This window comes from Tachypleus tridentatus, chromosome 13, assembly GCF_004210375.1.
Source record: "Tachypleus tridentatus isolate NWPU-2018 chromosome 13, ASM421037v1, whole genome shotgun sequence".
Taxonomy (NCBI): Eukaryota; Metazoa; Arthropoda; class Merostomata; order Xiphosura; family Limulidae; genus Tachypleus; species Tachypleus tridentatus.
The window spans coordinates 5,639,230-5,711,318 of NC_134837.1; the positions used below are offsets into that span (position 1 = coordinate 5,639,230).

General features: G+C 29.1%; 1 protein-coding gene across 1 annotated transcript; it reads left to right on the forward strand.

Moving 5' to 3' along the window:
• Positions 1–7,645: 7,645 nt before the first annotated feature.
• LOC143240292 (uncharacterized) lies at positions 7,646–43,554 on the forward strand. Its single transcript, XM_076482510.1, has 5 exons — positions 7,646–8,261; positions 27,621–27,729; positions 37,843–37,963; positions 41,880–42,076; positions 42,535–43,554. Exons 2-5 carry the CDS (start codon positions 27,670–27,672, stop codon positions 43,552–43,554), a joined length of 1,398 nt encoding a protein of 465 aa, XP_076338625.1. The 5' UTR covers positions 7,646–8,261; positions 27,621–27,669.
• Positions 43,555–72,089: the final 28,535 nt, after the last annotated feature.

Below are 72,089 nucleotides of genomic sequence, written 5' to 3' on the forward strand. Positions count from 1 at the left end.
GTTCAAAGTTTGATCAGAACTTCAAGGATTGAATTCGACAGTATACAAGTTCTTGAACCAGACGAGTTTAGCCATCACTGAAGGTCTCTCAAACTCACCATACTCTCATGTCTCGGTTGTGGTCAACAAAGAATATACAGATTACGTAAATTTATCATCTTCATCAGTGATTTCGAGAAAACCCACTTGTAGAGAAATATATATATATGTATTTATATATATGTATATATATAAACGGCTCGTTTGGGCTAAGAAAATATTTTACGTAGAGAAGCGAACAACGTTTCGACCTTCTTCGATCATCGTCAGGTTGACAAAGAAAGAAAAAAGTAACTGACCGGAAGCTGACCACATGTTTGAAAGGGGTTGTGTAACTCTATATTCCGACACTCATTTGTTCGTTCCTCTACGTAAAGTATTTTCTCAACCCAAACGAGCCGTTTTTATGTATATATTTATCATCTTCATGTTTAGAATGACGTTAAACATCAGTAAATAAAACTAACCATGTCGAAACTCATGCTTCTCTGTTTTTACCCAGATCAAGTACTTTTTAAGATATAATAATTTTAAACATGCGTTTTATTCACGAATCACAGCGATAACTTTGGTGGGATAATATGTCCCCCTTATTTTTAATTAACATAAAACTGACCCCTTTATGTTTCAGATGCGATAATATTGAATCATGGGATATATTCTTGCACTTTCTATTTTGGTTTTTTTATTGTATCGAACCCCGAATTAAAGCAATATGTGCCCTTTAGCTTACTGCTGAACTACCGAGGAACTTTCTCTCTTTTTAAGTAGCCCAAGAGTTGGCGGTGGGTGGTGATGACTAAGTGCCTTCCATCTAGTTTTACATAGCTAAATTAAGGACGGCTAGCACAGTTAGTCCTCGTGTAGCTTTGCGCGAAATTAAAAAAAAACCCAACAAATTCTCTCTCTTTGAAATCATAGTTTCGCACTCGGTAGAATAGAAACTGAAACTGTCTTCTTGGCTGCGACTCCGAATAAAAAACGAAGGCATTATGGGTAAACTTGGTATTTGAATAATTATATACAAAATCAAAACTTATACCAATAACATGTTAAACATTTCTTCGAGGATAAACGAAACTGCTGTAGCCAATAAACGGAAAATGTGAACTCGTTTCTGTAAAAACTCGAGTTAAATGTGAAATATATCAATCACAGTAATTACCCCGATATATTACTTAGTATGAACTTCAATTCTCTAACATACTGTAACATTTTTTCAAGTAATTTTTTATTCATGTTTACAAATTTGCAGAGCGTGCTAAAGTTACGATGTCCTTTTTTACGTGGATAACCAGATATTACTACAGATAATATATTAATTTAATTTAAATATAGAATGGTTTGAAATTCAAGATTTGTTTCAGTATAAGGGACGAAAACAACACTAAAGTTTAACTAAAAATGATCCAAACATAATTATTAAACTACGTAAGACTTATCTCTATCTTTATATCATAAAGTAACTAACATGGAAACTTCAAATTACAACAAAGACACTAGCAGCTAACTTTCAGAAATCAATCACAGTTGACAATCAGAACACACAGAGAGTTTTTATCTTTCAGATAATTTGTGTCAGATTGTGGAAAACCAGCGTATAAGTGTAAAACTTTTATATTAAATAAATTACTGCCCCATGATACAGTCATATACCGAATGGTGACCGAATACCCACTTTACTGTATTTCCAGTTATATACATTATAACCTGATAAGGATGGTTCTTACTTTTAAAACAACAACAGATAATATAAGGAGTTAATAAACATTTCAGCCATCCTGTATCATAGGAATATGAAGTTTAGTAGTGTCAGTATTATCTGAATGTTCATGTGAATACAGTATGAGGAATGTTTGTTGATTATTGTTAGGTGAGTTTACACGACTAGTGAAAGTTTTTAATGATATGTATAGATCTGTTGTACACAAGTATCAGTTTTTAGTGATATTTATAGATCTGTTGTACACAAGTATCAGTTTTTAGTGATATTTATAGATCTGTTGTACACAAGTATCAGTTTTTAGTAATATGTATAGATCTGTTGTACACAAGTATCAGTTTTTAGTGATGTGTATAGATCTGTTGTACACAAGTACCAGTTTTTAGTGATATATATAGATCTGTTGTACACAAGTATCAGTTTTTAGTGATATATATAGATCTGTTGTACACAAGTATCAGTTTTTAGTGATATATATAGATCTGTTGTACACAAGTATCAGTTTTTAGTGATATATATAGATCTGTTGTACACAAGTATCAGTTTTTAGTGATATGTATAGATCTGTTGTACACAAGTATCAGTTTTTAGTGATATGTATAGATCTGTTGTACACAAGTATCAGTTTTTAGTGATATATATAGATCTGTTGTACACAAGTATCAGTTTTTAGTGATATGTATTCATCTGTTGCACACAAGTATCAGTTTTTAGTGATATCTATAGATCTGTTGTACACAAGTATCAGCTTTTAGTGATATCTATAGATCTGTTGTACACAAGTATCAGTTTTTAGTGATATGTATAGATCTGTTGTACACAAGTATCAGTTTTTAGTGATATGTATAGATCTGTTGTACACAAGTATCAGTTTTTAGTGATATATATAGATTTGTTGTACACAAGTATCAGTTTTTAGTGATATTTATAGATCTGTTGTACACAAGTATCAGTTTTTAGTGATATGTATAGATCTGTTGTACACAAGTATCAGTTTTTAGTGATATTTATAGATCTGTTGTACACAAGTTACAGTTTTTAGTGATGTGTATACATCTGTTGTACACAAGTATCAGTTTTTAATGATATACATAGATCTGTTGCACACAAGTATCAGTTTTTAATGATATATATAGATCTGTTGTACACAAGTATCAGTTTTTAATGATATGTATAGATCTTTTGTACACAAGTATCAGTTTTTAGTGATATCTATAGATCTGTTGTACACAAGTATCAGTTTTTAGTGATATGTATAGATCTGTTGTACACAAGTATCAGTTTTTAGTGATATGTATAGATCTGTTGTACACAAGTATCAGTTTTTAGTGATATATATAGATTTGTTGTACACAAGTATCAGTTTTTAGTGATATTTATAGATCTGTTGTACACAAGTATCAGTTTTTAGTGATATGTATAGATCTGTTGTACACAAGTTACAGTTTTTAGTGATGTGTATAGATCTGTTGTACATAAGTATCAGTTTTTAATGATATATATAGATCTGTTGCACACAAGTATCAGTTTTTAATGATATATATAGATCTGTTGTACACAAGTATCAGTTTTTAGTGATATATATAGATCTTTTGTACACAAGTATCAGCTTTTAGTGATATCTATAGATCTGTTGTACACAAGTATCAGTTTTTAGTGATATCTATAGATCTGTTGTACACAAGTATCAGTTTTTAGTGATATCTATAGATCTGTTGTACACAAGTATCAGCTTTTAGTGATATCTATAGATCTGTTGTACACAAGTATTAGTTTTTAGTGATATGTATAGATCTTTTGTACACAAGTATCAGTTTTTAGTGATATGTATAGATCTGTTGTACACAAGTATCAGTTTTTAGTGATATATATAGATTTGTTGTACACAAGTATCAGTTTTTAGTGATATTTATAGATCTGTTGTACACAAGTATCAGTTTTTAGTGATATGTATAGATCTGTTGTACACAAGTATCAGTTTTTAGTGATATTTATAGATCTGTTGTACACAAGTATCAGTTTTTAGTGATATGTATAGATCTGTTGTACACAAGTTACAGTTTTTAGTGATGTGTATAGATCTGTTGTACACAAGTATCAGTTTTTAATGATATATATAGATCTGTTGCACACAAGTATCAGTTTTTAATGATATATATAGATCTGTTGTACACAAGTATCAGTTTTTAGTGATATGTATAGATCTGTTGTACACAAGTTACAGTTTTTAGTGATGTGTATAGATCTGTTGTACACAAGTATCAGTTTTTAATGATATATATAGATCTGTTGCACACAAGTATCAGTTTTTAATGATATATATAGATCTGTTGTACACAAGTATCAGTTTTAATGATATATATAGATCTGTTGTACACAAGTATCAGTTTTTAATGATATATATAGATCTGTTGTACACAAGTATCACTTTTTAGTGATATATATAGATCTATTGTACACAAGTATCAGTTTTTAATGATATATATAGATCTGTTGTACACAAGTATCAGTTTTTAGTGATATATATAGATCTGTTGTACACAAGTATCAGTTTTTAATGATATATATAGATCTGTTGTACACAAGTATCAGTTTTTAGTGATATATATAGATCTGTTGTACACAAGTATCAGTTTTTAGTGATATATATAGATCTGTTGCACACAAGTATCAGTTTTTAGTGATATATATAGATTTGTTGCACACAAGTATCAGTTTTTAGTGATATATATAGATTTGTTGTACACAAGTATCAGTTTTTAGTGATATGTATAGATCTGTTGTACACAAGTATCAGTTTTTAGTGATATGTATTCATGTTTTGTACACAAGTATCAGTTTTTAATGATATGTATAGATCTGTTGTACACAAGTATCAGTTTTTAGTGATATATATAAATCTGTTGTACACAAGTATCAGTTTTTAATGATATATATAGATCTGTTGTACACAAGTATCAGTTTTTAGTGATATATATAGATCTGTTGTACACAAGTATCAGTTTTTAGTGATATATATAGATCTGTTGTACACAAGTATCAGTTTTTAGTGATGTATATAGATTTGTTGTACACAAGTATCAGTTTTTAGTGATATGTATAGATCTGTTGTACACAAGTATCAGTTTTTAGTGATATGTATTCATGTTTTGTACACAAGTATCAGTTTTTAATGATATGTATAGATCTGTTGTACACAAGTATCAGTTTTAATGATATGTATAGATCTGTTGTACACAAGTATCAGTTTTTAGTGATATGTATAGATCTGTTGTACACAAGTATCAGTTTTTAGTGATATGTATAGATCTGTTGTACACAAGTATCAGTTTTTAGTGATATGTATAGATCTGTTGTACACAAGTATCAGTTTTTAGTGATATGTATAGATCTGTTGTACACAAGTATCAGTTTTTAGTTATATGTATAGATCTGTTGTACACAAGTATCAGATGTGCTACAATATCTTTACTCAGTATGTGTCAGTGAACTGACGAAGTTAATACATGTTATGAAGAATAAGAACTTTTCTCTACCATACTGCTTACATATATATAACTTATCTAACACAATTACCTGACCACGAAACATACAAAAATAGAATTAAATAGAAAATGCCAACCAATAACATTAACTGACTTGAAACATATGTTACAAAATGCACAATTGTGACACATCCAAGGAAAAGTGGGAAAGTAGCCTGGTACGTCTATTAGCTACAAGCTAACTGACATTCACAAAGGAAAGACTGGAAGAAGTAATCTGGTACGTGTACTAACTACCAGCTAACTGTCATTCACAAAGGGAAGACTGGGAGAAGTAACCTGGTACGTGTACTAACTACCAGCTAACTGTCATTCACAAAGGAAAGACTGGGAGAAATAACCTGGTACGTGTACTAACTACCAGCTAACTATAATTTACAAAGGGAAGATTGGGAAAGTACCCTGGTACGTGTATTAACTACAGGTGAACTGACCTTCACAAAGGGAAGATTGGGAAGTAACCTGGTAATGTATTAACTTTCAGCTAACTGACATTTACAATAGGATGACTGGCAGAAGTAATATGGTACGTGTATTAAATACAGGTGAACTGACCTTCACATAGGGAAGACTGGGAGAAGTAACCTGGTACGTATATTAACTACAGGTGAACTGACCTTCACAAAGGGAAGACTGAGAGAAGTAACCTGGTACGTGTACTAACTACCAGCTAACTGTCATTCACAAAGGAAAGACTGGAAGAAATAACCTGGTGCGTGTACTAACTATTAGCTAACTGTAATTCACAAAGGGAAGATTGGGAAAGTACCCTGGTACGTGTATTAACTACAGGTGAACTGACCTTCACAAAGGGAAGATTGGGAAAGTAACCTGGTACGTGTATTTACTACAGGTGAACTGAACTTCACAAAGGGATGACTGGGAGAAGTAACCTGGTACGTATATTAACTACAGGTGAACTGACCTTCACAAAGGGAAGACTGAGAGAAGTAACCTGGTACGTGTACTAACTACCAGCTAACTGTCATTTACAAAGGAAAGACTGGAAGAAATAACCTGGTGCGTGTACTAACTATCAGCTAACTGTAATTCACAAAGGGAAGATTGGGAAATTACCCTGTTACGTGTATTAACTACAGGTGAACTGACCTTCACAAAGGGAAGATTGGGAAAGTAACCTGGTACGTGTACTAACTATTAGCTAACTGTAATTCACAAAGGGAAGATTGGGAAAGTACCCTGGTATGTGTATTAACTACAGGAGAACTGACCTTCATAAAGGGAAGACTGGGAGAAATAACCTGGTACGTGTACTAACTACCAGCTAACTGTCATTTACAAAGGAAAGACTGGAAGAAATAACCTGGTGCGTGTACTAACTATCAGCTAACTGTAATTCACAAAGGGAAGATTGGGAAATTACCCTGTTACGTGTATTAACTACAGGTGAACTGACCTTCACAAAGGGAAGATTGGGAAAGTAACCTGGTACGTGTACTAACTATTAGCTAACTGTAATTCACAAAGGGAAGATTGGGAAAGTACCCTGGTATGTGTATTAACTACAGGAGAACTGACCTTCATAAAGGGAAGACTGGGAGAAATAACCTGGTACGTGTACTAATTACCAGCTAACTGTAATTCACAAAGGGAAGATTGGGAAAGTAACCTGGTACGTGTACTAACTATAGGTGAATTCACATTCACAAACCGAAGACTGGGAGAATTCACCTGGTAATGTATTAACTTTCAGCTAACTGAAATTTACAAAGGGATGACTGGCAGAAGTAATACGGTACGTGTATTAACTACAGGTGAACTGACCTTCACAAAGGGAAGACTGTGAGAAGTAACCTGGTACGTGTATTAACTACAGGTGAACTCACATTCACAAACCGAAGACTGGGAGAATTCACCTGGTAATGTATTAACTTTCAGCTAACTGACATTTACAAAGGGATGACTGGCAGAAGTAATACGGTACGTGTATTAACTACAGGTGAACTGACCTTCACAAAGGGAAGACTGGGAGAAGTAACCTGGTACGTGTATTAACTACAGGTGAACTCACATTCACAAACCGAAGACTGGGAGAATTCACCTGGTAATGTATTAACTTTCAGCTAACTGACATTTACAAGGGATGACTGGCAGAAGTAATACGGTACGTGTATTAACTACAGGTGAACTGACCTTCACAAAGGGAAGACTGTGAGAAGTAACCTGGTACGTGTATTAACTACAGGTGAACTCACATTCACAAACCGAAGACTGGGAGAATTCACCTGGTAATGTATTAACTTTCAGCTAACTGACATTTACAAAGGGATGACCGGCAGAAGTAATATGGTATGTGTATTAACTACAGGTGAACTGACCTACACAAAGGGAAGACTGGGAGAAGTAACCTTGTACGTGTATTAACTACAGGTGAACTGACCTTCACAAAGGGAAGACTGGGAGAAGTAACCTTGTACGTGTATTAACTACAGGTGAACTGACCTTCACAAAGGGAAGACTGGGAGAAGTAACCTGGTACGTGTATTAACTACAGGTGAACTCACATTCACAAACCGAAGACTGGGAGAATTCACCTGGTAATGTATTAACTTTCAGCTAACTGACATTTACAAAGGGATGACCGGCAGAAGTAATATGGTATGTGTATTAACTACAGGTGAACTGACCTACACAAAGGGAAGACTGGGAGAAGTAACCTTGTACGTGTATTAACTACAGGTGAACTGACCTTCACAAAGGGAAGACTGGGAGAAGTAACCTTGTACGTGTATTAACTACAGGTGAACTGACCTTCACAAAGGGAAGACTGGGAGAAGTAACCTGGTACGTGTATTAACTACAGGTGAACTGACCTTCACAAAGGGAAGACTGGGAGAAGTAACCTGGTACGTGTATTAACTACCGCTGATTTATTCGTAATCTGGAAACTGTTCGTATAAGTTGACTCGTTATCTGTCACTGTAGATTTACAGGTAAAACCTTTCTCCTTTATAGATTAGTTCTCTTTCAAATCTAGTTTGTTGTGTATAAATAATCGTTATTTTGGTTTTTTGTTAATAGATGTCACCTCAGTGCAAACCGTGTGTCAGGTTTATCGTTTCGTATATTGTATCTTTTCGACAACACAGGAATTTCAATTTATTTATGCAACTCAGCATTTTTTTTCATTACTAGGGGCGCAAACGTACACGACTGTTCAGAACTTGTAGGAACTTGTATGGGATGTTGTATTACTGTTGTTATTTTCTTGAAATGCCCGTCATGTCCAGGTGGGTTAAGGCGTGCGTCTCGTACGTAATCTGAGGGTCTCGGGTTCGAGTCCCCGTCGCACCAAACATGCTCGCTGTTTCAGCCGTGGGGGCGTTATAATGTGACGGTCAATCCCACTGTTCGTTGATAAAAGAGTAGCCCAAGAGTTGGCGGTGGGTGATGATGACTAGCTGGCTTTCTCCTAGTCTTACACTGCTAAATTAGGGACGGCTAGCGCAGATAGCCCTCGAGTAGCTTTGCGCGAAATTCAAAAACAAAACAAACAAATTTTTCCTTGAAAACCAATAATAAATAAATGTTCTTAGAAATAGGTAGAAACAAAACCAGTAATTGTATGACTAATCACGAAATCACAAATAAAATGCACGAATGAATATATTATTTAACACTTCTTACAATCAAGAAATAAATGGTATGAAAGTTGCAGTGAAAGAATTCAATGTGTAGTTATGTGATGTTATTTATATTTACTTTTGTACTTCAGACACAATTACATTTTCACAACGATATAGATCTGGACATTATGTTCTTCATATGAAAACTGGATTAAAACTTTAAGAAACAAATTGTACTCACTATCGCAGTGGTTCAGTCTGGTCGTATTTATTTATTCCTGGGACATAGCACCCATATCTGTTCCTAATGTTCATACTTTTACATGTGACTTTATAGGGTGCATCACCCATATCTGCTCCTAATGTTCATAATATTACATGTGACGTTATAGGGTGCATCACTCATATCTGTTCCTAATGTTCATAATTTTACATGTTACATTATAGGGTGTATCACCCATATCTGTTCATAATGTTCATACTTTTACATGTGACATTATAGGGTGCATCACCCATATCTGTTCCTAATACTCATAATTTTACATGTTACTTTATAGGGTGTATCACCCATATCTGTTCCTAATGTTCATAATTTCACGTTACTTTATAGGGTGTATCACCCATATCTGTTCCTAATGTTCATAATTTTACATGCTACATTATAGGGTGTATCACCCATATCTGTTCCTAATGTTCATAATTTTACATGTTACATTATAGGGTGCATCACACATATCTGTTCCTAATACTCATAATTTTACATGTTACTTTATGGGGTGTATCACCCATATCTGTTCCTAATGTTCATAATTTTACATGTTACATTATAGGGTGTATCACCCATATCTGTTCCTAATGCTCATAATTTTACATGTTACATTATAGGGTGTATCACCCATATCTGTTCCTAATGTTCATGATTTTACATGCTACATTATAGGGTGTATCATCCATATCTGTTCCTAATGTTCATAATTTTACATGTTACATCATAGGGTGTATCACCCATATCTGTTCCTAATGTTCATAATTTTACATGTTACATTATAGGGTGTATCATCCATATCTCTTCCTAATGTTCATAATTTTACATGTTACATTATAGGGTGTATCACCCATATCTGTTCCTAATGTTCATAATTTTACATGTTACATCATAGGGTGTATCACCCATATCTGTTCCTAATGTTCATAATTTTACATGTTACATTATAGGGTGTATATACCCATATCTGTTCCTAATGTTCATAATTTTACATGTTACATTATAGGGTGTATCACCCATATCTGTTCCTAATGTTCATAATTTTACATGTGACGTTATAATGTGTATCATCCATATCTGTTCCTAATGTTCATAATTTTACATGTTACATTATAGGGTGTATCACCCATATCTGTTCCTAATGTTCATAATTTTACATGTTACATTATAGGGTGTATCACCCATGTCTGTTCCTAATACTCATAATTCTACATGTTACATTATAGGGTGTATCACCCATATTTATTCCTGTTGATATTTTTTTACATGTGACACTAATATTCCCATTGTTTAATATCTCAAGCTTGTGAAATAAGTTAAACCCATTAGAATGTGCGCGAGTCCCACTTTATCAGCTACTAATTTTTACGAAGGTTGTTTTATTCTCTTCACATATAATTTCGTATCTCGGTTATGTGTATGTGCAATCAACATTTCTTGTTTCGGCATTGTTGCATGAAAACTCGTCATATGTATATACCAACAACAAACTTGGGTATAGTATAAATACACCATGTCATGTGTTCTAGTGTCCATGTTGATCCCAAGGACAATAATATACAGACCTAGTCTCCATGTTTATCACTTATTAAAACATTAATATACAGATCTAGTCTCCATGTTGATCACTTATTAAAACAATAATATACAGACCTTGTCTCCATGTTGATCACTTATTAAAACAATAATATGCAGACCTAGTCTCCATGTTGATCACGTATTTAAACAATAATATACAGATCTTGTCTCCATATTGATCAATAGGACAATAATACACAGACCTAGTCTCGATGTTGATCACTTATTAAAAGAATAATATACAGACCTAGACTCCATATTGATCACTAGGGCAATAATATACAGACATAGTCTCCATGTTGATCACTTATTAAAACAATAATATACAGATCTAGTCTCCATGTTGATCACTAGGACAATAATATACAGACCTAGTCTCCATGTTGATCATTTATTAAAACAATAATATACAGATCTAGTCTCCATGTTGATCACTAATTAAAACAGTCATATACAGACCTAGTCTCCATATTTATCACTTTTTTAAAACAATAATATACAGACCTAATCTCCATATTAATCACTTATTAAAATAATAATATACAGACCTAGTCTCCATGTTGATCACTTATTAAAACAATAATATACAGACCTAGTCTCCATGTTGATCACTTATTAAAACAATAATATACAGACCTAGTCTCCATATTGACCACTTATTAAAACAACAATATATAGATCTAGTCTTCATGTTGATCACTAGGACAATAATATACAGACCTAGTCTCCATGTTGATCACTTATTAAAATAATAATATACAGACCTGGTCTCCATGTTGATCACTTATTAAAAGAATAATATACAGGTCTAGTCTCTATGTTGATCACGTATTACAACAATAATATACAGACCTAGTCTCCATGTTGATCACTTATTAAAACAATAATATACAGATATAGTATCCTTGTTGATCACTTATTAAAACAATAATATACAGATCTGGTCTCCATGTTGATCACTAGGACAATAATATACAGACCTAGTCTCTATGTTGATAACTTATTAAAACAATAATATACAGATCTAGTCTCCATGTTGACCACTTATTAAAAAATAATATACAGACCTAGTCTCCATGTTGATCACCTATTAAAACAATAATATAGAGACCTAGGTTCCATGTTGATCACTTATTAAAACAATAATATACGCATCTAGTCTCCATGTTGATTACTATTTAAAACAATAATATACAGATCTAGTCTCCATGTTGATCACTAGGAAAATAATATACAGACCTAGTCTCAATGTTGATCACTTATTAAAACAATAATATACAGATCTAGTCTCCATGTTGATCACTAGGACAATAATATACAGATCTAGTCTCCATGTTGATCACTAGGACAATAATATACAGACCTAGTCTCTATGTTAATAACTTATTAAAACAATAATATACAGACCTAGTCTCCATATTGATCACTTTTTAACACAATAATATACAGACCTAGTCTCCATGTTGATCACTTATCAAAACAATAATATACAGACCTAGCCTCCATGTTGATCACCTATTAAAATAATAATATTCAGACCTAGTCTCCATGTTGACCACTTTTTAAAACAATAATATACAGACCTAGTTTCCACGTTGATCACTTATTAAAACAATAATATACAGATCTAGTCTCCATTTTGATCACTTATTAAAACAATAATATACAGACCACTTAGTATCCATGTTGATCACTAGGACAATATACAGACCTAGTCTCCATGTTGATCATTTATTAAAACAATAATATACAGATCTAGTCTCCATGTTGATCACTAATTAAAACAATCATATACAGACCTAATCTCCATATTAATCACTTATTAAAATAATAATATACAGACCTAGTCTCCATGTTGATCACTTATTAAAACAATAATATACAGACCTAGTCTCCATGTTGACCACTTATTAAAACAACAATATATAGATCTAGTCTTCATGTTGATCACTTATTAAAACATTAATATACAGATCTAGTCTCCATGTTGATCACTTATTAAAACAATAATATACAGACCTAGTTTCCATGTTGATCACTTATTAAAACAATAATATGCTGACCTAGTTTCCATGTTGTTCACGTATTTAAACAATAATATACAGATCTTGTCTCCATGTTGATCAATAGGACAATAATACACAGACCTACTCTCCATGTTGATCACTTATTAAAACAATAATATACAGATCTAGTCTCCATGATTATCTCTTATTAAAACAATAATATACAGAACTAGTCTCCATGATTATCACTTATTAAAAGAATAATATACAGACCTAGACTCCATATTGATCACTAGGGCAATAATATACAGACATAGTCTCCATGTTGATCACTTATTAAAAGAAAAATATACAGACCTAGACTTCATATTGATCACTAGGGCAATAATATACAGACATAGTCTCCATGTTGATCACTTATTAAAACAATAATATACAGATCCAGTCTCCATGTTGATCACTAGGACAATAATATACAGACCTAGTCTCCATGTTGATCATTTATTAAAACAATAATATACAGATCTAGTCTCCATGTTGATCACTAATTAAAACAGTCATATACAGACCTAGTCTCCATATTTATCACTTTTTAAAACAATAATATACAGACCTAATCTCCATATTAATCACTTATTAAAATAATAATATACAGACCTAGTCTCCATGTTGATCACTTATTAAAACAATAATATACAGACCTAGTCTCCATGTTGATCACTTATTAAAACAATAATATACAGACCTAGTCTCCATATTGACCACTTATTAAAACAACAATATATAGATCTAGTCTTCATGTTGATCACTAGGACAATAATATACAGACCTAGTCTCCATGTTGATCACTTATTAAAATAATAATATACAGACCTGGTCTCCATGTTGATCACTTATTAAAAGAATAATATACAGGTCTAGTCTCTATGTTGATCACGTATTAAAACAATAATATACAGACCTAGTCTCCATGTTGATCACTTATTAAAACAATAATATACAGATATAGTATCCTTGTTGATCACTTATTAAAACAATAATATACAGATCTGGTCTCCATGTTGATCACTAGGACAATAATATACAGACCTAGTCTCTATGTTGATAACTTATTAAAACAATAATATACAGATCTAGTCTCCATGTTGACCACTTATTAAAAAATAATATACAGACCTAGTCTCCATGTTGATCACCTATTAAAACAATAATATAGAGACCTAGGTTCCATGTTGATCACTTATTAAAACAATAATATACGCATCTAGTCTCCATGTTGATTACTATTTAAAACAATAATATACAGATCTAGTCTCCATGTTGATCACTAGGAAAATAATATACAGACCTAGTCTCAATGTTGATCACTTATTAAAACAATAATATACAGATCTAGTCTCCATGTTGATCACTAGGACAATAATATACAGATCTAGTCTCCATGTTGATCACTAGGACAATAATATACAGACCTAGTCTCTATGTTAATAACTTATTAAAACAATAATATACAGACCTAGTCTCCATATTGATCACTTTTTAACACAATAATATACAGACCTAGTCTCCATGTTGATCACTTATCAAAACAATAATATACAGACCTAGCCTCCATGTTGATCACCTATTAAAATAATAATATTCAGACCTAGTCTCCATGTTGACCACTTTTTAAAACAATAATATACAGACCTAGTTTCCACGTTGATCACTTATTAAAACAATAATATACAGATCTAGTCTCCATTTTGATCACTTATTAAAACAATAATATACAGACCACTTAGTATCCATGTTGATCACTAGGACAATATACAGACCTAGTCTCCATGTTGATCATTTATTAAAACAATAATATACAGATCTAGTCTCCATGTTGATCACTAATTAAAACAATCATATACAGACCTAATCTCCATATTAATCACTTATTAAAATAGTAATATACAGACCTAGTCTCCATGTTGATCACTTATTAAAACAATAATATACAGACCTAGTCTCCATGTTGACCACTTATTAAAACAACAATATATAGATCTAGTCTTCATGTTGATCACTTATTAAAACAATAATATACAGACCTAGTCTCCATATTGATCACTTTTTAACACAATAATATACAGACCTAGTCTCCATGTTGATCACTTATCAAAACAATAATATACAGACCTAGCCTCCATGTTGATCACCTATTAAAATAATAATATTCAGACCTAGTCTCCATGTTGACCACTTTTTTAAACAATAATATACAGACCTAGTTTCCACGTTGATCACTTATTAAAACAATAATATACAGATCTAGTCTCCATTTTGATCACTTATTAAAACAATAATATACAGACCAGTTAGTATCCATGTTGATCACTAGAACAATATACAGACCTAGTCTCCATGTTGATCATTTATTAAAACAATAATATACAGATCTAGTCTCCATGTTGATCACTAATTAAAACAATCATATACAGACCTAGTCTCCATATTTATCACTTTTTTAAAACAATAATATACAGAGCTAATCTCCATATTAATCACTTATTAAAATAGTAATATACAGACCTAGTCTCCATGTTGATCACTTATTAAAACAATAATATACAGACCTAGTCTCCATGTTGACCACTTATTAAAACAACAATATATAGATCTAGTCTTCATGTTGATCACTTATTAAAACATTAATATACAGATCTAGTCTCCATGTTGATCACTTATTAAAACAATAATATACGCATCTAGTCTCCATGTTGATTACTATTTAAAACAATAATATACAGATCTAGTCTCCATGTTGATCACCAGGAAAATAATATACAGACCTAGTCTCAATGTTGATAACTTATTAAAACAATAATATACAGATCTAGTCTCCATGTTGACCACTTATTAAAAAATAATATACAGACCTAGTCTCCATGTTGATCACCTATTAAAACAATAATATAGAGACCTAGGTTCCATGTTGATCACTTATTAAAACAATAATATACGCATCTAGTCTCCATGTTGATTACTATTTAAAACAATAATATACAGATCTAGTCTCCATGTTGATCACTAGGAAAATAATATACAGACCTAGTCTCAATGTTGATCACTTATTAAAACAATAATATACAGATCTAGTCTCCATGTTGATCACTAGGACAATAATATACAGATCTAGTCTCCATGTTGATCACTAGGACAATAATATACAGACCTAGTCTCTATGTTAATAACTTATTAAAACAATAATATACAGACCTAGTCTCCATATTGATCACTTTTTAACACAATAATATACAGACCTAGTCTCCATGTTGATCACTTATCAAAACAATAATATACAGACCTAGCCTCCATGTTGATCACCTATTAAAACAATAATATTCAGACCTAGTCTCCATGTTGACCACTTTTTAAAACAATAATATACAGACCTAGTTTCCACGTTGATCACTTATTAAAACAATAATATACAGATCTAGTCTCCATTTTGATCACTTATTAAAACAATAATATACAGACCACTTAGTATCCATGTTGATCACTAGGACAATATACAGACCTAGTCTCCATGTTGATCATTTATTAAAACAATAATATACAGATCTAGTCTCCATGTTGATCACTAATTAAAACAATCATATACAGACCTAATCTCCATATTAATCACTTATTAAAATAGTAATATACAGACCTAGTCTCCATGTTGATCACTTATTAAAACAATAATATACAGACCTAGTCTCCATGTTGACCACTTATTAAAACAACAATATATAGATCTAGTCTTCATGTTGATCACTTATTAAAACATTAATATACAGATCTAGTCTCCATGTTGATCACTTATTAAAACAATAATATACAGACCTAGTTTCCATGTTGATCACTTATTAAAACAATAATATGCTGACCTAGTTTCCATGTTGTTCACGTATTTAAACAATAATATACAGATCTTGTCTCCATGTTGATCAATAGGACAATAATACACAGACCTACTCTCGTGGTTGATCACTTATTAAAACAATAATATACAGATCTAGTCTCCATGATTATCACTTATTAAAACAATAATATACAGAACTAGTCTCCATGATTATCACTTATTAAAAGAATAATATACAGACCTAGACTCCATATTGATCACTAGGGCAATAATATACAGACATAGTCTCCATGTTGATCACTTATTAAAAGAAAAATATACAGACCTAGACTCCATATTGATCACTAGGGCAATAATATACAGACATAGTCTCCATGTTGATCACTTATTAAAACAATAATATACAGATCCAGTCTCCATGTTGATCACTAGGACAATAATATACAGACCTAGTCTCCATGTTGATCATTTATTAAAACAATAATATACAGATCTAGTCTCCATGTTGATCACTAATTAAAACAGTCATATACAGACCTAGTCTCCATATTTATCACTTTTTTAAAACAATAATATACAGACCTAATCTCCATATTAATCACTTATTAAAATAATAATATACAGACCTAGTCTCCATGTTGATCACTTATTAAAACAATAATATACAGACCTAGTCTCCATGTTGATCACTTATTAAAACAATAATATACAGACCTAGTCTCCATATTGACCACTTATTAAAACAACAATATATAGATCTAGTCTTCATGTTGATCACTAGGACAATAATATACAGACCTAGTCTCCATGTTGATCACTTATTAAAATAATAATATACAGACCTGGTCTCCATGTTGATCACTTATTAAAAGAATAATATACAGGTCTAGTCTCTATGTTGATCACGTATTACAACAATAATATACAGACCTAGTCTCCATGTTGATCACTTATTAAAATAATAATATACAGACCTGGTCTCCATGTTGATCACTTATTAAAAGAATAATATACAGGTCTAGTCTCTATGTTGATCACGTATTACAACAATAATATACAGACCTAGTCTCCATGTTGATCACTTATTAAAACAATAATATACAGATATAGTATCCTTGTTGATCACTTATTAAAACAATAATATACAGATCTGGTCTCCATGTTGATCACTAGGACAATAATATACAGACCTAGTCTCTATGTTGATAACTTATGAAAACAATAATGTACAGATCTAGTCTTTATGTTGACCACTTATTAAAAAATAATATACAGACCTAGTCTCCATGTTGATCACCTATTAAAACAATAATATAGAGACCTAGGTTCCATGTTGATCACTTATTAAAACAATAATATACAGATCTAGTCTCCATGTTGATCACTAGGAAAATAATATACAGACCTAGTCTCAATGTTGATCACTTATAAAAATAATAATATACAGATCTAGTCTCCATGTTGATCACTAGGACAATAATATACAGATCTAGTCTCCATGTTGATCACTAGGACAATAATATACAGACCTAGTCTCTATGTTAATAACTTATTAAAACAATAATATACAGACCTAGTCTCTATGTTAATAACTTATTAAAACAATAATATACAGACCTAGTCTCCATATTGATCACTTTTTAACACAATAATATACAGACCTAGTCTCCATGTTGATCACTTATCAAAACAATAATATACAGACCTAGCCTCCATGTTGATCACCTATTAAAATAAAAATATTCAGACCTAGTCTCCATGTTGACCACTTTTTAAAACAATAATATACAGACCTAGTTTCCACGTTGATCACTTATTAAAACAATAATATACAGATCTAGTCTCCATTTTGATCACTTATTAAAACAATAATATACAGACCAGTTTGTATCCATGTTGATCACTAGGACAATATACAGACCTAGTCTCCATGTTGATCATTTATTAAAACAATAATATACAGATCTAGTCTCCATGTTGATCACTAATTAAAACAATCATATACAGACCTAGTCTCCATATTTATCACTTTTTTAAAACAATAATATACAGACCTAATCTCCATATTAATCACTTATTAAAATAGTAATATACAGACCTAGTCTCCATGTTGATCACTTATTAAAACAATAATATACAGACCTAGTCTCCATGTTGACCACTTCTTAAAACAACAATATATAGATCTAGTCTTCATGTTGATCACTTATTAAAACATTAATATACAGATCTAGTCTCCATGTTGATCACTTATTAAAACAATAATATACAGACCTAGTCTCCATGTTGATCACTTATTAAAACAATAATATGCTGACCTAGTTTCCATGTTGTTCACGTATTTAAACAATAATATACAGATCTTGTCTCCATGTTGATGAATAGGACAATAATACACAGACCTACTCTCGTGGTTGATCACTTATTAAAACAATAATATACAGATCTAGTCTCCATGATTATCACTTATTAAAACAATAATATACAGATCTAGTCTCCATGATTATCACTTATTAAAAGAATAATATACAGACCTAGACTCCATATTGATCACTAGGGCAATAATATACAGACATAGTCTCCATGTTGATCACTTATTAAAACAATAATATACAGATCTAGTCTCCATGTTGATCACTAGGACAATAATATACAGACCTAGTCTCCATGTTCACCACTTCTTAAAACAATAATATACAGATCTAGTCTCCATGTTGATCACTTATTAAAACAATAATATACGCATCTAGTCTTCATGTTGATTACTAATTAAAACAATAATATACGGATCTAGTCTCCATGTTGATCACTAGGACAATAATATACAGACCTAGTCTCTATGTTGATAACTTATTAAAACAATAATATACAGATCTAGTCTCCATGTTGATCAGTAGGACAATAATATAGAGACCTAGTCTCCATGTTAACCATTTATTAAAACAATAATATAGAGATCTAGTCTCCATGTTGATCACCTATTAAAACAATAATATGCAGATCTAGTCTCCATGTTGATCACTAGGACAATAATATACAGACCTAGTCTCCATGTTGACCACTTATTAAAACAATAATATACAGACCTAGTCTCCATTTTAATCACTTATAAAAACAATAATATACAGATCTAGTCTCCATGTTGATCACTTATTAAAACAATAATATACAGAACAGTTAGTCTCCATGTTGATCACTAGGACAATAATATACAGAACTAGTCTCCATGTTTATCACTTATTAAAACAATAATATACAGATCTAGTCTCCATGTTGATCACTTATTAAAACAATAATATACGCATCTAGTCTCCATGTTGATTACTAATTAAAACAATAATATACGGATCTAGTCTCCATGTTGATCATTAGGACAATAATATACAGACCTAGTCTCAATGTTGATCACTAGGACAATAATATAAGATCTAGTTTTCATGTTGATCACTAGGACAATAATATACAGATCTAGTCTCCATGTTGATCGCTAGGACAATAATATACAGACCTAGTCTCTATGTTGATAACTTATTAAAACAATAATATACAGACCTAGTCTCCATTTTAATCACTTATAAAGACAATAATATACAGATCTAGTCTCCATTTTGATCACTTATTAAAACAATAATATACAGAACAGTTAGTCTCCATGTTGATCACTAGGACAATAATATACAGACCTAGTCTCCATGTTGATCACTTATTAAAATAATAATATACGCATCTAGTCTCCATGTAGATCACTAGGACAATAATATACAGACATAGTCTCAATGTTGATCACTAGGACAATAATATACAGATCTAGTTTTCATGTTGATCAGTAGGACAATAATATACAGATCTAGATTTCATGTTGATCAGTAGGACAATAATATACAGATCTAGTCTCCATGTTGATCACTAGGACAATAATATACCGACCTAGTCTCTATGTTGATCAGTAGGAAAATAATATAGGGACCTAATCTCCATGTTAACCATTTATTAAAACAATAATATAGAGATCTATGTTGATCACGTATTAAAACAATAATATACAGACCTAGTCTCCATGTTGATCACTTATTAAAATAATAATATACAGACCTAGTCTCCATGTTGATCACTTATTAAAACAATAATATTCAGACCTAGTCTCCATATTGATCACTTATTAAAACGATAATGCACAGACCTAGTCTCCATATTCATCACTTTTTAAAAAGATAATATACAGACCAGTTAGTCTCGATGTTGGTCACTAGTACAATAATATACAGACCTAGTCTCCATGTTGACCACTTATTAAAACAATAATATACAGACCTAGTCTCCATTTTAATCACTTATTAAAACAATAATATACAGATCTAGTCTCCATGTTGATCACTAGGACAATAATATACAGACCTAGTCTCCATGTTTATCACTTATTAAAACAATAATATACAGACCTAGTCTCCATGTTGACCACTTATTAAAACAATAATATACAGACCCAGTCTCCATGTTGATTACTTATTAAAACAATAATATACACACCTAGTCTCCATGTTGATCACTTATTAAAACAATAATATACAGATCTAGTCTCCATGATTATCACTTATTAAAAGAATAATATATAGACCTAGACTCCATATTGATCACTAGGGCAATAATATACAGACATAGTCTCCATGTTGATCACTTATTAAAACAATAATATACAGATCTAGTCTCCATGTTGATCACTAGGACAATAATATACAGACCTAGTCTCCATGTTGACCACTTATTAAAACAATAATATACAGATCTAGTCTCCATGTTGATCACTTATTAAAACAATAATATACGCATCTAGTCTTCATGTTGATTACTAATTAAAACAATAATATACGGATCTAGTCTCCATGTTGATCACTAGGACAATAATATACAGACCTAGTCTCAATGTTGATCACTAGGACAATAATATACAGACCTAGTCTCTATGTTGATAACTTATTAAAACAATAATATACAGATCTAGTCTCCATGTTGATCAGTAGGACAATAATATAGAGACCTAGTCTCCATGTTAACCATTTATTAAAACAATAATATAGAGATCTAGTCTCCATGTTGATCACCTATTAAAACAATAATATACAGATCTAGTCTCCATGTTGATCACTAGGACAATAATATACAGACCTAGTCTCCATGTTGACCACTTATTAAAACAATAATATACAGACCTAGTCTCCATTTTAATCACTTATAAAAACAATAATATACAGATCTAGTCTCCATGTTGATCACTTATTAAAACAATAATATACAGAACAGTTAGTCTCCATGTTGATCACTAGGACAATAATATACAGAACTAGTCTCCATGTTTATCACTTATTAAAACAATAATATACAGATCTAGTCTCCATGTTGATCACTTATTAAAACAATAATATACAGATTTAGTCTCCATGTTGATCATTTATTATAACAATAATATACAGACCTAGTCTCCATATTCATCACTTTTTAAAAAGATAATATACAGACCAGTTAGTCTCCATGTTGATCACTAGTACAATAATATACAGACCTAGTCTCCATGTTGACCACTTATTAAAACAATAATATACAGAACTGTTAGTCTCCATGTTGATCACTAGGACAATAATATACAGACGTAGTCTCTATGTTGATAACTTATTAAAACAATAATATACAGATCTAGTCTCCATGTTGATCACTTATTAAAACAATAATATATAGAGATCTGGTATCTATGTTGATCACTAGGACAATAATATACAGACTTAGTTTCGATACTGATCACTTATTAATACAATAATATACAGTTTTAGTCTCCATCTTCATCACTTATTAAAAGAATAATTTACAGACCTAGATTTTATGTTGATCACTTATTAAAACAACAATATACAGACCTAGTCTCCATGTTGATCACTTATTAAAACAACAACATACAGACCTATTCTCCATGTTGATCACTTATTAAAATAATAATATACAGACCTAGTCTCCGTGTTGATCACTTATTAAAACAATAATATTCAGACCTAGTCTCCATATTGATCACTTATTAAAACGATAATGCACAGACCTAGTCTCCATATTCATCACTTTTTAAAAAGATAATATACAGACCAGTTAGTCTCGATGTTGATCACTAGTACAATAATATACAGACCTAGTCTCCATGTTGACCACTTATTAAAACAATAATATACAGACCTAGTCTCCATTTTAATCACTTATTAAAACAATAATATACAGATCTAGTCTCCATGTTGATCACTAGGACAATAATATACAGACCTAGTCTCCATGTTTATCACTTATTAAAACAATAATATACAGACCTAGTCTCCATGTTGATCACTTATTAAAACAATAATATACAGATTTAGTCTCCATGTTGATCATTTATTATAACAATAATATACAGACCTAGTCTCCATATTCATCACTTTTTAAAAAGATAATATACAGACCAGTTAGTCTCCATGTTGATCACTAGTACAATAATATACAGACCTAGTCTCCATGTTGACCACTTATTAAAACAATAATATACAGAACTGTTAGTCTCCATGTTGATCACTAGGACAATAATATACAGACGTAGTCTCTATGTTGATAACTTATTAAAACAATAATATACAGATCTAGTCTCCATGTTGATCACTTATTAAAACAATAATATATAGAGATCTGGTATCTATGTTGATCACTAGGACAATAATATACAGACTTAGTTTCGATACTGATCACTTATTAATACAATAATATACAGTTTTAGTCTCCATCTTCATCACTTATTAAAAGAATAATTTACAGACCTAGATTTTATGTTGATCACTTATTAAAACAACAATATACAGACTTAGTCTCCATGTTGATCACTTATTAAAACAACAATATACAGACCTAGTCTCCATGTTGATTACTTATTAAAAGAATAATATAGACACCTAGTCTCCATGTTGATCACTTATTAAAACAATAATATACAGACCTAGTGTCCATGTTGATCAGCTATTAAAACAATAATATACAGACCTAGTCTCTGTGTTGACCACTTATTAAAACAATAATATACAGACCTAGTCCCCATGTTAATCACTTATTAAAACAATAATATTCAGATTTAGTCTCCATGTTGATTTTTTTATAACAATAATATACACACCTAGTCTCCATGTTGATCACTTATTAAAACAATAATATATAGACCTAGTCTCCATATTGATCACTTATTAAAACAATAATGTACTGACCTAGTCTCCATATTCATCACTTTTTAAAACGATAATATTCAGACCAGTTAGTCTCCATGTTGACCACTTTTAAAACAATAATATACAGATCTAGTCTCCATGTTGACCACTTATTAAAACAATAATATACAGACCTAGTCCCCATGTTGATCACTTATTAAAACAATAATATACAGATTTAGTCTCCATGTTGATCATTTATTATAACAATAATATACAGACCTAGTCTGCATGTTGATCACTTATTAAAGCAATAATATATAGACCTAGTCTCCATATTGATCTCTTATTAAAACAATAATGTACTGACCTTGTCTCCATATTCATCACTTTTTAAAACGATAATATTCAGACCAGTTAGTGTCCATGTTGATCACTTATTAAAATAATAATATACAGATCTAGTCTCCATGTTGAGCACTTATTAAAAGAATAATATACAGAACAGTTAGTCTCCATGTTGATCACTAGGACAATAATATACAGATCGAGTCTCCATATTGATCACTTATTAAAACAATAATATACAGATCTAATCTCCATGTTGATCACTATGACAAAAATATACAGACCTAGTCTCCATGTTGATCACCTGTTAAAACAATAATATACAGATCTAGTCTCCATGTTGATCACTTATTAAAAGAATAATTTACAGAACAGTTAGTCTCCATGTTGATCACTAGGACAATAATATACAGATCGAGTCTCCATGTTGACCACTTATTAAAACAATAATATACAGATCTAATCTCTATGTTGATCACTATGACAAAAATATACAGACCCAGTCTCCATGTTGATCACCTGTTAAAACAATAATATACAGATCTAGTTTCCATGTTGATCACTTATTAAAAGAATAATATACAGAACAGTTAGTCTCCATGTTGATCACTAGGACAATAATATACAGATCGAGTCTCCATTTAGACCACTTATTAGAACAATGATATACAGATCTAGTCTCCATGTTGATCACTTATTAAAACAATAATATACAGATCTAGTCTCCATGTTGATTACTAGGATATAATATACAGACCAGTTAGTCTCCATGTTGATCACTAGGACAATAATATACAGACCTAGTCTCTATGTTGATCATTAGGACAATAGTATAGAGACCTAGTTTCCATGTTAATGACTTATTAAAACAATAATATACAGATCGAGTCTCCATGTTGATCACTTATTAAAAGAATAATATACAGATCTAATCTCCATGTTGATCACTATGACAAAAATATACAGACCTAGTTTTCATGTTGATCACCTGTTAAAACAATAATATACAGATCTAGTCTTCATGTTGATCACTTATTAAAAGAATAATATACAGAACAGTTAGTCTCCATGTTGATCACTAGGACAATAATATACGGATCGAGTCTCCATGTTGACCACTTATTAGAACAATAATATACAGATCTAGTCTCCATGTTGATCACTTATTAAAACAATAATATACAGATTTAGTCTCCATGTTGATCACTTATTAAAACAATAATATACAGAACAGTTAGTCTCCATGTTGATCACTAGGACAATAATATACAGATCGAGTCTCCATGTTGATCACTTATTAAAACAATAATATACAGATCTAATCTCCATGTTGATCACTATGACAAAAATATACAGACCTAGTCTCCATGTTGATCACCTGTTAAAACAATAATATACAGATCGAGTGTCCATGTTGATCACTTATTAAAACAATAATATACAGATCTAATCTCCATGTTGATCACTATGACAAAAATATACAGACCTAGTCTCCATGTTGATCACTTGTTAAAACAATAATATATAGATCTAGTCTCCATGTTGATCACTTATTAAAAGAATAATATACAGAACAGTTAGTCTCCATGTTGATCACTAGGACAATAATATACAGATCGAATCTCCATGTTGATCACTATGACAAAAATATACAGACCTAGTCTCCATGTTGATCACCTGTAAAACAATAATATACAGATCTAGTCTCCATGTTGATCGCTTATTAAAAGAATAATATACAGAACAGTTAGTCTCCATGTTGATCACTAGGACAATAATATACAGATCGAGTCTCCATGTTGACCACTTATTAGAACAATAATATACAGATCTAGTCTCCATGTTGATCACTTATTAAAACAATAATATACAGATCTAGTTTCCATGTTGATTACTAGGATATAATATACAGACCAGTTAGTCTCCATGTTGATTACTAGGATATAATATACAGACCAGTTAGTCTCCGTATTACAGACGTATTACAGATGTATTTCCGTATAAAGATCAGTTTCTTGTATAAAAAATATACGTGTAGTGACACAAATGAGCTATCTGCTGTGTCCACCGAGGGGATTGAACCCTTGATTTTAACTTTGTAAATACTTTAACTTTCCCCCTGGGGACTCATCCATTCTTACACATTCTGAAACCACACGTCGCAATATCTCATTTAATGATTCCTTTATCTTTCCCATAGACCTTGATTTCAACTTTAAGTAATGTTTACGCGTATCCGAAGACCACCCAGCCCTTAACGATCACAAAGTTGTTTAAATCTACTTTTGATCTATATTTTCACAAATATCTCAGCCTCGATGTAATGTATGTGTATGTTATTTTATCCGCCCATTTACCACTTTATTTATACTTAAGTAAACTAATAATTATGTTATTATAGTATAATTTTAGTAATAATCATCTTTGTAACACAGTTTTGTGTTTTCACTGAATAAGTTATTTCGTAACCTTAGAACTTTGTTATCAACCATCTTCATGTTCGTCATCACATTATTCGATCTCCCGACATACTTTTCAGCTCTTGACTCAGAAAACAACATTATTTGTTTTGAAAAAGTAACCAGTGGCTGCTAAAGAAACATGCCAGTTCCTGTAGTTTAAAAACAATGATTTATTTTACTTGTCAGTATCGTTATTTTAACTTGTCGTCCATCTAAGTACTAACAAACTATAGAGAGAACCAGACGTGTGCCTTAACTTATATCGTTCGGACATTTTTATACTCATTAAAGCAACAGCCATTAAATTAGAAGATAAAATCAGATAATAAACTCTGTGCTTTGTTTATACAGCACATAAATATTTATTATGCTAAACTGAGATCAATTATTTATTTTGTGTTGGTTCTATTTCTTCGCATGAAAAGTTAGATTAGTAGTGAGTCGAGAAACAACGGAACCCATTATAAACCTTTCTGGTTAAGGTTAAAGAATGCACATTATATATTATTCTTGTTTCTAATAGTTTTAACATAAGTAATCTGTAGAGAAGTAGTTGGAGTACAGGTGAAATAACAAAATATAGGTAATTCTGTTTCTAACTTTTCCCTAATGTTAAAACATCAGTCATACATAAAGGTTCCAATATTCAGATGAAAGACATGTTGTTTTCAATAATTCTCTTAGTATTATATTAGATAACGGGGTCCAACCCCCATGACCTCTCACATGTCTTCCTGTATCACTTTGTCAAGTTTGGTGGTGATTGATGAATAAATGTAGAAACCTATAAAGAACAGACATGAAATGATAGATATACGACCATGTATTTTTACCTGGACACACAGTTTAGTAGATGAACTTAAAAAGTGTATTAAATAAAATATTTGATACAGTATTTGATTTTTTAACATTTCAAAACCAATCAATTGTATTCAACGTTGTTAATTTATTTCTTCATAACGTACTTATTTAACGGTTACTTTAGGTGTTCCTGATGACTGGACCTGTCTCGTAGACCTGCATAGGAAGGGTAAATGTTAAAGAATAGCCACTGCAATGACATGTCACTAAATCCAAGTAACCCTGTTTCTCAGGTTTGTAAATTACATTTCACAATAGCTACAGTAAGGTGTTAAAGTGTTAATATAAGAGAATATTCCCAGGTTTATAAATTACATTTCACAATAGCTACAGTAAGGTGTTAAAGTGTTAATATAAGAGAATATTCCCAGGTTTGTAAATTACATTTCACAATAGCTACAGTAAGGTGTTAAAGTGTTAGTATAAGAGAATATTCCCAGGTTTGTAAATTACATTTCACAATAGATACAATAAGGTGTTAAAGTGTTAAGATAATAGAATGTTTAGTCATTCTTTCATTTTATCGGACTAATTCTTCCATGTCATTACAGAATGTAAATTTGAACCTTATGGTAATATTTCACTGATTCCTGATAACAGTTGAATGAACCACGATAACAATACTTATCATTATTTATAATTCCCAGATACTTGTACCAAGGGCATGTCATAAGAGTCCTACTTGAATGAACATATTGATAAAATTTAAGGTGTGAAATAACTGTCATGGTACCCATATGGTACAACAATGTTTAACACTATATATTAAGTTTTGACGTCATGCCACGGCCCAATAAACATGTAGAATTATCAGTAGAATAGAGATCTCGCATAAAAGCTTCACATATGAGTGTTTGTTGGAATCTTCGTCAAATTGCTGCAGACTTGAAATGTTTCCCAAACACTGTCAAATACACACAAGATAGTAAGACAGAGACATTTAAAAATAGGAAAGGAAGAGGTAGAACACCTAAACTCAGTGATGCTGATAGTAAATATCTTTGTTTATGTAGAAATCTGGCACTGACCTCAAGTATGAGACAAACGACCATGTACCAAATGACAGAAAAGTGTCCAGATTTACAGAGTCAAAACGACTCAACGGGAATGAAATATTGGTTATTTAACAGATAAAAAAAAAACTTTAGTTCTATCTCCAAATATTGTCAAGAGACTGAATTTTGTTTACAAGTACAAAATCTGTACTGTTGATAATTGGGAATGGGTGTCATAGACGGATAAGTCCAAGTTTGAAATATTTTATTCAAAACATGGCTTATACGTCCAGTGGAAGAAACATGAAAGATATTAGGTTGTCAAGAAATAAATGTCGAAATTCTCATGACGACATTTAGAAGCTGAATATTGAGTAACTTTTCATTGGTTGGTTGGTTTAATCCAACATTTGTCCCTTAAAAAGTGTCTTAATTGTTTGCTGTTACAACTCTACTCAGAGTAAGTTTCGCAACACTTTCTGACTTTCATCTGATTTTCTTCCACCACTTCAAACTAGGACGGAAAGCTACCGAGACTACACGAAACATCATTCAGGCATTCGGCCATGGACCTATTACTGAGCGCACAGTTCAGTGTTAGTTCCAATGGTTTCGACACGGAGATGAAAGTCTTAAAGACCACGAAGGTTGTGGAAGGAAGCCATCCTTAGATGAAACCACATTAAGGGAAGCAGTTGAGACAGACCCTTGCACAACAGTACGTGAGCTTTCAGAAAAGCTAGGCACAAGCAAATCGAGCATTGCAAACCACCTGAGTGCGATTGGAAAGACGAAAAAGTTGGATAAGTGGGCTCCGCATGAGTTGACTGAAGATCAATAAAATCGGCATTATGAGACCTGTCAAGGATGACGCTCCAAAAATTGAACGAATTGGGAATTGAGGTTTTTATTCGTCCACCTTATTCCCCAGACATTCCCTCTACAGATTTTCATTTTTTCAACTCTTTGATAACTTTTTGAACAATAAACGCTTTCAAAACCAGGCAGCTGCAGAAGAAGCTTCCAGGGAGTTCATTAACCATAGAAACTCTGATTTCTACAACAGGGGCATAATCAGTATCGTTACTCGTTGGTAAAAGTGTGTTGAAGCAAATGGTGCTTACTCTGATTAAAGCATGTTTTACAACACTGGTTTATACTTTTCCAAACTTCGCAGTTCAAAAACGACATTTATTTCTGAACAACCTAAAACTTACATCAATTTATAGCACCTACCATGAAGCATGAGGGAGGCAGTGTGATGTTTTTGGAGGTGTTTTTCTGCTAAGGCGACAAGAGATATTTGTAAAATAGATGGAATAATGGACAAGTACCATCATCCTCGAGTTACTAATTCACAAAGAGATTAGCTATTATTTCTGGGAAGAGATTGATAATTAATATCGAAAACATTTTTCCTATTGATTGGTTCTTATTCAATTATATAATTATTTTTGATACACTTTTGTCGAATGAAATTAGAGTTAGTTGTATATTGGTAAGGTCAACTTACAAGCTGTCACGTGTTGTAGTGATACGTATATTCCAGTTATTCATTACATAGTTTTTGCCATTTATTTCATATTTTAGTCTTATCTTATCTCCGCTTTTAATGGTAACTTTATTATTACAAAGTCGCATATCACATGTGTGATAGACGAAAAAGATAGTAACTTTATTATTTCAGTAACATATCAGATGTGTGACACACGAATAAGATGGTTACTTTATGATTTCAAAGTCACATATCAGATGTGTGACACGAATAAGATAGTAATTTTATGAGTTCAACGTCACATATAAGATGTATGACACACAGATAAAATGGTAACTGTGATTTCAAAGTCACATGTCAGATTTTATGTGCCTCGACCTTTAAAACGTGTCATAAATGAGTCACTCTACATCAATGAGGTCATAACACTTTCGTTTTTTAACTTTACAGCTAATTGATTGTACAGTACATTTTATTTTTCAAAACGTATTATTTTGTTAATAATTGTTCTTGGTATTGTTCTAGTTAATAGCATCTCAAATATTTTCCTTTGGGATTGTTCGTAATTCCTATCAGAGAAATTTTCTTTAATGTTTGTTTTCAGTTTAAGTTAGGGTTAGCTAAATATTTCCGTCCCTACTTGTCCATACATTTCTACCTTTCATTTCTACTACCTTCTCGTCATGCTGTCCGACTAGTCCAACTCAGATTCGTAGACACAACGGGATTGTCAGATGTTTCTTCTGGGTGTTTATTTCTAAATTGAGAGACATACTGTTGAATATATACAAATTCATGAAATATACATCAGTTTAAACTACAATGTAAAATGACATACACATGGTAGTAAGCGCAAACAAACATTTATATACACTCAGTGTCCGCTTCGTTTGGTAACCTACTCTTTAATGCAAATAGCCAAACAGCGAATCGTGTGGATGCAACTCTATATATGTAAAGCATGCAGACATGGTTAAGAGGTTCAGTCATTATTCGATCAAACATTAGAATGGAGGAGATGCGTGATCTAAGCGCGATTTTCACCGTAGAATGGTTATGTTGGTGTCAGACGTAGTGGTTCCAGCATCTCAGAAACTGCTGACCTAATGGGATTTTCACACACTACAGTTTCTAGAGCTCACAAAGAATAGTGTGAAAAACATCCAGTAAGTGGCAGTTCTGTGGGCGTAACACCTTGTTAACGAAAGAGGCCAGAGGAGAATGGCCAGATTCTTTCAAGCTAACAGGAAGTCCACAAATACTCAAATAACCACTCTTTACAACAGCAGAAGGGCACACTGTCAGCTAAGAACAGGAAGATGAGGCTAATTAATGGACGCGGGATCACCAAAACTGGATGTTTGAAGATTGGAAAAACATCACTTGTCTGACGAATCTCTGATTCTGTTGCCACATGCAGATAATATGGTCAGAATTTGGTGTAAACAGCATGGATCTATCCTGCCTTGTGTCAACGGCACAGGCTGGTGGTCATGGTGCTATGGGGTGGGGAATGTTTTCTTGGCACACATTAGGCCTCTTAATATCAATTGAGCATCACATTAATGCCACCGCATACCTGAGCATTGTTGTTGACCGTGTGCATACCTGAGCATTGTTGCTGACCGTGTGCATACCTTTATGGCCACAGTCTACCCATTTTCCAATGGCTACTTCCAGCAGGATAATGCACCATGTCACAAAGCACGCATCACCTCAAGCTGGTTTCACGAACATGATAGTGACTTCAGTGTACAACAATGGACTGAACAGTCCCCAGATCTCAATCCAACAAAGCACCTTTGGGATGAAGTGGAATAGGAGGTTCGCAGTATGAATGTGTGGTCGACAAATCTGCAGGAACTGCGTGATGCTATCGAATCAGCATTGACCAAAATCCCTGAGGAATGTTTCCAGCATCTTGTTGAATCCATGTTGCAAAGAATTCAATATGTTTTGGAAGTACCTAAGCTGTCTGAGGCAAAGGTCAAAGCTAGTGTCTTCGTTGGACCACAAATAAAAAAGATCCTGGAGTGCACAGAATTCCCCAAGAAGCTCAGAAGGAAGGGAAAAAAGCTTGGGGCAGCTTTGTCACAGTGATTCGGGGCTTCTTAGGCAATCACAAGGCCGAAAATTATGTGGAATTGGTTGAGGCTCTGGTGAAGAACTATGACAAAATGGGCTACAGGATGTCCCTAAAAGTCCATGTCCTTGACGCTCATCCTGATAAATTCAAGAAAAACATGGGAACATATTCAGAGGAGCAAGGCGAGCGCTTCCATCAAGATATATTGGACTTTGAACGCCGCTACCAAGGAGCGTATAACGAAAACATGATGGGAGACCATATTTGGGGGCTAATACGTGAAAGTGATTTACATTACAGTCGCAAATCTCGAAAAACTACTTATTTCTAAACATTTGTGTTCATTTTTGTATAACTTTAGTATAAATACATGTAAATCTTAATTCATATGTTGTTTTATTCAGACTTTATGTAAATGAAAATATTAAAATTTGCCCGTTGTTACACAGAAAATAGGTTAATTTCTAAATTTCATTATCGAAGTCACAAAAGCAAAGTTTGAAGGGAATAATGACTATTTTCTGTACTTTTACAACATAAGCAATTAAGAAATAACACATACTATCCAGGAACAAAATTTGTGTTGCATAGTGTTAACAGAGTAACAGTAACGTTCCCTATTCGATTCAAGTATCCTATTGGTTAACAGTGGGAAGTGTTGGCTATCTGTCTTCCCTCTAGTGTATTACTTCAAAATTATCGCAGAAGATTGTCGAGTAGCTTTAAGCGACGACATTTAATGACCCTGTCCCAGCGTGGCCAGATGGGTTAAGGCATTCGACTCGTAATCTGAGGATCGCGAGTTCAAATCCCGGTCGCGCCAAACATGCTCGCCCTTTCAGCCGTGGGGGCGTTATAATGTGACGGTCAATCCTACTATTCGTTGGTAAAGAGTAGCCGAAGAGTTGGCGGTGGGTGGTGATGACTAGCTGCCTTCCCTCTAGTCTTACACTATTAAATTTGGGACGGCTAGTGCTTATAGCCCTCGTGTAATTTTGCACGAAATTCAAAAAACAAACAAACAGTAAATGTATTAAGATTTGTTTAAAATCCGAGCGACTTATCAAAGAAGGTTATCAGAATTAACAATCCATTATTTCTAGTAATACTGTTTGAAATTAACTTTATAGCAGTGAAAGCAACATGAAGTTTTAAAACCCATTCTTTTATATGAATGATAACTATGTATACAAAACCGGATTAAGGGTTTTATTTGTCCTAGGCCTTTTTAACTTAGAGAGGCCCTCTCGAGACAGAACCTCTACGTGAATATATACATTTATAGTTATAGCTTGAGGCCCTGGGCTTCAGCCCAGTAAGCTCATGTCTTAACCGGGGTTGTGTGTATACGAAATACCCACAGAATTACATATACATAAAACCTGTTCATTGAACTTCGTATTTCCGATTTTGTGTGCTCGAGAACCGGTTAGTAACCTCTCATGACGTACTTGGACTTTCATACAAGAATAATATAAGATTTCTCCTTCTTGCCTCGTTACATCATCGTGTCAAGTTTCATCAAATTTATTACTTTAGATACATATCAACTAAGAGACCAATCGCTACAATACCCCAGGCAATATGCATAATGTTTGTATAAAGTAACCCCCTGCTTCTGATGTGAAAGGTATCTAAATACACACATTTATGCCTCTTATGAATAGTACAACTTATCTGATTGTTCATACCATGAAATGTGTATGTTAAACAAAGTGAGGCCTTTATTGTAAAAGTTTTAATGTGATCCATGCGTTTTACTCTACCTTCCTTTCGTTGACAGCATTGGTATGTAAATTTAATACATTTACTTATTCCACTTTATTATGATATAAATTGGTATATTATTTTACAACCAATAATATTTTAAAGCGCTGAATGAATATAATGTTGTAAATAGAAACATAAGAACGGTATATTTGAATAGCCATATGTTTTTTCTGTATTTGATTTGATAGCTTACTTTAAGCACAAATTTATATTAATTATTATTAAGAGGTTAAATCGTCCCTAATTCCACGTCTTAAGTGATAGAATAAGCTGAAAAACAATTAACAATCGATAAGGAACTGTGAAAATATTTTCAAGCCAAAATCGATTTCATATTATTTGCCTTACTTGGAGCAGGGGTTTTCAAATTGTAACGTCGGCTACAAATGATTTGCGAGAGTTTCATAATTACGGAGAGATCGCTAAGCGAACACGACGACGCTTGAAACCTAAACAATTCAACTATACAGACAAGATAGTTTGTTTAAATTAAATTGAAGTTTAAAACAGTAAAATTGTAGGTTATGAAAATTTTGAGTTAAAGTGTGAAAATGTTTTCTTAGCTCGTGCATTATAAATATAAAATAATGGCTCACATACTGATGAAACTTTGTCGAATGGACGGCAACTGCCTACTGTGGAGACACAAATGTAGAAGATGACGATTCGAAAGTCTTCCGCCTTTCGTCTTCACCTACTGTTGCTTAATTTTGGGGGAGGGGAGAAAAGAAAGCTTATTGGAGCTTTCTTGTGAATTAAGTTCAGAGTTAACAAGAAATCCACTATTAGAGTTTTATATTCAGAAAACCGAAGAGCATGCGTGTCTTGATGCATAGGGGCGGTTCTTGAAGTATTACTTTTGTGACAAGCTGTTTAACCTCCTATAATGTGGAAATTAGTCTGTTTGTACAGTGTTAGAATCGATGTTTTACATTGATAATAAAGCTACACCATAATTCGCCCCAATCCAGCACTTTGTCCAGTTACCGTCTCTTACCAGACGTATTTTTGGTCTGAAATCAAATACAACAGTTTTGTTTGTTTTGGAATTTCGCACAAAGCTACTCGAGGGCTATCTGTGCTAGCCGTCCCTAATTTAGCAGTGTAAGACTAGAGGGAAGGCAGCTAGTCATCACCACCCACCGCCAACTCTTGGGCTGCTCTTTTACCAACGAATAGTGGGATTGACCGTAACATTATAACGGCCCCACGGCTGAAAGGGCGAGCATGTTTGGCGCGACCGGGATGCGAACCCGCGACCCTCAGATTACGAGCCGCACGCCTTAACACGCTTGGCCATGCCGGCCTACAAGAGTAACAGCGTTATGCTCATTTGCTGTCTATTACAAAGTAGACTGGTTTAACACTTCATGCGATATGTTTAAAACGTGACTTTAATTTAATTTAGACTCTGGTATTAAATTCGCTGCATTCACAATTAGAAACATATTTTCTTGGGAAGCTTCGTAATTACAGGATCAACAAAAGAACTAAATAGTCTACAGCTGATATTATTTACAATTGTATTATATTTATGAAAGTGTAATATTTTAAAACAAATTTATTCTTTTTAACTGTTTCCTACGATTTTCGTTCAAAAACTACACTATGAGGTTTGGTATTGTAATTATAAAAACCATTTTATTTATAAAATTGTATTTACAGAATTGTGTTTAGTTTGCTTGTCTGTTGCAACAATATTTACAATAGTGTAGTAACGAAATGTTCATAAAGAATAGGCCTTATTCACTGTCTCTTTGTCTTTTAAAATGCTTCGTATAATAAAAAAATATTTATTTTTGTCTTTTTTCTTCCACTTTACAACAAAATATTACATAAATATTTGAAATTCTAAAATATAATAATGTTAAAGGACCTTAAAATTATAATAATTTCCATCAAGTTTGTTTAAGATTAAATTTTCATAAGTGGATCCGATTGATCCAAGTAAGTTTTATTTTGAAGAAGATGCAATAAGCACAAGGGAAATTAAAAATAATAAATAATTAGCACAAAAACTTTGTTAAACATATGCAACTTAGCATACTATGAAACGCAATGAAAAAAATATGAGTAAAATATACAAATTTATACATCAGACGTATTAAACATGCATCTCAGAACGAATGGTGGGTATTAACACTTTTACTGATAAGGAGAGAACAACGTTTCCACCTTCCTAGGTCATCTTCAGGTTAAGAAAAGGTTTCTCGTCATCAAGACGTATTAAACGTTTTGCTTCAAATTAAACTTTACTCCGTTCTTTTTTTCATTTTTGTTTGTAATTACGCACAAAGCTACACAATGTACTCTTCCTACTACGGGTATCGAAACCTGATTTCTGTCATTGTTAAGTCCGCAGACTTATTGGTAGTCTACTACGTTTGAGTGGATGGCTTTCTATATCCACAAAAATAACCATTTTCTAGAGAAAATCACTGCACAGGTCCCCTTACTATTATAAAACATTTATAAAATTGGAAGCTTAGTTACAAAAGCGTATTTTCGATTTAATATTTCATATTTAATATTCTTACGTCATTCACCTGGAATAGCTATTAAAGTTATTAATTAAACCCATGTATGCTCTTAATGAATGTGTAAATGTATTGTATAAATATTTGGCTTCCTGTTACTTCATTTTCATTTGAGGTATCTAAAATTTAAGGTGAGTGCTATTCATATGAATCAGAGGCAAACAATTTCAGTTAGAATTTAATTTATTTGAAAACATTTTTGATATCGTACTGTTTTATTTGGAAGACACGAAAGGCTAAGTCTAACCGTTGGTAGCCATTTTTGTTACTATTTAAAATTGCCCAACAACAACAACAAGGGTCGTTCTGGGTGACTTGAGTCATGCAACCTATTCTTTTCTATGTAAATAAGTGAACCATTTAAAAGCATTGTTTGGGTTTCGAGGTCTGTCTTTTACAGATAGTCATTAAGAGTTTAATTCAGTATATACCCTAGTAACAGCTTGAATATATTTTATTGTAAAGAACATGAAATTGTATGAAAAGTCAGTTTTGTGTTATTATAAATATATTTTTTCGAATAGAAAAATTTGCATCGTGTGATAAAAATATTTAGAATGGGAAACTTAAAACATACATAATATTAGGGATGTATTACAGGTAAACAATCGTATTTCTTCAATATATTATATTTTTACATTTTCGAATTATATGCAATATTTAACAGTTCCCTCTGTAGTGTGTCAGCGGACTCACGCTGCTAGAAACCGGGTTTCGATACCCGTAGCGGGCAGAGCACAGATAGCCCATTGTGTAGCTTTGTGCTTTAATTCCAAATAAACAATTACATTTAAGAGTTTCAAACTGCTAAATGCATTTGGTTTATTTGTGGTATAGAGTGTGTATAACTTGACGAAACATGAAAATTGTATTAAACTGTCAGTGATGTTATTCGGAAACAAATCGGTTGTGTTGGGTACCACTTCAGCCGTCTTTAAAAAAATACGAGTTTACAAGTATATCACGAATCATACATAAACCAGTACAAGGAAAAATAATAGCCATTCTGTCGAGCACGTGACCTTCTTTTCTCTACGTTAGAATTGAGTTTATTAATTGAGAATATTGTTGACTTTATTGATTTTAATAATACCCTTCTATTAAATGAATTAGTGGATATTAATTTTAAAATGGCGGCTCTTCTCAGTGAAACAGGCAATGAGTGTGTTTTATAATAATATAAAAATAACATTATAGTCTAATACTAATAGTTAACTTATGAAGTTACATAACAATATCGTTATCGTCTAATACTAATAGATAACTTATGAAGTTAACAAATTACATAACAAGATTTCAGGGAATAATGTATCATGTCTCCATTGAAATTTAGCATTGTTATGTACAAAGTAAAAGTTGGAAAGTGCCCAGTGTATGAGAAAAACAGTATATTATTACATAAGAATCTCACTGAAAAACTAAAGATAACACATCGTTAATTCAATATTGTTCGTTATTTCTAGCCTATGAATGGAAAGACATCTACCCCTCAGAACAACTTAGCAAGTGAAACTACTGGTTTTGAATCTCTTGAATTACGTGAAACGTCTTATTTGCAAAATGTTAAAAGCACAAAAAATATAGGTAAGGGTATTCAGAGTTCTTGATTTGTCAACAATATTAGATGTAAAAATGCATTAAATTAAATTTTTCATGATTATTTTGTAAGGTAAGTTTACTTTATTAAAAGCATCTGATTCCTTGTTTTTGAAAACCTGTAATTACTTGTCATTTAATAGCATACTGTGACAGAATATTAAATGTACTTCCATAAGATTGTAGTATATAGAAAAACTAAATTAACTTTAGAGCAATGGGATACTTCCACAGAACAGCAGGAGGTTCAGCCAGGATGTTATTAAAGAAAAACACTGAATATCTGAGTCCAAAATGAACAATACTGACCTACAACCATTGAGTATGCACTCGTTGTTATTTAAATTGTTTTTCTTTATACTTTATTCAACAGGTTAATATTGCTTGCATAATACCACTTGTTTAACATAAAATAACTATACAACAGCCTTAAAGACCTGTTTACAAACTTAATGACAACTGAAATTACAAATACTGTGACTTTTTAATATTGAAAACATCATAAATAATAATGTTAAGATCAATATACTCTCCTCTCCCAACCAGGTTGTTTGGTATATTTCTTCTCAATATTCAATACAAGTTTTAAAATTGGAGAGCATCTTTTCTAATAGGGTTTTAACTAAAAGAGTAAGAAAAATAATAATTGAATACCACATAATCTTTAACCAGACAAGAAAGAGACCAAGCACCTCTTTTAAAGTTCTCAAATTAAATTCTTTTAATCTAATATCAGTACTTTATCAGCAAAATTTCTGTTTGTGGACTTCCCCAAACCTCAATTTTAATAGAGTAATTTTGGTGCCATGTTCCATTGGAAGACAAACTAAAACTTGTATTTGGCTCATCAATAAATCTTGAACAAAGCAAAATACTAATTTAAAAAGATATATACTATAACTTTTGGATGAATATATTAAGATTGAAAAAGAGGAATACTAAATCTTTAACCACTCAATTTTTTAAAAGATTAATCAATATTCAACTTACAGTCTGTCAGTCAGTGATACTGAATTCGGGGAGTGTGAGCAGACACAGATGATATGACAGTTGTCACATTTAAGGTAGGACCAAACAAATGTACTTTGGTAAATGGCTCAATATGTAAGCCTAAAAAAACACACTTTACTGCCAAAAGAATTATTCTTTTAATAATATTGTGCCATGAAGTTTAGGTGTTTGGCTTGCCTGTGTTTCTCTTGCAAAAAATAGATATTTTCATGTTGGAATACTATGATTGATCATCCAAAAAGCACTTATGAATATAGATCCTGATTAGTCTGAAACAGAGATAAAAACCTTTGGTTGGTCTCTTTCTATCATGTACCATGAGAGTGATACTACCCTGGTGATACCTACACTACTACTGCTCCTGCAACTAATATTGCTAGTAATACTGTTGGCTCATTCATCACAGATAAGACTACCTCCTGCAGCTAAACACCGCACGTACAGTCTTTAAACACATTGTCAAATAAAGAGAACTTTGAAACTCATTAATACTAAAAGATTTTGTTTATCACTCTGAGAATTTTTTCTCAGACAATGAGCCCTACCAGTAGAACTTGTGAAAATTGCAGAAAAACATATAGAGCTGACAATTCAAATGTTTATAGCATTACACGTGTGGCTATAAAGAATTGCATTATTTATATTTTTGTATTTAATATCCTCATTGTATTCAGATATTCTTGAATTTAAACTCATTTCTGTTTTGCCAGTGTTAACCTTTTCACATGCTTGGCATAGATGTTAACAGAAATGTCCATCAACGATTGTTTAGGTGATATGTAGAGGTTATAACTTCATCTATGTCATAATTATTATGATCAGTCCAATGGGTAGCACTAGTCTTCATGTGTAAATGCAGTTTCTTTCATAACAGAGATCATCACTTCCATACATTTGGTCACTTTGTATGGAACATGGTCCTCAGTCAAAGTCTTGCAGTTAAGTAAAGACAAATGTCACATGTTAGAGCAGGTATGCATACTAAGTTTGTGTTTAATTAATAAAGACTGCTCATTTTCTATTATACTCTGTGCCAATCTAGTTACATCATTTTATACTGAATCAATTAGTAACACATTTAGTGTCTTTCTCTATAATACATGTCCTGGTTTGTATCTGATATAGCTCTAAAGGTAATTCAGTTTTGTCTGATAATGTGCTACCATTTTCAGAAAAGTCTTAAAAAGAACTATATAAGAAGATGAGTAGTGTTTGAACATAAGTCTTATAGTTGGAAGACAGAGATGCTGTCCGTTAAAATGACCCTTGAATCTGTCACATCTAGTCATCACACTTATTCTTCTATCCATATTTATTATCCACTTATCACTCTGCTCAAACCATCTTCCCACATTAACCATAAATACCTTCCCTGAACAACATACAAGAAGACAAACTAATAAGTTTATAGTTGTGAAAAGAGTATTTTTTATTTTACACTAATAAATAAACTATGAAACTTATAATTGATAGGAATTAGGCACACTTCGCTTGGGTCTTTATATACGAAAATGTTTTGAATATACCCATATTTTTTATTACCAAACATTAATTTTTCCATATCACAATGTGAAATTTCATGTATAGTACCAAGAAAAAACCTATATTTTTCTATCATGGAGGTTTAGTAAAGTTTCCATTCACAAACCTGTTAGTAAACCCAAGTACAAAATTATTTAAAGAAAAACTCCAGCTTTTGTCATTTTAGTTACTTTAATAATTGCATTAATACATTATTTTGAAATCCACTGATGTAGATAAATACTAGTAGAAATACAAATTCTGATCTGCCTTATCAACAAAGACAGCAAGATGTTATGATTACTACTGTACATAATTACCACAAGAAAACTAGTTTATTGGTTCTTTTGAGTAACAACAATCAGCTTATTCCAATTCAATAATAATTACAATATGTTATTTGTAAATGGTAAATTATGTAGTGTTAAGAAATCTCTATATTAACTCCAACAAATGTAATTCTAAGTAACAGAAATTTGTAGTTTGAGTACATAGTGACTACAGTATCTCCAGCCTTGTTTCCTTACATTTATTTTAAATTCCCTAGTGGGATTAGGGAGCACAGCTATAAATTTTGGCAGGGTGTAAGTCAACTTCGGCTAAGATAGTTTTATTTTTCTAACAGGATTGTCAGCATTTAGACTGAGTTTATCTCAAATGTTGTAGAATCAGTAAATTTACATGAGCTTAAGAAAATGCTTGATTAGTATGTGAATTATAAGGGCTAGCTTTAAGATTTTTTAAATAATTTATTAATTTAATAATTTTAGTTTAGAGGATGTTTTCCCAAAACATTGTTATTTTATATGTCGTTTGAAGGTCTTCAAACTGAAAGTAAACCTTAACACCATTGTTTTTCTGTAACTGAACAAATAAAAACATGAGATAATTTAACTTCTTAAAATTGTATTCTTATTATTAACCTCAACACAATTGTTGTTCTGTAACTGCACAAGTAAAAACATGAGGTAATTTATCTTCTTAAAATTGTATTCTTATTATTAACCTCAACACAATTGTTGTTCTGTAACTGCACAAGTAAAAACATGAGGTAATTTATCTTCTTAAAATTGTATTCTTATTATTATTATCAGTTATGTTAATTTGAAGGATTTAGGACAGAATACTTACATGTCAATAGTTGTTACATTATTGGAAATTCAGTTTGTGAGACTAATATTTCTTAATATTATTTTTCTGGACATTTTGTGAAATACAAATCATTATTGTTTTCTTTATAATAAACACTATACACCCAGTTGAACATGAAAAATATATCTTATACTAAATAGAATATATTTCCAATGATAGAGTTTATCAAATGTTTACCTCTAATCCTAAAGTTTAAATATGCATACAAATTATTTTACAGAACTGTTAGAAGCACCTTCATCCCCATCAATATCAGAAGCTCCATCAGATTTAAAACTGTCGTCTCTACACAGTCATTTAACTGTTTCTAAACCTCCAAAAAAGCGTTATATACAGAATGGAACTTTCAAACCAACTCAGCTACCAGTTGATCTTCAAACTACAAGTGCTTGTTCTGCATTACAGGAATTAGCTGGGGTAAAAAATGACAGATTGTTCTTTGTTTGCAATTAACAAGTGTTTGTACGTTGTTGTTGTTTTTTAACTTTTGCTATGTGTCCAGCCTAGTTAAAGTTTTGAGTAAATTTTCTTCAGTATGATTATTATGAACTATTCTTTGATCTAAGTTTAGGGTATTTTCATAATAATGATTGTTTATATATATTCAAATGAAAAGTAATACATTTATTGGCATTTATTATTTATACCTCAGCACAAAAACAAGAACAGTACTTGCTAATGTTGATTTGCTTTAAAGTAGAATATATTGTGTGGCATATACATTTTAGCATTACATTTGTGATATCATGTCAAAAACTAACTTTTCTGTGGAAAAAACTGTATTAAACTGTAACATTTTAGTATCTATTGCAAAGATCAACACTTCTGATACAGATTCTGTAAGAATTTAATTAGTTTAACTTTGTTCTGTATAGGGGTGTCTGTCTGTTAACAGAGGTGATTCGTACTACTCTTCCAGTAGTATAGCTAGGTTTGAGAACGAGCAGGAAAGTCAGATCCGTATCTCTGTACCAGTGATGGAGACAGACATTGACAAAGACTTATCACAAATGTCATTCAGCACCTCGGTTAATACATTATCTCAGTCAAGAAAACATAATTTGAGCTCATTTTCTCATTCAACTCCACTTCCAACTGACAGTTCCAGTTTCGAAGTACGAGCTGATGAGCCAATTAATCTGTGCAAAAAGCAGGCAAAAACGTTTCAGACCAGTCAGCAAAAAATTATAAACCATGTAGTGGATAAAGTTTTATGCAGACCTTTTGGTAATGCTGTCTCTGATTGTTTTCCTGATACTACTGTTGGAAAATGGCAGAATCACTCAGAACACTTCCTCACTGGTCAAGATACCTCTCAGAAAATGAAAATCAGAAGAACTCAAGGTGTCAACAAAGGCTCATCTGACATTCAAGATGGAACTAAGAGTCTGTCCTTTCCATCACTGTTTAGTACAGGGGAAAGTGACAAAAGGAAAACTTTGTGCTCTAGAATTTGTGAGGTAAATAAGTATTGTGTTGATGAACCATTTAATCGTGGTACTGATGTGGTTTGTAATGAAGTGAAGCATGAGGACAACAGTGTAGTGAATAGTAGCATCACTGAGTCAAAATGCCCAGAGGATAGTAGCAAAACGTTTTCAATCTCATTACAAACATGCAATAATAAATCTTTATCCACCGAGTGTCAGAAAACCATTATTTTTAATAAGCAAAAAGTGCTAGTTGATAAACACTGTGATACCAAAGGTGCTAGAAGTTCTTGTCCCATAGGGAGTAAAACTATTGTTCATGTGAATTACAATGGAATAGTTCATCAAGACCGTAGTTCCCAGTATAGTTCTGAATGTATTATTATACAGTGTATAGTTCTGAAAGATATTATTATACAGTGTATAGTTCTGAACTATATTATACAGTGTATAGTTCTGAACTAATTATTATACAGTGTATAGTTCTGAACTAATTATTATACAGTGTATAGTTCTGAACTAATTATTATACAGTGTATAGTTCTGAACTAATTATTATACAGTGTATAGTTCTGAACTAATTATTATACAGTGTATAGTTCTGAACTAATTATTATACAGTGTATAGTTCTGAACTAATTATTATACAGTGTATAGTTCTGAACTATTATTATACAGTGTATAGTTCTGAACTAATTATTATACAGTGTATAGTTCTGAACTAATTATTATACAGTGTATAGTTCTGAACTAATTATTATACAGTGTATAGTTCTGAACTAATTATTATACAGTGTATAGTTCTGAACTAATTATTATACAGTGTATAGTTCTGAACTATTATTATACAGTGTATAGTTCTGAATGTATTATTATACAGTGTATAGTTCTGAACTAATTATTATACAGTGTATAGTTCTGAACTATTATTATACAGTGTATAGTTCTGAACTTATTATTATACAGTGTATAGTTCTGAACTATTATTATACAGTGTATATACAGTTCTGAACTAATTATTATACAGTGTATAGTTCTGAACTTATTATTATACAGTGTATAGTTCTGAACTGTATTATTATACAGTGTATAGTTCTGAACTAATTATTATACAGTGTATAGTTCTGAACTAATTATTATACAGTGTATAGTTCTGAACTAATTATTATACAGTGTATAGTTCTGAACTAATTATTATACAGTGTATAGTTCTGAACTAATTATTATACAGTGTATAGTTCTGAACTAATTATTATACAGTGTATAGTTCTGAACTAATTATTATACAGTGTATAGTTCTGAACTTATTATTATACAGTGTATAGTTCTGAATGTATTATTATACAGTGTATAGTTCTGAACTAATTATTATACAGTGTATAGTTCTGAACTAATTATTATACAGTGTATAGTTCTGAACTAATTATTATACAGTGTATAGTTCTGAACTAATTATTATACAGTGTATAGTTCTGAACTAATTATTATACAGTGTATAGTTCTGAACTAATTATTATACAGTGTATAGTTCTGAACTAATTATTATACAGTGTATAGTTCTGAACTAATTATTATACAGTGTATAGTTCTGAACTATTATTATACAGTGTATAGTTCTGAACTAATTATTATACAGTGTATAGTTCTGAACTAATTATTATACAGTGTATAGTTCTGAACTAATTATTATACAGTGTATAGTTCTGAACTAATTATTATACAGTGTATAGTTCTGAACTAATTATTATACAGTGTATAGTTCTGAACTAATTATTATACAGTGTATAGTTCTGAACTAATTATTATACAGTGTATAGTTCTGAACTAATTATTATACAGTGTATAGTTCTGAACTAATTATTATACAGTGTATAGTTCTGAACTAATTATTATACAGTGTATAGTTCTGAACTAATTATTATACAGTGTATAGTTCTGAACTAATTATTATACAGTGTATAGTTCTGAACTAATTATTATACAGTGTATAGTTCTGAACTAATATTATACAGTGTATAGTTCTGAACTAATTATTATACAGTGTATAGTTCTGAACTAATTATTATACAGTGTATAGTTCTGAACTAATTATTATACAGTGTATAGTTCTGAACTAATTATTATACAGTGTATAGTTCTGAACTAATTATTATACAGTGTATAGTTCTGAACTAATTATTATACAGTGTATAGTTCTGAACTAATTATTATACAGTGTATAGTTCTGAACTAATTATTATACAGTGTATAGTTCTGAACTAATTATTATACAGTGTATAGTTCTGAACTAATTATTATACAGTGTATAGTTCTGAACTAATTATTATACAGTGTATAGTTCTGAACTAATTATTATACAGTGTATAGTTCTGAACTAATTATTATACAGTGTATAGTTCTGAACTAATTATTATACAGTGTATAGTTCTGAACTAATTATTATACAGTGTATAGTTCTGAACTAATTATTATACAGTGTATAGTTCTGAACTAATTATTATACAGTGTATAGTTCTGAACTAATTATTATACAGTGTATAGTTCTGAACTAATTATTATACAGTGTATAGTTCTGAACTAATTATTATACAGTGTATAGTTCTGAACTAATTATTATACAGTGTATAGTTCTGAACTAATTATTATACAGTGTATAGTTCTGAACTAATTATTATACAGTGTATAGTTCTGAACTAATTATTATACAGTGTATAGTTCTGAACTAATTATTATACAGTGTATAGTTCTGAACTAATTATTATACAGTGTATAGTTCTGAACTAATTATTATACAGTGTATAGTTCTGAACTAATTATTATACAGTGTATAGTTCTGAACTAATTATTATACAGTGTATAGTTCTGAACTAATTATTATACAGTGTATAGTTCTGAACTAATTATTATACAGTGTATAGTTCTGAACTAATTATTATACAGTGTATAGTTCTGAACTAATTATTATACAGTGTATAGTTCTGAACTAATTATTATACAGTGTATAGTTCTGAACTAATTATTATACAGTGTATAGTTCTGAACTAATTATTATACAGTGTATAGTTCTGAACTAATTATTATACAGTGTATAGTTCTGAACTAATTATTATACAGTGTATAGTTCTGAACTATTATTATACAGTGTATATTATACAGTTCTGAACTAATTATTATACAGTGTATAGTTCTGAACTAATTATTATACAGTGTATAGTTCTGAACTAATTATTATACAGTGTATAGTTCTGAACTAATTATTATACAGTGTATAGTTCTGAACTAATTATTATACAGTGTATAGTTCTGAACTAATTATTATACAGTGTATAGTTCTGAACTAATTATTATACAGTGTATAGTTCTGAACTAATTATTATACAGTGTATAGTTCTGAACTAATTATTATACAGTGTATAGTTCTGAACTAATTATTATACAGTGTATAGTTCTGAACTATTATTATATACAGTGTATAGTTCTGAACTAATTATTATACAGTGTATAGTTCTGAACTAATTATTATACAGTGTATAGTTCTGAACTAATTATTATACAGTGTATAGTTCTGAACTAATTATTATACAGTGTATAGTTCTGAACTAATATTATACAGTGTATAGTTCTGAACTAATTATTATACAGTGTATAGTTCTGAACTAATTATTATACAGTGTATAGTTCTGAACTAATTATTATACAGTGTATAGTTCTGAACTAATTATTATACAGTGTATAGTTCTGAACTAATTATTATACAGTGTATAGTTCTGAACTAATTATTATACAGTGTATAGTTCTGAACTAATTATTATACAGTGTATAGTTCTGAACTAATTATTATACAGTGTATAGTTCTGAACTAATTATTATACAGTGTATAGTTCTGAACTAATTATTATACAGTGTATAGTTCTGAACTAATTATTATTATATAGTTCTGTATAGTTCTGAAGTTCTGAATTATTATACAGTGTATAGTTCTGAACTAATTATTATACAGTGTATAGTTCTGAACTAATTATTATACAGTGTATAGTTCTGAACTAATTATTATACAGTGTATAGTTCTGAACTAATTATTATACAGTGTATAGTTCTGAACTTATTATTATACAGTGTATAGTTCTGAACTAATTATTATACAGTGTATAGTTCTGAACTAATTATTATACAGTGTATAGTTCTGAACTAATTATTATACAGTGTATAGTTCTGAACTAATTATTATACAGTGTATAGTTCTGAACTATTATTATACAGTGTATAGTTCTGAACTAATTATTATACAGTGTATAGTTCTGAACTAATTATTATACAGTGTATAGTTCTGAACTAATTATTATACAGTGTATAGTTCTGAACTAATTATTATACAGTGTATAGTTCTGAACTAATTATTATACAGTGTATAGTTCTGAACTAATTATTATACAGTGTATAGTTCTGAACTAATTATTATACAGTGTATAGTTCTGAACTAATTATTATACAGTGTATAGTTCTGAACTAATTATTATACAGTGTATAGTTCTGAACTAATTATTATACAGTGTATAGTTCTGAACTAATTATTATACAGTGTATAGTTCTGAACTAATTATTATACAGTGTATAGTTCTGAACTAATTATTATACAGTGTATAGTTCTGAACTAATTATTATACAGTGTATAGTTCTGAACTAATTATTATACAGTGTATAGTTCTGAACTAATTATTATACAGTGTATAGTTCTGAACTAATTATTATACAGTGTATAGTTCTGAACTAATTATTATACAGTGTATAGTTCTGAACTAATTATTATACAGTGTATAGTTCTGAACTAATTATTATACAGTGTATAGTTCTGAACTAATTATTATACAGTGTATAGTTCTGAACTAATTATTATACAGTGTATAGTTCTGAACTAATTATTATATACAGTGTATAGTTCTGAACTAATTATTATACAGTGTATAGTTCTGAACTAATTATTATACAGTGTATAGTTCTGAACTAATTATTATACAGTGTATAGTTCTGAACTAATTATTATACAGTGTATAGTTCTGAACTAATTATTATACAGTGTATAGTTCTGAACTAATTATTATACAGTGTATAGTTCTGAACTTATTATTATACAGTGTATAGTTCTGAACTATTATTATACAGTGTATAGTTCTGAACTATTATTATACAGTGTATAGTTCTGAACTAATTATTATACAGTGTATAGTTCTGAACTAATTATTATTATACAGTGTATAGTTCTGAACTAATTATTATACAGTGTATAGTTCTGAACTAATTATTATACAGTGTATAGTTCTGAACTAATTATTATACAGTGTATAGTTCTGAACTAATTATTATACAGTGTATAGTTCTGAACTAATTATTATACAGTGTATAGTTCTGAACTAATTATTATACAGTGTATAGTTCTGAACTAATTATTATACAGTGTATAGTTCTGAACTAATTATTATACAGTGTATAGTTCTGAACTAATTATTATACAGTGTATAGTTCTGAACTAATTATTATACAGTGTATAGTTCTGAACTAATTATTATACAGTGTATAGTTCTGAACTAATTATTATACAGTGTATAGTTCTGAACTAATTATTATACAGTGTATAGTTCTGAACTAATTATTATACAGTGTATAGTTCTGAACTAATTATTATACAGTGTATAGTTCTGAACTAATTATTATACAGTGTATAGTTCTGAACTAATTATTATACAGTGTATAGTTCTGAACTAATTATTATACAGTGTATAGTTCTGAACTAATTATTATACAGTGTATAGTTCTGAACTAATTATTATACAGTGTATAGTTCTGAACTAATTATTATACAGTGTATAGTTCTGAACTAATTATTATACAGTGTATAGTTCTGAACTAATTATTATACAGTGTATAGTTCTGAACTAATTATTATACAGTGTATAGTTCTGAACTAATTATTATACAGTGTATAGTTCTGAACTAATTATTATACAGTGTATAGTTCTGAACTAATTATTATACAGTGTATAGTTCTGAACTAATTATTATACAGTGTATAGTTCTGAACTAATTATTATACAGTGTATAGTTCTGAACTAATTATTATACAGTGTATAGTTCTGAACTAATTATTATACAGTGTATAGTTCTGAACTAATTATTATACAGTGTATAGTTCTGAACTAATTATTATACAGTGTATAGTTCTGAACTAATTATTATACAGTGTATAGTTCTGAACTAATTATTATACAGTGTATAGTTCTGAACTAATTATTATACAGTGTATAGTTCTGAACTAATTATTATACAGTGTATAGTTCTGAACTAATTATTATACAGTGTATAGTTCTGAACTAATTATTATACAGTGTATAGTTCTGAACTAATTATTATACAGTGTATAGTTCTGAACTAATTATTATACAGTGTATAGTTCTGAACTAATTATTATACAGTGTATAGTTCTGAACTAATTATTATACAGTGTATAGTTCTGAACTAATTATTATACAGTGTATAGTTCTGAACTAATTATTATACAGTGTATAGTTCTGAACTTATTATTATACAGTGTATAGTTCTGAACTAATTATTATACAGTGTATAGTTCTGAACTAATTATTATACAGTGTATAGTTCTGAACTAATTATTATACAGTGTATAGTTCTGAACTAATTATTATACAGTGTATAGTTCTGAACTAATTATTATACAGTGTATAGTTCTGAACTTATTATTATACAGTGTATAGTTCTGAACTAATTATTATACAGTGTATAGTTCTGAACTAATTATTATACAGTGTATAGTTCTGAACTAATTATTATACAGTGTATAGTTCTGAACTAATTATTATACAGTGTATAGTTCTGAACTAATTATTATACAGTGTATAGTTCTGAACTAATTATTATACAGTGTATAGTTCTGAACTAATTATTATACAGTGTATAGTTCTGAACTAATTATTATACAGTGTATAGTTCTGAACTAATTATTATACAGTGTATAGTTCTGAACTAATTATTATACAGTGTATAGTTCTGAACTAATTATTATTATACAGTGTATAGTTCTGAATTAGTTCTGATTTATTATACAGTGTATAGTTCTGAACTAATTATTATACAGTGTATAGTTCTGAACTAATTATTATACAGTGTATAGTTCTGAACTAATTATTATACAGTGTATAGTTCTGAACTATATTATTATACAGTGTATAGTTCTGAACTAATTATTATACAGTGTATAGTTCTGAACTAATTATTATACAGTGTATAGTTCTGAACTAATTATTATACAGTGTATAGTTCTGAACTAATTATTATACAGTGTATAGTTCTGAACTAATTATTATACAGTGTATAGTTCTGAACTAATTATTATACAGTGTATAGTTCTGAACTAATTATTATACAGTGTATAGTTCTGAACTAATTATTATACAGTGTATAGTTCTGAACTAATTATTATACAGTGTATAGTTCTGAACTATTATTATACAGTGTATAGTTCTGAACTAATTATTATACAGTGTATAGTTCTGAACTAATTATTATACAGTGTATAGTTCTGAACTAATTATTATACAGTGTATAGTTCTGAACTGTATTATTATACAGTGTATAGTTCTGAACTAATTATTATACAGTGTATAGTTCTGAACTAATTATTATACAGTGTATAGTTCTGAACTAATTATTATACAGTGTATAGTTCTGAACTAATATTATACAGTGTATAGTTCTGAACTAATTATTATACAGTGTATAGTTCTGAACTAATTATTATACAGTGTATAGTTCTGAACTAATTATTATACAGTGTATAGTTCTGAACTAATTATTATACAGTGTATAGTTCTGAACTAATTATTATACAGTGTATAGTTCTGAACTAATTATTATACAGTGTATAGTTCTGAACTAATTATTATACAGTGTATAGTTCTGAACTAATTATTATACAGTGTATAGTTCTGAACTAATTATTATACAGTGTATAGTTCTGAACTAATTATTATACAGTGTATAGTTCTGAACTAATTATTATACAGTGTATAGTTCTGAACTAATTATTATACAGTGTATAGTTCTGAACTAATTATTATACAGTGTATAGTTCTGAACTAATTATTATACAGTGTATAGTTCTGAACTATTATTATACAGTGTATAGTTCTGAACTAATTATTATACAGTGTATAGTTCTGAACTAATTATTATACAGTGTATAGTTCTGAACTATTATTATACAGTGTATAGTTCTGAACTAATTATTATACAGTGTATAGTTCTGAACTAATTATTATACAGTGTATAGTTCTGAACTAATTATTATACAGTGTATAGTTCTGAACTAATTATTATACAGTGTATAGTTCTGAACTAATTATTATACAGTGTATAGTTCTGAACTAATTATTATACAGTGTATAGTTCTGAACTAATTATTATACAGTGTATAGTTCTGAACTAATTATTATACAGTGTATAGTTCTGAACTAATTATTATACAGTGTATAGTTCTGAACTAATTATTATACAGTGTATAGTTCTGAACTAATTATTATACAGTGTATAGTTCTGAACTAATTATTATACAGTGTATAGTTCTGAACTAATTATTATACAGTGTATAGTTCTGAACTAATTATTATACAGTGTATAGTTCTGAACTAATTATTATACAGTGTATAGTTCTGAACTAATTATTATACAGTGTATAGTTCTGAACTAATTATTATACAGTGTATAGTTCTGAACTAATTATTATACAGTGTATAGTTCTGAACTAATTATTATACAGTGTATAGTTCTGAACTAATTATTATACAGTGTATAGTTCTGAACTAATTATTATACAGTGTATAGTTCTGAACTAATTATTATACAGTGTATAGTTCTGAACTAATTATTATACAGTGTATAGTTCTGAACTAATTATTATACAGTGTATAGTTCTGAACTAATTATTATACAGTGTATAGTTCTGAACTAATTATTATACAGTGTATAGTTCTGAACTAATTATTATACAGTGTATAGTTCTGAACTAATTATTATACAGTGTATAGTTCTGAACTAATTATTATACAGTGTATAGTTCTGAACTAATTATTATACAGTGTATAGTTCTGAACTAATTATTATACAGTGTATAGTTCTGAACTAATTATTATACAGTGTATAGTTCTGAACTAATTATTATACAGTGTATAGTTCTGAACTAATTATTATACAGTGTATAGTTCTGAACTAATTATTATACAGTGTATAGTTCTGAACTAATTATTATACAGTGTATAGTTCTGAACTAATTATTATACAGTGTATAGTTCTGAACTAATTATTATACAGTGTATAGTTCTGAACTAATTATTATACAGTGTATAGTTCTGAACTATTATTATACAGTGTATAGTTCTGAACTAATTATTATACAGTGTATAGTTCTGAACTAATTATTATACAGTGTATAGTTCTGAACTAATTATTATACAGTGTATAGTTCTGAACTAATTATTATACAGTGTATAGTTCTGAACTAATTATTATACAGTGTATAGTTCTGAACTAATTATTATACAGTGTATAGTTCTGAACTAATTATTATACAGTGTATAGTTCTGAACTAATTATTATACAGTGTATAGTTCTGAACTAATTATTATACAGTGTATAGTTCTGAACTAATTATTATACAGTGTATAGTTCTGAACTAATTATTATACAGTGTATAGTTCTGAACTAATTATTATACAGTGTATAGTTCTGAACTAATTATTATACAGTGTATAGTTCTGAACTATTATTATACAGTGTATAGTTCTGAACTATTATTATACAGTGTATAGTTCTGAACTATTATTATACAGTGTATAGTTCTGAACTAATTATTATACAGTGTATAGTTCTGAACTTATTATTATACAGTGTATAGTTCTGAACTAATTATTATACAGTGTATAGTTCTGAACTAATTATTATACAGTGTATAGTTCTGAACTAATTATTATACAGTGTATAGTTCTGAACTAATTATTATACAGTGTATAGTTCTGAACTAATTATTATACAGTGTATAGTTCTGAACTAATTATTATACAGTGTATAGTTCTGAACTGTATTATTATACAGTGTATAGTTCTGAACTAATTATTATACAGTGTATAGTTCTGAACTAATTATTATACAGTGTATAGTTCTGAACTAATTATTATACAGTGTATAGTTCTGAACTAATTATTATACAGTGTATAGTTCTGAACTAATTATTATACAGTGTATAGTTCTGAACTAATTATTATACAGTGTATAGTTCTGAACTAATTATTATACAGTGTATAGTTCTGAACTAATTATTATACAGTGTATAGTTCTGAACTAATTATTATACAGTGTATAGTTCTGAACTAATTATTATACAGTGTATAGTTCTGAACTAATTATTATACAGTGTATAGTTCTGAACTAATTATTATACAGTGTATAGTTCTGAACTAATTATTATACAGTGTATAGTTCTGAACTAATTATTATACAGTGTATAGTTCTGAACTTATTATTATACAGTGTATAGTTCTGAACTAATTATTATACAGTGTATAGTTCTGAACTAATTATTATACAGTGTATAGTTCTGAACTAATTATTATACAGTGTATAGTTCTGAACTAATTATTATACAGTGTATAGTTCTGAACTAATTATTATACAGTGTATAGTTCTGAACTAATTATTATACAGTGTATAGTTCTGAACTAATTATTATACAGTGTATAGTTCTGAACTAATTATTATACAGTGTATAGTTCTGAACTAATTATTATACAGTGTATAGTTCTGAACTAATTATTATACAGTGTATAGTTCTGAACTAATTATTATACAGTGTATAGTTCTGAACTATTATTATTGTATAGTTCTGAACTAATTATTATACAGTGTATAGTTCTGAACTTATTATTATACAGTGTATAGTTCTGAACTAATTATTATACAGTGTATAGTTCTGAATGTATTATTATACAGTGTATAGTTCTGAACTTATTATTATACAGTGTATAGTTCTGAATGTATTATTATACAGTGTATAGTTCTGAACTTATTATTATACAGTGTATAGTTCTGAACTAATTATTATACAGTGTATAGTTCTGAACTAATTATTATACAGTGTATAGTTCTGAATGTATTATTATACAGTGTATAGTTCTGAACTTATTATTATACAGTGTATAGTTCTGAATGTATTATTATACAGTGTATAGTTCTGAACTTATTATTATACAGTGTATAGTTCTGAATGTATTATTATACAGTGTATAGTTCTGAACTAATTATTATACAGTGTATAGTTCTGAACTTATTATTATACAGTGTATAGTTCTGAACTAATTATTATACAGTGTATAGTTCTGAACTAATTATTATACAGTGTATAGTTCTGCACTAATTATTATACAGTGTATAGTTCTGAACGTATTATTATACAGTGTATAGTTCTGAATGTATTATTATACAGTGTATAGTTCTGAATGTATTATTATACAGTGTATAGTTCTGAACTAATTATTATACAGTGTATAGTTCTGAATGTATTATTATACAGTGTATAGTTCTGAACTAATTATTATACAGTGTATAGTTCTGAACTAATTATTATACAGTGTATAGTTCTGAACTAATTATTATACAGTGTATAGTTCTGAACTAATTATTATACAGTGTATAGTTCTGAACTTATTATTATACAGTGTATAGTTCTGAACTAATCATTATACAGTGTATAGTTCTGAACTAATTATTATACAGTGTATAGTTCTGCACTAATTATTATACAGTGTATAGTTCTGAACTAATTATTATACAGTGTATAGTTCTGAATGTATTATTATACAGTGTATAGTTCTGAACTTATTATTATACAGTGTATAGTTCTGAATGTATTATTATACAGTGTATAGTTCTGAACTAATTATTATACAGTGTATAGTTCTGAACTAATTATTATACAGTGTATAGTTCTGAACTAATTATTATACAGTGTATAGTTCTGAACTAATTATTATACAGTGTATAGTTCTGAACTAATTATTATACAGTGTATAGTTCTGAATGTATTATTATACAGTGTATAGTTCTGAACTTATTATTATACAGTGTATAGTTCTGAATGTATTATTATACAGTGTATAGTTCTGAACTAATTATTATACAGTGTATAGTTCTGAACTAATTATTATACAGTGTATAGTTCTGAACTAATTATTATACAGTGTATAGTTCTGAACTAATCATTATACAGTGTATAGTTCTGAACGTATTATTATACAGTGTATAGTTGTGAACGTATTATTATACAGTGTATAGTTCTGAACTAACTTGTTATACAGTGTATATTTCTGAACTAATTATAATACAGTGTATAGTTCTGAACTAACTTATTATACAGTGTATAGTTCTGAACTAAATTGTTATACAGTGTATATTTCTGAACTAATCATTATACAGTGTATAGTTCTCAACTAATTATTATACAGTGTATAGTTCTGAACTAATTATTATACAGTGTATAGTTCTGAACTAATTATTATACAGTGTATAGTTCTGAACTAATTATTATACAGTGTATAGTTCTGAACTAATTATTATACAGTGTATAGTTCTGAACTAATTATTATACAGTGTATAGTTCTGAACTAATTATTATACAGTGTATAGTTCTGAACTAATTATTATACAGTGTATAGTTCTGAACTAATTATTATACAGTGTATAGTTCTGAACTAATTATTATACAGTGTATAGTTCTGAACTAATTATTATACAGTGTATAGTTCTGAATGTATTATTATACAGTGTATAGTTCTGAACTTATTATTATACAGTGTATAGTTCTGAATGTATTATTATACAGTGTATAGTTCTGAACTTATTATTATACAGTGTATAGTTCTGAACTAATTATTATACAGTGTATAGTTCTGAATGTATTATTATACAGTGTATAGTTCTGAACTTATTATTATACAGTGTATAGTTCTGAATGTATTATTATACAGTGTATAGTTCTGAACTTATTATTATACAGTGTATAGTTCTGAATGTATTATTATACAGTGTATAGTTCTGAACTAATTATTATACAGTGTATGGTTCTGAACTTATTATTATACAGTGTATAGTTCTGAACTAATCATTATACAGTGTATAGTTCTGAACTAATTATTATACAGTGTATAGTTCTGAACTAATTATTATACAGTGTATAGTTCTGCACTAATTATTATACAGTGTATAGTTCTGAATGTATTATTATACAGTGTATAGTTCTGAATGTATTATTATACAGTGTATAGTTCTGAACTAATTATTATACAGTGTATAGTTCTGAATGTTTTATTATACAGTGTATAGTTCTGAACGAATTATTATACAGTGCATAGTTCTGAACTAATTATTATACAGTGCATAGTTCTGAACTAATTATTATACAGTGTATAGTTCTGAACTAATTATTATACAGTGTATAGTTCTGAACTAATTATTATACAGTGTATAGTTCTGAACTAATTATTATACAGTGTATAGTTCTGAACTAATTATTATACAATGTATAGTTCTGAACTAATCATTATACAGTGTATAGTTCTGCACTATACATTATACAGTGTATAGTTCTGCACTAATCATTATACAGTGTATAGTTCTGAACTAATTATTATACAGTGTATAGTTCTGAACTAATTATTATACAGTGCATAGTTCTGAACTAATTATTATACAGTGTATAGTTCTGAACTAATCATTATACAGTGTATAGTTCTGAACTAATCATTATACAGTGTATAGTTCTGAACTAATCATCATACAGTGTATAGTTCTGAATTAATTTATTACAGTGTATAGTTCTGAACTAATTATTATACAGTGTATAGTTCTGAACTAATCATTATACAGTGTATAGTTCTGAACTAATCATTATACAGTGTATAGTTCTGAACTAATCATTATACAGTGTATAGTTCTGAACTAATTATTATACAGTGTATAGTTCTGAACTAATTATTATACAGTGTATAGTTCTGAACTAATTATTATACAGTGTATAGTTCTGAACTAATTATTATACAGTGTATAGTTCTGAACTAATTATTATACAGTGTATAGGTCTGAACGAATTATTATACAGTGCATAGTTCTGAACTAATTATTATACAGTGTATAGTTCTGAACTAATTATTATACAGTGTATAGTTCTGAACTAATTATTATACAGTGTATAGTTCTGAACTAATTATTATACAGTGTATAGTTCTGAACTAATTATTATACAGTGTATAGTTCTGAACTAATTATTATACAGTGTATAGTTCTGAACTAATTATTATACAGTGTATAGTTCTGAACTAATTATTATACAGTGTATAGTTCTGAACTAATCATTATACAGTGTATAGTTCTGAACGTATTATTATACAGTGTATAGTTCTGAACTAATTATTATACAGTGTATAGTGCTGAACTTATTATTATACAGTGTATAGTTCTGAACTAATTATTATACAGTGTATAGTGCTGAACGTATTATTATACAGTGTATAGTTCTGAACTAATTATTATACAGTGTATAGTTCTGAACTAATTATTATACAGTGTATAGTTCTGAACTTATTATTATACAGTGTATAGTTCTGAACTAATTATTATACAGTGTATAGTTCTGAACTAACTTATTATACAGTGTATAGTTCTGAACTAACTTGTTATACAGTGTATAGTTCTGAACTAATCATTATACAGTGTATAGTTCTGAACTAATTATTATACAGTGTATAGTTCTGAATGTATTATTATACAGTGTATAGTTCTGAACTAATTATTATACAGTGTATAGTTCTGAACTTATTATTATACAGTGTATAGTTCTGAACTAATTATTATACAGTGTATAGTTCTGAACTTATTATTATACAGTGTATAGTTCTGAACTAATTATTATACAGTGTATAGTTCTGAACTAATTATTATACAGTGTATAGTTCTGAACTTATTACTATACAGTGTATAGTTCTCAACTAATTATTATACAGTGTATAGTTCTGAATGTATTATTATACAGTGTATAATTCTGAACTAATTATTATACAGTGTATAATTCTGAACTAATTATTATACAGTGTATAGTTCTGAACTTATTATTATACAGTGTATAGTTCTGAACTAATTATTATACAGTGTATAGTTCTGAATGTATTATTATACAGTGTATAGTTCTGAACTAATTATTATACAGTGTATAGTTCTGAATGTATTATTATACAGTGTATAGTTCTGAATGTATTATTATACAGTGTATAGTTCTGAATGTAATATTATACAGTGTATAGTTCTGAACTAATTATTATACAGTGTATAGTTCTGAACTTATTATTATACAGTGTATAGTTCTGAACTTATTATTATACAGTGTATAGTTCTGAACTTATTATTATACAGTGTATAGTTCTGAATGTATTATTATACAGTGTATAGTTCTGAATGTATTATTATACAGTGTATAGTTCTGAATGTATTATTATACAGTGTATAGTTCTGAACTAATTATTATACAGTGTATAGTTCTGAACTAATTATTATACAGTGTATAGTTCTGAACTAATTATTATACAGTGTATAGTTCTGAACTTATTATTATACAGTGTATAGTTCTGAACTTATTATTATACAGTGTATAGTTCTGAACTAATCATTATACAGTGTATAGTTCTGAACTAATTATTATACAGTGTATAGTTCTGAACTAATTATTATACAGTGTATAGTTCTGAACTAATTATTATACAGTGTATAGTTCTGAACTAATTATTATACAGTGTATAGTTCTGAATGTATTATTATACAGTGTATAGTTCTGAACTTATTATTATACAGTGTATAGTTCTGAATGTATTATTATACAGTGTATAGTTCTGAACTAATTATTATACAGTGTATAGTTCTGAACTAATTATTATACAGTGTATAGTTCTGAATGTATTATTATACAGTGTATAGTTCTGAACTTATTATTATACAGTGTATAGTTCTGAATGTATTATTATACAGTGTATAGTTCTGAATGTATTATTATACAGTGTATAGTTCTGAACTAATTATTATACAGTGTATAGTTCTGAACTAATTATTATACAGTGTATAGTTCTGAACTAATTATTATACAGTGTATAGTTCTGAACTAATTATTATACAGTGTATAGTTCTGAACTAATTATTATACAGTGTATAGTTCTGAACTAATTATTATACAGTGTATAGTTCTGAACTAATTATTATACAGTGTATAGTTCTGAACTAATTATTATACAGTGTATAGTTCTGAACTAATTATTATACAGTGTATAGTTCTGAACTAATTATTATACAGTGTATAGTTCTGAATGTATTATTATACAGTGTATAGTTCTGAACTTATTATTATACAGTGTATAGTTCTGAATGAATTATTATACAGTGTATAGTTCTGAACTAATTATTATACAGTGTATAGTTCTGAACTAATTATTATACAGTGTATAGTTCTGAACTAATTATTATACAGTGTATAGTTCTGAACTTATTATTATACAGTGTATAGTTCTGAATGTATTATTATACAGTGTATAGTTCTGAATGTATTATTATACAGTGTATAGTTCTGAACTAATTATTATACAGTGTATAGTTCTGAACTAATTATTATACAGTGTATAGTTCTGAACTAATTATTATACAGTGTATAGTTCTGAACTAATTATTATACAGTGTATAGTTCTGAACTAATTATTATACAGTGTATAGTTCTGAACTAAATTGTTATACAGTGTATAGTTCTGAACTAATTATTATACAGTGTATAGTTCTGAACTAATTATTATACAGTGTATAGTTCTGAACTAATTATTATACAGTGTATAGTTCTGAACTAATTATTATACAGTGTATAGTTCTGAATGTATTATTATACAGTGTATAGTTCTGAATGTATTATTATACAGTGTATAGTTCTGAATGTATTATTATACAGTGTATAGTTCTGAACTAATTATTATACAGTGTATAGTTCTGAACTAATTATTATACAGTGTATAGTTCTGAACTAATTATTATACAGTGTATAGTTCTGAATGTATTATTATACAGTGTATAGTTCTGAACTTATTATTATACAGTGTATAGTTCTGAATGTATTATTATACAGTGTATAGTTCTGAATGTATTATTATACAGTGTATAGTTCTGAACTAATTATTATACAGTGTATAGTTCTGAACTAATTATTATACAGTGTATAGTTCTGAACTAATCATTATACAGTGTATAGTTCTGAACTAATCATTATACAGTGTATAGTTCTGAACTAATCATCATACAGTGTATAGTTCTGAATGTATTATTATACAGTGTATAGTTCTGAACTAACTTGTTATACAGTGTATAGTTCTGCACTAATTATTATACAGTGTATAGTTCTGAACTAATTATTATACAGTGTATAGTTCTGAATGTATTATTATACAGTGTATCGTTCTGAATGTATTATTATACAGTGTATAGTTCTGAACTAATTATTATACAGTGTATAGTTCTGAACTAATTATTATACAGTGTATAGTTCTGAACTAATTATTATACAGTGTATAGTTCTGAACTAATTATTATACAGTGTATAGTTCTGAACTAATTATTATACAGTGTATAGTTCTGAATGTATTATTATACAGTGTATAGTTCTGAACTAATTATTATACAGTGTATAGTTCTGAATGTATTATTATACAGTGTATAGTTCTGAATGTATTATTATACAGTGTATAGTTCTGAATGTATTATTATACAGTGTATAGTTCTGAATGTATTATTATACAGTGTATAGTTCTGAACTTATTATTATACAGTGTATAGTTCTGAATGTATTATTATACAGTGTATAGTTCTGAACTTATTATTATACAGTGTATAGTTCTGAATGTATTATTATACAGTGTATAGTTCTGAACTTATTATTATACAGTGTATAGTTCTGAATATTTTATTATACAGTGTATCGTTCTGAACTAATTATTATACAGTGTATAGTTCTGAACCTATTATTATACAGTGTATAGTTCTGAATGTATTATTATACAGTGTATAGTTCTGAACTTATTATTATACAGTGTATAGTTCTGAATGTATTATTATACAGTGTATAGTTCTGAATGTATTATTATACAGTGTATAGTTCTGAACTAATTATTATACAGTGTATAGTTCTGAACTAATTATTATACAGTGTATAGTTCTGAACTAATTATTATACAGTGTATAGTTCTGAACTAATTATTATACAGTGTATAGTTCTGAACTTATTATTATACAGTGTATAGTTCTGAATGTATTATTATACAGTGTATAGTTCTGAACTTATTATTATACAGTGTATAGTTCTGCACTAATCATTATACAGTGTATCGTTCTGAACTAATTATTATACAGTGTATCGTTCTGAACTAATTATTATACAGTGTATAGTTCTGAACTAATTATTATACAGTGTATAGTTCTGAACTAATTATTATACAGTGTATAGTTCTGAACTAATTATTATACAGTGTATCGTTTTGAACTAATTATTATACAGTGTATAGTTCTGAATTTATTATTATACAGTGTATAGTTCTGAACTAATTATTATACAGTGTATAGTTCTGAACTAATTATTATACAGTGTTTAGTTCTGCACTAATCATTATACAGTGTATCGTTCTGAACTAATTATTATACAGTGTATAGTTCTGAACTAATTATTATACAGTGGATAGTTCTGAACTAATTATTATACCGTGGATAGTTCTGAAGTAATTATTATACCGTGGATAGTTCTGAACTAATTATTATACAGTGTATAGGTCTGAACCAATTATTATACAGTGCATAGGTCTGAACCAATTATTATACAGTGCATAGGTCTGAACCAATTATTATACAGTGCATAGTTCTGAACGAATTATTATACAGTGTATAGTTCTGAACTAATTACTATACAGTGTATAGTTCTGAACTAATCATTATACAGTGTATAGTTCTGCACTAATCATTATACAGTGTATAGTTCTGAACTAATTACTATACAGTGTATAGTTCTGAACTAATTATTATACAGTGTATAGTTCTGAACTAATTATTATACAGTGTATAGTTCTGAACTAATTATTATACAGTGTATAGTTCTGAACTAATTATTATACAGTGTATAGTTCTGAACTAATTATTATACAGTGTATAGTTCTGAACTAATTATTATACAGTGTATAGTTCTGAACTAATTATTATACAGTGTATAGTTCTGAACTAATTATTATACAGTGTATAGTTCTGAACTAATTATTATACAGTGTATAGTTCTGAACTAATTATTATACAGTGTATAGTTCTGAACTAATTATTATACAGTGTATAGTTCTGAACTAATTATTATACAGTGTATAGTTCTGAACTAATTATTATACAGTGTATAGTTCTACAGTAATTATTATACAGTGTATAGTTCTGAACTAATTATTATACAGTGTATAGTTCTGAACTAATTATTATACAGTGTATAGTTCTGAATGTATTATTATACAGTGTATAGTTCTGAATGTATTATTATACAGTGTATCGTTCTGAATGTATTATTATACAGTGTATAGTTCTGAATGTATTATTATACAGTGTATCGTTCTGAACTTATTATTATACAGTGTATAGTTCTGAACTTATTATTATACAGTGTATAGTTCTGAACTTATTATTATACAGTGTATAGTTCTGAATGTATTATTATACAGTGTATAGTTCTGAACTAATTATTATACAGTGTATAGTTCTGAACTAATTATTATACAGTGTATAGTTCTGAACTAACTTTATACAGTGTATAGTTCTGAACTAATTATTATACAGTGTATAGTTCTCAACTTATTATTATACAGTGTATAGTTCTGAATGTATTATTATACAGTGTATAGTTCTGAACTTATTATTATACAGTGTATAGTTCTGAACTAATTATTATACAGTGTATAGTTCTGAACTAATTATTATACAGTGTATCGTTTTGAACTAATTATTATACAGTGTATAGTTCTGAACTTATTATTATACAGTGTATAGTTCTGAATGTATTATTAAACAGTGTATAGTTCTGCACTAATCATTATACAGTGTATCGTTCTGCACTAATCATTATACAGTGTATCGTTCTGAACTAATCATTATACAGTGTATCGTTCTGAACTAATCATTATACAGTGTATAGTTCTGAACTAATTATTATACAGTGTATAGTTCTGAACTAATTATTATACAGTGTATAGTTCTGAACTAATTATTATACAGTGTATAGTTCTGAACTTATTATTATACAGTGTATAGTTCTGAACTAATTATTATACAGTGTATAGTTCTGAACTAATTATTATACAGTGTATAGTTCTGAACTAATTATTATACAGTGTATAGTTCTGCACTAATCATTATACAGTGTATAGTTCTGAACTAATTATTATACAGTGTATAGTTCTGAACTAATTATTATACAGTGTATAGTTCTGAACTAATTATTATACAGTGTATAGTTCTGAACTAATTATTATACAGTGTATAGTTCTGAACTAATTATTATACAGTGTATAGTTCTGAACTAATCATTATACAGTGTATAGTTCTGAACTAATTATTATACAGTGTATAGTTCTGAACTAATTATTATACAGTGTATAGTTCTGAACTAATTATTATACAGTGTATAGTTCTGAACTAATTATTATACAGTGTATAGTTCTGAATGTATTATTATACAGTGTATAGTTCTGAACTAATTATTATACAGTGTATAGTTCTGAACTAATTATTATACAGTGTATAGTTCTGAACTTATTATTATACAGTGTATAGTTCTGAACTAATTATTATACAGTGTATAGTTCTGAATGTATTATTATACAGTGTATAGTTCTGAACTAATTATTATACAGTGTATAGTTCTGAACTATTATTATACAGTGTATAGTTCTGAACTAATTATTATACAGTGTATAGTTCTGAACTATTATATACAGTGTATAGTTCTGAACTAATTATTATACAGTGTATAGTTCTGAACTAATTATTATACAGTGTATAGTTCTGAACTAATTATTATACAGTGTATAGTTCTGAACTTATTATTATACAGTGTATAGTTCTGAACTTATTATTATACAGTGTATAGTTCTGAACTAATTATTATACAGTGTATAGTTCTGAATGTATTATTATACAGTGTATAGTTCTGAATGTATTATTATACAGTGTATAGTTCTGAACTAATTATTATACAGTGTATAGTTCTGAACTAATTATTATACAGTGTATAGTTCTGAACTAATTATTATACAGTGTATAGTTCTGAACTAATTATTATACAGTGTATAGTTCTGAACTGTATATTCTGATTATACAGTGTATAGTTCTGAATGTATTATTATATAGTTCTGAACTATACAGTGTATAGTTCTGAACTAATTATTATACAGTGTATAGTTCTGAACTAATTATTATACAGTGTATAGTTCTGAACTAATTATTATACAGTGTATAGTTCTGAACTTATTATTATACAGTGTATAGTTCTGAACTAATTATTATACAGTGTATAGTTCTGAACTAATTATTATACAGTGTATAGTTCTGAACTAATTATTATACAGTGTATAGTTCTGAACTAATTATTATACAGTGTATAGTTCTGAACTAATTATTATACAGTGTATAGTTCTGAACTAATTATTATACAGTGTATAGTTCTGAACTAATTATTATACAGTGTATAGTTCTGAACTTATTATTATACAGTGTATAGTTCTGAACTGTATTATTATACAGTGTATAGTTCTGAACTATTATTATACAGTGTATAGTTCTGAACTGTATATTATTATACAGTGTATAGTTCTGAACTAATTATTATACAGTGTATAGTTCTGAACTAATTATTATACAGTGTATAGTTCTGAACTTATTATTATACAGTGTATAGTTCTGAACTAATTATTATACAGTGTATAGTTCTGAACTAATTATTATACAGTGTATAGTTCTGAACTAATATATTATACAGTGTATAGTTCTGAATGTATTATTATACAGTGTATAGTTCTGAACTAATTATTATACAGTGTATAGTTCTGAACTAATTATTATACAGTGTATAGTTCTGAACTAATTATTATACAGTGTATAGTTCTGAACTAATTATTATACAGTGTATAGTTCTGAACTAATTATTATACAGTGTATAGTTCTGAACTAATTATTATACAGTGTATAGTTCTGAACTAATTATTATACAGTGTATAGTTCTGAACTAATTATTATACAGTGTATAGTTCTGAACTAATTATTATACAGTGTATAGTTCTGAACTAATTATTATACAGTGTATAGTTCTGAACTAATTATTATACAGTGTATAGTTCTGAACTAATTATTATACAGTGTATAGTTCTGAACTAATTATTATACAGTGTATAGTTCTGAACTAATTATTATACAGTGTATAGTTCTGAACTAATTATTATACAGTGTATAGTTCTGAACTAATTATTATACAGTGTATAGTTCTGAACTAATTATTATACAGTGTATAGTTCTGAACGAATTATTATACAGTGTATAGTTCTGAACTAATTATTATACAGTGTATAGTTCTGAACTAATTATTATACAGTGTATAGTTCTGAACTAATTATTATACAGTGTATAGTTCTGAACTAATTATTATACAGTGGATAGTTCTGAAGTAATTATTATACAGTGTATAGTTCTGAACTAATTATTATACAGTGTATAGTTCTGAACTAATTATTATACAGTGTATAGTTCTGAACTAATTATTATACAGTGTATAGTTCTGAACTAATTATTATACAGTGTATAGTTCTGAACTAATTATTATACAGTGTATAGTTCTGAACTAATTATTATACAGTGTATAGTTCTGAACTAATTATTATACAGTGTATAGTTCTGAACTAATTATTATACAGTGTATAGTTCTGAACTAATTATTATACAGTGTATAGTTCTGAACTAATCATTATACAGTGTATAGTTCTGCACTAATCATTATACAGTGTATAGTTCTGAACTAATTATTATACAGTGTATAGTTCTGAACTAATTATTATACAGTGTATAGTTCTGAACTAATTATTATACAGTGTATAGTTCTGAACTATTTATTATACAGTGTATAGTTCTGAACTAATTATTATACAGTGTATAGTTCTGAACTAATTATTATACAGTGTATAGTTCTGAACTAATTATTATACAGTGTATAGTTCTGAACTAATTATTATACAGTGTATAGTTCTGAACTAATTATTATACAGTGTATAGTTCTGAACTAATTGTTATACAGTGTATAGTTCTGAACTAATTGTTATACAGTGTATAGTTCTGAACTAATTGTTATACAGTGTCTAGTTCTGAACTAATTATTATACAGTGTATAGTTCTGAACTAATTTTTATACAGTGTATAGTTCTGAACTAATTATTCTACAGTGCAGTAAGTTCAAATTCCATTGAAACTAGTCTCAACTTTTGCATTTTTTTATAAGTTTGTAACAACAGTTTAATATTTTAATTACTCATTAAAGTCAAAATAATTTCTCTAGCTTGATACTGCTTATTATATAAAGTACCTGACATTCAGTAGACTTACACATGTGAGCATTGTTCGAAAATCTTGAGTAATAAATCACTTACAGTTAGTATTAGTATTTAGATATTTTAATGTTATATGTATACACTTAACAGTTTATAGTAAATCACTTGCAGTTAGTATTAGTGGTTAGATATTTTAATGTTATATGTATACCCTTAACAGTTTATAGTAAATCACTTACAGTTAGTATTACTGGTTAGATATTTTAATGTTATATGTATACACTTAACAGTTTATAGTAAATCACTTGCAGTTAGTATTACTGGTTAGATATTTTAATGTTATATGTATACACTTAACAGTTTATAGTAAATCACTTGCAGTTAGTATTAATGGTTAGATATTTTAATGTTATATGTATACACTTAACAGTTTATAGTAAATCACTTGCAGTTAGTATTACTGGTTAGATATTTTAATGTTATATGTGTACACTCAACAGTTAGTATTACTGGTTAGATATTTTAATGTTATATGTATACACTCAACAGTTAGTATTACTGGTTAGATATTTTAATGTTATATGTATACAATCAACAGTTAGTATTACTGGTTAGATATTTTAATGTTATATGTATACACTCAACAGTTAGTATTAGTGGTTAGATATTTCAATGTTATATGTATACACTTAACAGTTTATAGTAAATCACTTGCAGTTAGTATTACTGGTTAGATATTTTAATGTTATATGTGTACACTCAACAGGTAGTATTACTGGTTAGATATTTTAATGTTATATGTATACACTCAACAGTTAGTATTACTGGTTAGATATTTCAATGTTATATGTATACACTTAACAGTTTATAGTAAATCACTTGCAGTTAGTATTACTTGTTAGATATTTTAATGTTATATGTGTACACTCAACAGTTAGTATTACTTGTTAGATATTTTAATGTTATATGTATACACTCAACAGTTTGTTTTACTGATTAGATATTTTAATGTTATATGTATACACTCAACAGTTAGTATTACTGGTTAGTTATTTTAATGTTATATGTATACACTTAACAGTTAGTATTTCTGGTTAGATATTTTAATGTTATATGTATACACTTAACACTTAGTATTTCTGGTTAGATATTTGAATGTTATATGTATACACTCAACAGTTAGTATTACTTGTTAGATATTTTAATGTTATATGTATACACTTAACAGTTAGTATTACTGGTTAGATATTTTAATGTTATATGTATACACTCAACAGTTAGTATTACTGGTTAGATATTTTAATGTTATATGTATACACTCAACAGTTAGTATTACTGGTTAGATATTTTAATGTTATATGTATACACTCAACAGTTAGTATTACTGGTTAGATATTTTAATGTTATATGTATACACTTAACAGTTAGTATTTCTGGTTAGATATTTTAATGTTATATGTATACACTTAACAGTTAGTATTTCTGGTTAGATATTTTAATGTTATATGTATACACTCAACAGTTAGTATTACTTGTTAGATATTTTAATGTTATATGTATACACTTAACAGTTAGTATTACTGGTTAGATATTTTAATGTTATATGTATACACTCAACAGTTAGTATTACTGGTTAGATATTTTAATGTTATATGTATACACTCAACAGTTAGTATTACTGGTTAGATATTTTAATGTTATATGTATACACTCAACAGATAGTATTACTGGTTAGATATTTTAATGTCGTATGTATACACTTAACAGTTTATAGTAAATCACTTGCAGTTAGTATTACTGGTTAGATATTTTAATGTTATATGTCTACACTCAACAGTTAGTATTACTGGTTAGATATTTTAATGTTATATGTGTACACTCAACAGTTAGTATTACTGGTTAGATATTTTAATGTTATATGTATACATTCAACAGATAATATTACTGGTTAGATATTTTAATGTTATATGTGTACACTCAACAGTTAGTATTACTGGTTAGATATTTTCATGTTATATGTATACACTCAACAGTTAGTATTACTGGTTAGATATTTTAATGTTATATGTGTACACTCAACAGTTTATTGTAAATCACTTGCAGTTAGTATTACTGGTTAGATATTTTAATGTTATATGTATACACTCAACAGTTAGTATTACTGGTTAGATATTTTAATGTTATATGTATACACTCAACAGTTAGTATTTCTGGTTAGATATTTTAATGTTATATGTATACACTCAACAGTTAGTATTTCTGGTTAGATATTTTAATGTTATATGTATACACTCAACAGTTAGTATTACTGGTTAGATATTTTAATGTTATATGTATACACTTAACAGTTAGTATTTCTGGTTAGATATTTTAATGTTATATGTATACACTCAACAGTTAGTATTACTGGTTAGATATTTTAATGTTATATGTATACACTCAACAGTTAGTATTACTGGTTAGATATTTTAATGTTATATGTATACACTTAACAGTTAGTATTTCTGGTTAGATATTTTAATGTTATATGTATACACTTAACAGTTAGTATTTCTGGTTAGATATTTTAATGTTATATGTATACACTCAACAGTTAGTATTACTGGTTAGATATTTTAATGTTATATGTATACACTCAACAGTTAGTATTACTGGTTAGATATTTTAATGTTATATGTATACACTCAACAGTTAGTATTACTGGTTAGATATTTTAATGTTATATGTATACACTCAACAGTTAGTATTACTGGTTAGATATTTTAATGTTATATGTATACACTCAACAGTTAGTATTACTGGTTAGATATTTTAATGTTATATGTATACACTCAACAGTTAGTATTACTGGTTAGATATTTTAATGTTATATGTATACACTTAACAGTTTATAGTAAATCACTTGCAGTTAGTATTACTGGTTAGATATTTTAATGTTATATGTATACACTCAACAGTTAGTATTACTGGTTAGATATTTTAATGTTATATGTATACACTCAACAGTTAGTATTACTGGTTAGATATTTTAATGTTATATGTATACACTCAACAGTTAGTATTACTGGTTAGATATTTTAATGTTATATGTGTACACTCAACAGTTAGTATTACTGGTTAGATATTTTAATGTTATATGTATACACTCAACAGTTAGTATTACTGGTTAGATATTTTAATGTTATATGTATACACTCAACAGTTACTGGTTAGATATTTTAATGTTATATGTATACACTCAACAGTTAGTATTACTGGTTAGATATTTTAATGTTATATGTATACACTCAACAGTTAGTATTACTGGTTAGATATTTTAATGTTATATGTATACACTCAACAGTTAGTATTACTGGTTAGATATTTTAATGTTATATGTATACACTCAACAGTTAGTATTACTGGTTAGATATTTTAATGTTATATGTATACACTCAACAGTTAGTATTACTGGTTAGATATTTTAATGTTATATGTATACACTCAACAGTTAGTATTACTGGTTAGATATTTTAATGTTATATGTATACACTCAACAGTTAGTATTACTGGTTAGATATTTTAATGTTATATGTATACACTCAACAGTTAGTATTACTGGTTAGATATTTTAATGTTATATGTATACACTCAACAGTTAGTATTACTGGTTAGATATTTTAATGTTATATGTATACACTCAACAGTTAGTATTACTGGTTAGATATTTTAATGTTATATGTATACACTCAACAGTTAGTATTACTGGTTAGATATTTTAATGTTATATGTATACACTCAACAGTTAGTATTACTGGTTAGATATTTTAATGTTATATGTATACACTCAACAGTTAGTATTACTGGTTAGATATTTTAATGTTATATGTATACACTCAACAGTTAGTATTACTGGTTAGATATTTTAATGTTATATGTATACACTCAACAGTTAGTATTACTGGTTAGATATTTTAATGTTATATGTATACACTCAACAGTTAGTATACTGGTTAGATATTTTATGTTATGTACACTCAACAGTTAGTATTACTGGTTAGATATTTTAATGTTATATGTATACACTTTAGTATTGGTTAGATATTTTAATGTTATATACACTCAACAGTTAGTATTACTGGTTAGATATTTTAATGTTATATGTATACACTCAACAGTTAGTATTACTGGTTAGATATTTTAATGTTATATGTATACACTCAACAGTTTTTAGTATTACACTGTTAGTATTACTGGTTATTTTAATGTTATATACACTTTAGTATTACTGGTTAGATATTTTAATGTTATATGTATACACTCAACAGTTAGTATTACTGGTTAGATATTTTAATGTTATATGTATACACTCAACAGTTAGTATTACTGGTTAGATATTTTAATGTTATATGTATACACTCAACAGTTAGTATTACTGGTTAGATATTTTAATGTTATATGTATACACTCAACAGTTAGTATTACTGGTTAGATATTTTAATGTTATATGTATACACTCAACAGTTAGTATTACTGGTTAGATATTTTAATGTTATATGTATACACTCAACAGTTAGTATTACTGGTTAGATATTTTAATGTTATATGTATACACTCAACAGTTAGTATTACTGGTTAGATATTTTAATGTTATATGTATACACTCAACAGTTAGTATTACTGGTTAGATATTTTAATGTTATATGTATACACTCAACAGTTAGTATTACTGGTTAGATATTTTAATGTTATATTAGTATATACACTCAACAGTTAATGTTATATGTACACTCAACAGTTAGATATTTTTTAATGTTATATGTATACACTCAACAGTTAGTATTACTGGTTAGATATTTTAATGTTATATGTATACACTCAACAGTTAGTATTACTGGTTAGATATTTTAATGTTATATGTATACACTCAACAGTTAGTATTACTGGTTAGATATTTTAATGTTATATGTATACACTCAACAGTTAGTATTACTGGTTAGATATTTTAATGTTATATGTATACACTCAACAGTTAGTATTACTGGTTAGATATTTTAATGTTATATGTATACACTCAACAGTTAGTATTACTGGTTAGATATTTTAATGTTATATGTATACACTCAACAGTTAGTATTACTGGTTAGATATTTTAATGTTATATGTATACACTCAACAGTTAGTATTTAATTAGATATTTTAATGTTATATGTATACACTCAACAGTTAGTATTACTGGTTAGATATTTTAATGTTATATGTATACACTCAACAGTTAGTATT

Excerpts from the sequence above, each read along its gene's own strand:
- LOC143240292 (XM_076482510.1), top strand. The coding sequence starts at position 27,670 with ATGTTAAAGAATAGCCACTGCAATGACATGTCACTAAATCCAAGTAAC. Across the intron at positions 37,964-41,879 it reads TAAAAGCACAAAAAATATAG|AACTGTTAGAAGCACCTTCA; the intron begins GTAAGGGTATTC and ends ATTATTTTACAG. Across the intron at positions 42,077-42,534 it reads CATTACAGGAATTAGCTGGG|GGGTGTCTGTCTGTTAACAG; the intron begins GTAAAAAATGAC and ends TGTTCTGTATAG.